At 37.5% G+C, this 64264-nt stretch overlaps 4 protein-coding genes and 4 pseudogenes across 6 annotated transcripts; 3 read left to right on the forward strand and 5 right to left on the reverse strand.

Moving 5' to 3' along the window:
* The first annotated feature begins 980 nt into the window (after window positions 1-980).
* Window positions 981-5988, forward strand: LOC132167264 (uncharacterized). The gene is made up of 4 exons (XM_059578176.2): window positions 981-1180; window positions 3667-3892; window positions 3973-4077; window positions 4978-5988. The coding sequence occupies exons 2-4, from the start codon at window positions 3709-3711 to the stop codon at window positions 5715-5717; spliced, it is 1029 nt and encodes a 342-aa protein (XP_059434159.2). The 5' UTR covers window positions 981-1180; window positions 3667-3708; the 3' UTR covers window positions 5718-5988.
* A 637-nt stretch (window positions 5989-6625) lies between these two features.
* LOC132167536 (mediator of RNA polymerase II transcription subunit-like protein) lies at window positions 6626-13106 on the reverse strand. The gene is made up of 2 exons (XM_059578542.2): window positions 12371-13106; window positions 6626-7814 (listed from the first exon to the last, which is right to left on the reverse strand). The coding sequence occupies exons 1-2, from the start codon at window positions 12898-12900 to the stop codon at window positions 7187-7189; spliced, it is 1158 nt and encodes a 385-aa protein (XP_059434525.2). The 5' UTR covers window positions 12901-13106; the 3' UTR covers window positions 6626-7186.
* A 1403-nt stretch (window positions 13107-14509) lies between these two features.
* Window positions 14510-19820, forward strand: LOC132168226 (ATP-dependent Clp protease proteolytic subunit 6, chloroplastic). Of its 2 annotated transcripts, XM_059579348.2 has the most exons (9): window positions 14510-14698; window positions 14834-14871; window positions 15398-15467; window positions 15857-16058; window positions 16188-16253; window positions 17313-17453; window positions 18393-18446; window positions 19195-19287; window positions 19572-19820. In XM_059579348.2, exons 1-9 carry the CDS (start codon window positions 14607-14609, stop codon window positions 19617-19619), a joined length of 804 nt encoding a protein of 267 aa, XP_059435331.2. In that variant the 5' UTR covers window positions 14510-14606; the 3' UTR covers window positions 19620-19820. The 2 variants fall into 2 exon arrangements, with proteins under 2 accessions (XP_059435331.2, XP_059435332.2); XM_059579349.2 differs by lacking the exon at window positions 19195-19287.
* An 881-nt stretch (window positions 19821-20701) lies between these two features.
* Window positions 20702-25187, forward strand: LOC132161585 (uncharacterized; annotated as a pseudogene). Its single transcript, XR_015911336.1, has 2 exons — window positions 20702-21313; window positions 22789-25187. The product of XR_015911336.1 is annotated as an uncharacterized LOC132161585 (transcript).
* A 1632-nt stretch (window positions 25188-26819) lies between these two features.
* On the reverse strand, window positions 26820-28473 carry LOC132167108 (cytochrome P450 89A2 pseudogene; annotated as a pseudogene).
* A 5169-nt stretch (window positions 28474-33642) lies between these two features.
* On the reverse strand, window positions 33643-35611 carry LOC132167684 (cytochrome P450 89A2). The gene has a single exon (XM_059578694.2). The coding sequence runs from the start codon at window positions 35540-35542 to the stop codon at window positions 33968-33970; it is 1575 nt and encodes a 524-aa protein (XP_059434677.2). The 5' UTR covers window positions 35543-35611; the 3' UTR covers window positions 33643-33967.
* A 4570-nt stretch (window positions 35612-40181) lies between these two features.
* Window positions 40182-41918, reverse strand: LOC132166873 (cytochrome P450 89A2 pseudogene; annotated as a pseudogene).
* A 3630-nt stretch (window positions 41919-45548) lies between these two features.
* LOC132168036 (cytochrome P450 89A2 pseudogene) lies at window positions 45549-46136 on the reverse strand (annotated as a pseudogene).
* Between the last annotated feature and the right edge of the window lie 18128 nt (window positions 46137-64264).

A 64264-nucleotide genomic window follows, 5' to 3' on the forward strand; every position in this document is an offset into this window, starting at 1 on the left:
TCAAAACAGTGTAACTGAAGCAACAAAAAATAAAAAAATAAAAAACAAAAAAAAGGAAGATCAGGTCAAGAGAATGAGTTATCCTATCATGCTGTTAAGAGTCAGATAAGTGTCTATAAAAGTTTGATGTAATTTTATTATTAAAAAAAAAAAAATTTGTAGAAAAATCACTCTCTTTCTAGTCCTGCTAGATTTTGTTTTTTTGCTTTTTTTTTTGTTAAATTTTTATAAGTTAATATTTAATTTCTAATGCCTCAAAATTTATTTTTTGATTTAAAACTAAAACCTATAGGTGAAAGTTAACCCTTTAAGGACGGTATCACTTAAAATAAATTTTATCATCATAAATTTAGTGCTTATACCTCAAATTTGACTCTCTTCTCCAATTAAAACAAAAAACAAAAAAACTAAAAACACTAAAAAAAAAAAAAAAAAAGAGAAAAGATTATATCTGACACTTGGCTGCCTCATGGCAGCCGAAAATCTCAACTCAAAGAGGATAGACCTTTTCTTTTTCCTTCTTATTTTGGGTAAGGAGGAGGGAATAGAAGATCCACGTGTCTTAATACCGTGGCAAACTTTTGCCCCAAAATGACAGTGTACACAAATAATTAATATATTTTCATTTGAAAAATGTTAGGCTTACATACACATTTTACAAATTGATATGGCACAATATGATTGAGTTTCTTAAAATTTGAATTTATCTCATATTCAATCATGTTGTGCTACATCAGTTTGTAAATTTTTTTAAAAAAAATGTGTTTGTAAACCTAACATTTATCTTTTTATTTTTGTTCCATGAAATATATCACTTGTAATATAATCAATATTAAGATGGTCAATTCAGTAAAAAAAAAAAGAAGGGAAAAAAATATAATAATTTAATTTAATTTAAAAATAATAATTAGAATTGAAAAAATTCATAAACCAACTCCCAACGATAATTATTTTAGAGTATTTATTTTCGTAACGGAAAATGGTGGCAAGCAAAAGCCGCCATTTCAAAACCCTCATGTACCTCAGGTTCTTCGTATTTTAGAGAGTGAGAGAGAGAGCAAAAGAGCAGAGAGAGAGAGAGAGAGAGAGAGAGGGAGAGGTGAAAACCACGGAGTTTCTTAGGAGAGAAAAAGTCAGAGATAGAGAGAGAATTGGAAACCCTAATCTTTCATTGAATGAGGTTCGTCCTTTCTTTCCTTCGATGATTCTGGAAACCCCTCTGGACTTTGATGGATTTTTTTTTTTTTTTGTCTTTCATTAAATTTGTTATAATCTTCGCGTGCTTCTGTGTAACAATAGCCGATTCGGTTTCCGAGTTCGGATTTTATTTCATTTCTTATGTGAAGTAAAGTAATCTTGGTTTTAGGTTTTGTAGGAAGCCTGTGAATCGTACAAATTTTGTTTTATTGTGAAATTTTTGGTTCTGTGAATGTAATTGCCTAATACTGGATAGTACAACTCCGAGGAGAGATTTTCTCTCTGTTTATCTTTTTGTAGGAATATGAGGCTTAGCACAAATAGCTTAAAAACAGAGCTGCTGAAGGCAGAGGACTCTTGGCCCTATCACACAATAGGTGTAGAGTTTTAAGTGTTAATTTTTGTTCGATGAAATTTCAACAAATGTGACATATAATGTGGCTTTATTCTTCAACATATAAAAAACAGGAATTCAAATCTATGTATTTATGTACGTTTATACGTATGTATAAGTCTATATAAGGATATAATGTGGATAGAAGCGCAAAGAAATTGTTGGTAGAATTATTTAAGGAGTGGAGGCTGGTTTTGGATGAAACAATGGAGAGTTGAGGAGGGAGATAAACTAAATACACGTGTAAGTCTAGAGTCACTCGAATATTTGGGACGTTTTCAGTGTGTAGTGGTAGAGTTTCAGAATGGACTGGAGCTAGATTTATTTAGGAAGCGTGACCAGGCTATGTGAAAAATGTAGTATCATATGCATCTTAGCCTTGTAGAATATGGTTTATATTGTGTGCGTGATTTGAATAACAGGTTGGCAATAGTAGAACTTTTCTCTGGTTGCCCTTTTCATTTATGTACGAAGTTGCATCAAGGTAATAAGGTTTAGGAGAAATTATTTTGGACGCTTGGAAAGAATCTGACCGTCACATGGTTATTGACTCTTTTAAGTTTACAAGACCACATCTTTAGTGCATGTCCCATGGAGGAGTATTCGGGAAGTAAAGTTTGATCTTATTAGAAAGCACAAAGGGGCGCTACCCAAGTAAATAGGGAGTATACAAGAGAGGCATCCACATAGGAGGGAGGAGAAAGAATGCAACTCCAAAAATTCCAGACAATTAGAGAAGGAGTAAAAGGTGATTAATGGATTCCCCGCTCTTCTTACGCATGCAACATCAGTCCATTACTATGACTTACCTTTTTATTAGATTATTCAAGGTCAGGATTTTTCCTAGCACTGATGTACAAACAAAAAAAGCCACCCTTGAAGGTGAGCACTGTGGACATTTGATTAAATGGAACACCATATTAGTGGATTGGTGTTGTATGTGTAGTGGCAAGTCTATTGATCATTTGCTACTTCACACATAGTTGCAAATGACCTTTGGTAAAAAAAAAATTCTCCTTGTAATTTGGCATTACATGGGTGGTGCCTTAGAAGGTGGTTGATATATGTTTTTATTGGCAAGGAATGTTTAGATGGAATAGGAACAATTGATCTAGAAAGCAGCCCCTCTTTTCCTTATGTGGACAGTTGGGAAAGAGAGAAATGACCGCATTTCAACAATGTCGAGTGATCCAATCCCGAGCTGAAATTCTTGTTTTTGTGAACTTTGTATGAATGGTCTAATGAGTTTGGCAATGTCTCTTCTCATTCTTTTGTAGATTTTATTGACTATATTCAATTATAATTCTTGTTTCAGAAGGTGTGTGATAGGTGTAGCATGCGTAATCCCATGGATAAGCCTTATCCTTTAATATGACTCGACCATTCACCAAAACCAGGGCTTTAACTACATGATCGAGAATAAAAGTATATTCCCTTGTAGTGCTGAACAAAAAGGTTCCAAAGATTTGAACTATAAAATGTTCACAAAACTTAGAACTGCAAATAAGATTTCTAACATCATTATTACTATATTATCAGCGTCAATTTATAATGCAGTTATATTAATATGTGCTACTTAACAGGTTAGGGAGGTTGGAATTTTCCAGCCCATTTGTGTAATGGATTAAATTTTGTTGAGAACATACTAATGATCCTTGCATAAAAATCTAAGAAAAAGGTAAATTTTATTAAACTATATGCTTAATTTCACTTTTGCAAGTATTTTTAGTGAATTAAGGAGTGGGTTACCACTTACCAGTGAAATAATTTATATTTCTTTTCTTTTACAAATATAAAAATAAGAATCTGAAGAAGTTCTTGCTTTTGTTTTTTCTTTTTTTGTTACTTTCTTTCAAGATCCTCATAATTGTCCGAGTTTTCTTTTGTTCATATCTTCAGGTTAGGTTTTTTTTTTTTCATTGTATTTGATTCATGTTGTTTGCCTTTCCATGGCACCTTTTTTTCCATTGAAAAGTGTCAAAAGCCTATTGAACTTTGTCTCTTTCTTGAGCAGTTTCAGCTAATATGTTTGTAATATGAATAACAATGGAATTTTTTGTGCATTGTCAATGTAGGTCATATTTTGACAATTCAGAATTTTTCCCTCCAACTTTAAAATGAAACCAAGAACAAATGGGGTACCTAGAGCTCAGAAGTCAAAAAATTTTCAGGGTGAAGGGCCAAATTGGATTCTCATTGCTGGTGGTGCCTTGTTAAGTACATTATCAATTCGCCTAGGTTACAAGCTGAAGCAGGCACTTGACGCAAAGCAGCAACAGAATGCTAATAATAGTTTGAAAGGTCTTGTAATATGCATATCATTTGCGAATTGTCATTTGAGATATACCTGCTTGCAATTGTGAAAGTTGTTTGCTTTTCAGGAAACGGGAAATCCTCTGACAGAAGGAAGGCTGCTGGTTCCCATTTGCATTCAAATGTGTATTCTTTTACAAGAGAAGATGACGACTGCTTCAATTGCATCTCAGGTGTGATTTGTGATTAATTTATATTTTTTAACTTTCTCAATGTTGAAGATAAGTTGTAATTCCCCATCAAACTTTTGGTAGTGATCGATTATCTTTTAATCTGTTAACTGTCTGTCTTTTTATGTGCAGTTTCATATATATCTTTGTGAGAGGATACTGGTTTTATTATAATGTTGCTAGTATCTGCGTATAGAATAATGACTGTAGATTACCTGGTGTTATCTTGTTCCAATCTTGGATGTGGGCGGAAGATATTGAGGAGGTAGGACCATTTGAATTAGAGGAGGAGCAAATGATTTGATATGAATGCTTAAGTATGGCTCTGCACTCTTGTTAGACCTTTCCATTTGTTCCCAAACACACCCCCAGGAGCCAATAAATGAAAGAAGCTTTTGCTTTTGCATCATATGTATGTTATGCTTGGTGATTAGAATGGTAGTGAAAAACTGAGTTTTTTTCCTGGATGGACTGTAGTTAGTATGCTGTGACATGCATTCTTGCATTGCATTTTCTTTTTTCAATTATTAGCTCATGGTAAAGAGAAATGGTGCAAAATCTCTGGGAAAATGAGTGCTTGAAAGCACATGAAGAAAGAGAGGGATCATGAACTTCTTCTTTACAATTAATTCTGTTCCTCTGAATACCTCTCTGAATGGTCCAGCCAACTTCATTGTTCAGTTTTCTTCCAGTATTAGTCAGTGTTGTTTGGCCCCTTTGATGCCTTGTTGGAGTGACAATTACACATTAATTTTTTAGAATCTGTTACTTTTCCTCTAGCCCTACATCGCTTAATTTCACTTCTTTGGACTTCTTGAGTAAATCACACTTACTAATGGTGTTCCCAAAATTAAAAGCGTAGTCTCCCCTTTGTATGCATAGGTAATAATTGCTTTGAAACAGGAACTGAAGGCATGATGGAGATAAAGTGCCCTCCCAATGGCCAGATGTTGACTGAATCTGATGGTGCTCTCCCTTTGGTTACTGTTCCTACTCCTGAATTTAACAAGGATAATGGTGTTATTTGGTCTTCTTCTCCTGATCGCCTTGAGTTGCTGCCAAAGCGATTCCACCATTCAAACTGCTCAGACTCTCCATGTGTCTCAGAATCTGGCTCTGATATTTTCAGCAAGCGCGAAGTAATACACAAACTGAGGCAGCAGTTGAAGAGAAGAGATGATATGATAATGGAGATGCAAGATCAGATTGTGGAGTTGCAGAACTCACTGAATGCTCAGGTAGCACATTCTACACATTTGCAGTCGCAGCTTGATGCCACAAACAGGGACCTATTTGATTCCGAGAGAGAAATCCAGAGACTGAGGAAGGCAATCGCAGATCACTGTGTGGGGAATGTGGGCCCCAATGGCAAGCCCTCCATGGCAACAGTTTGGCCATCTGAGGCAAGAAATGGCCATACAAATGGGTTTCTTGATGGGGAGAGCGATTTTGAGCTGCCAGAGAAAGGAAGAGGAGATGGGGAGAGGATTGAGATGCTGCGGAGGGAAGTAGGAGAGTTGAAGGAGGTGATAGAAGGAAAGGAATATTTGCTGCTGAGCTACAAGGAGCAGAAGGCAGAGCTTTCCATGAAGATCAAGGAGTTACAGCAGAGATTGGATTCACAGCTTCCTAATATTTTGTAGGCGCAGTCAGTTTTTGTGAATTCTTGCTTCAGGCTCCAAAAATCTGAAGCCCTTTTTTCTCACAACATCTAGTTTAGCCAAATTTTTTGGTGCTGTAGTTCAGGTTGTGCACGGGTGCAAGTGTGGATTCGAGTGAGGGTGTGGGGGTTTGAAAGGTATAAAGCAGGCATAGCGGTAGGGTCATTATTTCGATGCTTGTTTCTGGAGAAACGTTTGCTTTCTCTTTCTATGTAATGTAGATAACGGGTTAATGAGTTTCCTCCAAGCTTCAGTGTGGCTATGTTAGTTGTTAAAAGATAAACACCCCCCTCCAACCTGAAGAAATTGTTGCATCAAAACAGTTACACCCAGGATTAAAAGATAAAAGAGTCGAAGAATAAATTTAATTAAAGAACAGAAATAACAAATAAATAAATAATGCAACAAAATAATTAATTTTCATTTATTTAAAACATATAAATATTACTTGGACTTTATTTTTTCACACTTTAGCTGCTTAGCTTAGCATTATATATCACAAGAAATCTAGAAGTGGGAGATTTTAATGTAACTTATAGTTCGTTCAGGTTTTCATTATATATTGAGCTAGCGTATCAGCTCAGTAGTCGGTATGAATTTCAAGAAATGGTTCCAGATGGGGGAGACGATAACGCAAGGCCCAAGGTAAAGGAAAGAGATGTAACATAACTGACGATGATTTCAAATTTTTAGGATGCTTTTAAAAGGAACATATCACATCGAATTTGCCGTCCATGCCGCTTCCCTTTACCCTGAAGGTTGTTGGTAAGTCAACTCGGGGAAATATTTTTGGCGGGCCAAGGAGATCATTTCCCCCCTCCGACTCTGCAACACTACCCCACAAGCAATTAAGCAAACAAGCAAAGATCCTATGCTATTATGTTGCCCGAAATTCCTGTAGGTTCATTTACTCCGGGGCAGCCTAAAATTAATGACCCATCTGTCCGAAACAAATGGACCCCTACAGTGTTCCCTCATAAGCTGCCCGAATTTTACAAAAATTCTTGCGGCATAATAACAAAAATCCCAATCCCACAACCAATTTTGTCTTTCTTTTGTCAAGAGAAGGTAGTAGATAGACGGAAACAAAAAAAAAAAAAAAAAAACATCTAATTAGAATTTTCTCAATACAAAAGACTTTTTGCATGAAATCTATTGCACCATGACTTAGCGTGCTAGGCAAAGCCACAAATACAGTAATCATCCAACCTACTGGAATAACATCATTTTACATAGCTTCAACGACTCGCCCCCCACCCCCCCAAACCCCTTCTCTGTGAGCGGATTTCAATGTGCAGCATTCCTCTGATTTACACATCACAAAGAATCAACAACCACATTTGAACACAGCTCAGGCCAATCGATTTCCAATGTCGTGGATACACATTTCCTTCAAATTTCAAATACATGCTGCTTCATCACGAGTTTTGTACTAGCGCCCATTTCAAGGATCATCTAGAGTTCAAATCAAATTCCCCAACTTCTCGCCACCCATCCTGCATCCCTGCTTCTCCATTTTCAGTCTCTTCATCATTCAAGAAGTCTTCAGATGGCTCCTTCTCATCTCTCTGAGCATTGTTTCCCCATCCATTTATCATTTCATCAGCGTTACCTCCTTGCTCCTGCTCTCCCATGTCATGACCAATTGCAACATCATTGCCCTGGGACCCAAGTGCACTTGCTCTTATTGGGCCTCGACCCATTGACTCAGCCCGAGCTTGCTCCGCCTGAACCATGGCTGCCATTCTCAATTTAGCCTCGTGAGCCTCACGGCCAGCCTTCTCTCTGGACTCTATCTCCGCTCTTATTTCCAGCATGGCTCGCTTCTCCTCTTGGAGAAGAGCCTGCTCAATCATCAATCTCTCCTCAGATCGAAATTCTCCCATAGCTCGTTTGCGGGATATTATGTTGAAGGCAAGGGCCTGCTTCTCAAATGTGGCTGTAAACTCTGCGACTTTGGCAGCTATGTTATGATCCCATTGTTGGGATCGAGAGGGCATCTGGCCCGTGGTGTCAGAATCGAGGATCCTATCATCCTCTTCTGCTTCATAGTCTGCCACCACATGGTAAGGCAGTAATCTGCATAAATTATGGGGAGGAGAAAGGGAATGAGATATCCTACCAAGTACAAAAGATTCCAAAATGTCATTGTGCAAATAATTTCAAAACAGTGGGATATCGAGTTCATATCTCTTGTTCATCTGTTAGAATGATTCATATGAGAAGCAGGTATCACAGGCTTTACATGCAAGTAATGCGCAGGGCAGCACGTCCCATCTTTTACCTTTATTTTATATCTTTTGACCACACTATCAAGCTTAAATAAGCAACGGTCGAGTGCACTATTACCGACCGAAAAGAGAATGACGAATCTAACTCTAGAATCTGAAATGGGAATGCAGTAGGAGGCAGTTGCTTATTGGGAGTAAGATTGTTTCTATTTGCAAAGCAAAAGCTTCACACCTCACCCCCCCTTGAAGCCCCCTCTCTAAATAAAAAAAAAAAAATGAAAATGTATTTACAAGACAAAAAGAAACATTTTTCATCATATCTCTGACACTCCAACACACTCAATCAAGGATTTACAAAACTACTCATGACACACTAGGATCAAGCAATCAGCAAATAAACAAATTGAATGGCTACTTGTACACAAGATTAGGCCTGTAAATGAGCCGAGCCGAGCCGGGTATTAGCAAACTCGGCTTGGCTCATTTAGGAAGACAAATAAACGAGCCGATCTCGAGCTCGAGCCGAGCTTGAAACCCATTGCTCAAGATCGGCTCATTAAGGAATTTGACACACTCGGGATCGAGTTCAGGATCGTGAAAGGGCACTTTCGAGCCGAGTTGAGCCCTCGATTGGCTCGACTCGGCTCGAGCTCTGGTTAGATAAAGAAATTAAAACCTTGTGATACCGAGCTCGAGCCCGAGCTTGAGTTCTAAGATACATTTACAAGGATATATTCATTAAAAAAAGAAAGAAAGAAAGAAAAAAAGATACATTTACAAGGATAACAACCCAGTAGCATGCTAGCTTTCCACATAATCTTTAATGTTTGTTGCAAGAAGAACATAATTGACAATTGACATCCATTGATTTCTCCTTAAGTTTCGTTTCAACCTCAATAGATAACCTATTTATCATAATAGCCAATATTGAGGGCACAAAATGATCATTACCAATTAAAATTGAGCAATTAACACCAAAAGTAGTCATGGAAGATGAAGTCAAACATCTTGATTTAATTTGTCGACAATGCGCCTATAGATTAAGCACAAATAGCCCATAATTTACAGATGGTCTAAGAATGACAGAGAGGTCTTTCTAGTTTCCGATCTACACCTCTAGTTGAAAACCTCAGTGTTTAACTAATAAGAGAACAAGCTTCAACTTAAAAGTCAACTAAAATGATTTTGCCGTAGATATATACACCTTTGAAGGGGCGCCCTACGCTTTTATTAAAAGTCTGTTGCTTACTTATCCAAAAAATATATATATATACTCCTTTGAAGGGTGAAGGCTTTTTTTTTTTTTTTTTTTTGATAACGTAGGAGAACTTTACTCAGATAATTGCACATCGCAAACGCATACTGTACAACAATCCTCACCGTTAATCAAACTCCTACGGGTAACTGACCCCACCCGCCAGAACCAGTTACCAGGTAATCCAGGAGCTTTCACTCCTGACGGGCTAAGCAGTTTATCCTCATGCCCAGGAGGAAGGGTGAAGGCTTTTTAAAAGTTCATATGCATAAATTATTGAATTCACATGAGTATGTCCCATGAATACTCTTTCTAAGAGGATTTTTAACTATGTGGAAACATGAGAAATATCTAATTTAAAATGAAGCATACTTTGACCCACAAAGAAAACAGTGCAATTCAATCATGAGCTTTCCCACTACATGCAATTACAATTGCAAAAAATGTTATGTTAGTCTCAATGAGAAAGAAAGAATAACTAAAAAAAATATCCGCATGAAAAGTCACATGAATTTTTCCCAACAAAGTTAAAACAAAAGATGCTCTAATATCATTCGTCACATGCAAATTTTCTTTCCCACTCTCAATGGGGGAAAGAAGGCCTCATCCCTGTAATGGGAAGGAGGGCCAACCCTATGGGGTAGGGCACTAGACATGGTAATCCAGAAGGAAAAATGATATTCCAACAGCATTTATGATCCTTCAAATGAGTTGGCACGTCATCTCATCCACAACCATCCTAAAAAACCTTTATACGTCTACGCTAAAAAGAAAAATCTTGGACTGGATGTGAACACCAAAGTATATTCTAAAGATTACTTAACATGTACATGTTATATATATATAAGTAATCAAAATATCATTAAAAGAGCAAAGCACAACCCATAACATGTATATGTTATATAAAACTTTCAAAATGTATTTCCAAATATCTTTAAATATTATAGTGGCCAATGGATGCGATATTTGTTACCCACTTGATTTAAACACTGTTTGAAGCCTAAGAACACATAGGGAACAGGATCTTATTGCTCGCATTTCCTGGAATGTTGTATTGAAGCGTGACCTAATTGTCTAACAGGCTTTTTCTTGAAAAAGCATTTTAATCTTTATTTCTAAAGTGGCAGCATATTAGAGACTTCCAAACACCCATGATTTTTTTTAAAAAAAAACCTCCCACGTCACCTTCTAAAAGGTATAATACTAACATAGTGTCTACCTTTTTCTTAACATAACTCCAGTTTTTCCTTAAAATGAGTAGGCAATTTTGATAACATACAACTACTTCTGATTCCAAACCATATGAAACATTTCTTGGCTTTCCATACATCCATAGTAAAAAGAAGAGAAAAAATTCTGGCAAAATAGATAGTAGAATTGTGCAGGAAGTAGTACTGGCATTATCACATAGAAGCTCCTTCAACAAAGATACACGAGGTGCAAGAATCTAAACAAATAGAAGACAGCACACCAGCACATTACTTTTATGGTATAGATCCAAAATCCATTTCATAGAGATATTTGCCAAGGAAAAAATAAAAGACATATATATATTTTTTTATTATTAGTATGTGTATATCTATGCATGTATTTATATATGTATATATAACAAGCTTCACTTCGCCAGATAGGGTTGGAGAAGCACAACATACGATAACATTTTTTTCAATAACTAAATCAATCTCATTATTAGCATATAGATGGGCGCAACCCAAGTACACAAGAGGTATACAATAAAGACCCCAAATTAGGAAGAAAAAGAAGAAAAAGAGTCCAGAAATTTCGTAAAACTAAAAAAGCGAGGACTATTCTATGTCAAAAAATAGAAGCACAAGTACTGTTAAAAAAAGAATCCAAAATCTGGAAAATGCTAGGTTATTAAGAAATGCTTTGCAAGCATGGAATTTGTGATGAGGACCCTCAAAGCTGACTACAGTGACTTAGACTGAAATACCAAGAGTGCACACACACGTTCATATACAATGCTTAAGAGAAAAACAACAAGAAATACTCTTCTATTCATTTTATCAAATACAAAATCAACGCCTTTCGTGGCATCATAATATATTTTATTTGGGACAAAAATATCAGAGCAGCTGTTAAACTGTGACACAAACTGTTACAATAACAACTTTGGGTAATTAATTGCACATTCCCACTTCAAGCAACAAAATAGTGTTCACCTCTAGCATTTTATCTTGTATCATTTTTTATGCATATTTGCTTTTTTAACTTTATCGCAGTTATAACACAAGACAATCATATACATCATATAGAAAAGCACAGATGACAAGGCAGTGCAAAACAAAGCAGGATAGCCAAATGGTATTGTACCATATGGCACATGACTCCAAACACCAAAACCCATGTTCAGTTTGTATTTGCATTTGCTTCCCATTATTTGGGAAAACCATATTTACAAGGCTTTCCAACTCTGCCACGTGTGAATATGAAATATAAGCAACTCACACCCGCCATTTATTCATACAAGGTGACATTTGTCAACAGAAACCAATTTTCTTCCGTCCTCATGTACATGAATTATTGTATTCACTGACCCAAAAACCTAAAAAAAATAATATTTTGGCTACTTTATGCAACACATAACTACCCTGTTTCTGTCTCTATTAAGGAAGCAACAGATTTCAGGGTATTCACGGCATACAAATCCAATAGCAAAGAGAATTATCTGACTGCCAGATATTAAAATCTCTGGTATTAAAGCTCCAGTAACCCATTCAAATCATGCCACATACACCATTTCAGGGACCCAGATGCTGATACGGCAAGATATGAACAAAGGTACCAGAATCTAATGCAAGAGAGCAGTTCAAGAAGTTTGTGCAAATCACCGTGTTCTTGATTATAGTCTTAACCCTAAAAACTTTCACTTTTCAAAGCAATTCACTTTATAGGCATATGTATCCATCTTTCAACTATAAATTTTTGCAGTCAAAATGCGATACAATTGTACAGCAAATGCACAAGCAAATGTAGAACCCATCTGTAGTACATTCAAAAAGCCGTTAATTCCTTCTAGCAAAATTTTCTCAGCAACCAAGCAGCAAGTCACAAAATTTCACATTTCACAAAACCAATTACCGAAAAGCATACACAACAAAACGAAACCCTAATCGAAAAAAAGGAACCTTTCGCAGGCGTCCTCGAGCGAAGCGAAGGGGCGCTTGAAGTCCGGATGGCAGACCCGCCACGCGTCCTGGTACGCCATCTGGAGCTCCACCTGGTTCCCGGGTCGGGGAGCCCTACTCTGCTGCTGCTGCTGCTGCTGTTGTTGCTGTTGCTGTTGCTGTTGCTGTTGCTGTTGCTGCTGCTGCTGAGGGCTCGGATTGCTAGGGCTTTGCTGCAAATTAGCGATGTGGTTGTTGGGGTTGTTGGGGACGTTAGGGTTGTTAGGGTTGGGCGCAAGATTGATGGGTCGGAGCGGTCGCAGGTGCGCGTCGATGTTCGACGGGAAGCGCGAAATGGCCGCCGCTTGTTGCTGTTGTAATTGTTGTTGTTGCTGTTGTTTCTGTAGCTGTTGTAAGAGCAGCAATTGTTGCTGGTGTTGGTGTTGCTGGTGTTGCTGTTGCTGTTGCTGGTGCTGTAGCATCATTTGTTGCTGTTGTTGTTGATGTTGCTGCTGCTGCTGCTGCTGAGCCAATGCCTTCGCCTCTTCCATCTCTCTCTCTCTCTCAGCCCAAAAATATTAAATTAAATCATACACACACACTCTCTCTCTCCCTCTCTCTCTCTCAATAGAATCTAAGATCTATGACTTTCTCTGATTCTCTCTCTCTACAACAAGTGTGGGCGTGCTTCGGAGGTGAGGGCAGAGGGCAAGAGCCAAGAGGGGTCACTCACTCATCATTATAGTGATGAACACGACCACACCTGATGACTGCCACCTCTATATATATTATATATTTTCTTGTTGCTTAATTTTTATATTTGTAAATTCGTAAACGTGTAATATGCTTCGGCATACTTTCTGGTGAGGCTGGCTGTCCACAGGATTTAATTAGCAGTTAAGATTTAAGACAATTCAAATTTTTATTTTCTATGAAAATCGAATTATTCAGCTTGGCCAAAAGGAATATCCACTCCTTTGCAATTGGAAAGGAGATAAATCAATTTATTATTATTATTATTTTTTTTTTTTTCTGAATAATACAAGAGATACGAGAACAAGGAATCTTTTAATTTCTTTTCCACTTCCAATTGAGATGGAAGATATCACTAATTAAATAATTGAGAAAAAATGCTTTTAAAAGAATTATGAAATAAATTTAATGTGCACTAAAGGACGGAATATTGATATAAAGTATCTAAATCATCTTAAAAATTATTAAAAACAAAATTATTTCATCATCTCAAGGTTGAGTATGTGGCTTGGCCACCACAAAATTGGCTGAGGACGGTTGATCAATCTCAAGACTTTCTGGGTACTTTATTCACCTCTCCGTTAAAATACTAATATTTGCTATATTTAGCTATTATTGCTATTTTTTAAGCTCCAATAGAGTAGATTGCCATTAGCTATAATAGTTACATTGCTATAATGAATAGCAATTTAGAACTATTCACTACAATACACTAGATGAATAAAATATTGTTTATTTTTCTTTTGTTTATTATTTATTTATTTCACCTATTTTCACCGAACATCTTTTATTTATTCTGAACACCTCTTCACATCTAGTAGGTATCTCTCTCAAACACAAAATTTATCTATCGCTAACAAAATTTCTTCACACAGTTGGATGAAAAAATTGAATGTAGGAAAATTTTATTTCATGGAAACAAATTAATTGCAGTTGGATCAAATATTTAATGCAATTTTTTTTTTTTTTTTGGCTTGGAAACACACTGACAGAAACAAATCAATTGCACTTGGATGAAAAAATTTATTTATGTTATTAATTTTAAGAATTAGTACCTAAATGTGAAATGAATATTCCTCATATTTGTTTATTTTTGTTTTTATGAATGATTTCTATATATGTGTTTGTTTTTCTTTTTAATTAAGTGTTGACAATAATATAATAAAAAAAAATAAGAAATAATATTTTAAAGCAAGTAGAGAATGAAATAGAGAATCTATTGAAGTGTGTAGTGAAAAAACAATAGGTAAAATAAAGAATTGTATTTTTTCACTAAGTAAAATAGCTAAGTAGGCAAATTTCCATGTATTTTACCACAGGCTAAATTCCATTTATTTTTTCCCTACCACCCAAAAAAAAAAAAAAAGAAAGACAGACAGACAGACAGACAGACAGAAAACATACGACTGCAAGAGGGAGTGAGATTCAGTTTGAATAAAGAGTTCAGGGAAACCTCTATCCCCTAGAGAAACCTCTCCTCTCTCTGGCTGTCTTTCTCTGAGAAATGATAGCTTCAGCTTCTATCTCAGCGCCTTTGAGGTTCTCAATCGCTTCTCGCAACAGAACCTCGCTTCCCATTTCTTCACTCTCTCACAGGTACTCATCTCTGGTTTCTGCCATCTTGGTTTATACCACCATTGCTGCTTTAATGGCGAGTTATTCTTTATTGTTCTCAACATTTAATTTTTACTTACTTCTATTAATGCCAGAATCATTTTTGCTATGGTGCAGAAACTCAACGAGGTCCGTAGAGAATTATTCAACAATCGGTACTTTTTTATTTTTTTAATGAATTTCCAATTTGGTTGTAAACGTTTGCAGATGTAAGCATAGGTGACAATCTTGTGCGTTTTTGGACCTAAATACTCGCATTACTACGCGTTTCGGGCTTGCCCAAGTTGTAATTTTTTTTAAAGCTTAATTTTGTTAACCAACGCTTCATCTGGGTTCAATACATGCTGATCAAAAGCCCTTATCTTTTTGAGCTTAACTGTGTCAAGTCAAATTGCTTAAAAAAAAAAAAACCGTGTCAAGTCAAATCTGTTTCCCCCAGTCTTTTTTTGGCCTATAATTTTGATGCCGTTTATATCAACATGTCAATTAGTACATATTTACACAGTGATTATTTTTTAGCCCACATGTATCTATGTACACACACACACACACACACACATATATGTATTTGACAGTGTTGATAATAGCTTTTCGTATAATTGGCTGTTTCTGTGTTCAGTTACTGGTCTATATGCACAAATGAAGTGAACAATTATAGGGGATGATCATATCTTTTGACAGGACTATCTAATAAGACTGGTGGGTTACCTTTAAACATCGGAGAGAAGGATTTCCGTGATGCTAATGTAAGGTGAATTTCTTTTACCCTTTTGATTGAAGCGATTGTTGTCCATGTTGTATTGTTTTTATTCTTTTTATGGTGAATTATCTTACAACAAGTATGTGTATATTTTTCATAAAATTTCCATTGAAAAGTTGCATGAGGATTCTGAAATGAATAAGTATAGTGGTGCACATGTGAAACAATGCAAGGCATTGCAGCTATGCCATGGTTGTTTGTGTTAGTCTTTGCAAAATTACTTTAGAATACATTATACATACTATTCTTCTGTTGTTACTCAGATCAACTCCTTCACTGCATTTAAATTATAGATATCTAATCTATTCCATGTTTTCTTAATTTTCTGTTTATTAGTATTATGTGGATATATAAGTTCATGAAATCCATTTCCTATACAGTTATGGTGCAATAGAAGCCAAAAGGGGGAATCCACCCATAATGCCAGCAGTATTGACGCCAAGAGGAATTTTGGACCTCTCATCTGTATTATTTGGGAATCGCATAATCTTCATTGGTCAGCCTGTCAACTCACAAATGGCTCAGCGAGTTATTTCACAACTTCTTACTTTGGCAACTATTGATGAGGATGCAGATATACTGGTGGGGCTCTATTTCTATCTTGGTATTTTCTTTTTCCACCATTATAACCTATAAATATGGGTTACAAACCCAGAATTTGAATGCATGGTTCTTTTTCATTTCTGACTCTGTTGTGCTTACCTTGTGAAGTTGTATCTGAACTGCCCTGGTGGAAGCACCTACTCTGTGTTGGCAATCTACGATTGCATGTCATGGGTAAGGTTTTATATATTTTTGTTTATTTATTTATTTTTCTTATTTTATTGTTTCATACCTTTACTACTCTGTGTTGGCAATCTACCATTACTCGCTTTGACCTTCCAGGAGATGAGAACAAGCATTATCATTGACCTAATATCAGCAAACGCAATACTGTCAGGTCCTTATGAACTCTTATAAATAAATCCTAAATTGATTTAATTAAATCAAGTATTCATACCCAAATTCAGATTATTATGAGCAAGAGTAACCATTTAACCATTATCTTCCATCTCACTAACTGACAAATATTCCATCTACTCCTAATCAAATTTGCAGGTGCTGGGCAGGATCCTTTTTCCAAGATAGTTTGATGTAGAATAGACTACTACATGTTGCTGGTCCAGAATAGATGGTTTGATGCGAGGACAAAGTGGAAAATAGGAGTATATAACTTGTTGTAGGGTTTGCATAGAAAGAAAATAGTGAAAGAGGAGGCTTATGTTCGTGTCTTGCCTCTCTAATCTCATAATCTCTCTCTCTCTCTCTCTCTCTCTCTCTCTCTCTCTCTCTCTATATATATATATATATATATATATATATATATTGTAATATTTTGCACAATGACCAAAATATCCCTGTAACAAAACCCTGTCACCAACTTTTTATTTTAACCCTAACAAACTCTTCTAACATAACTAAAGGTTGATGATTAGTTTATATGAAAAGAACAAAAAAGCTAAGGTTTCAGATAGATATGAATGTTATATTTGTTATCCAATAGGTTACTTGATGTCCATAATAAGCAAATCTGAATTGAAGACGAAAGTGAACATTTGTGAATTACGGCAGAAATAAAATAAAATTCGTCATTTATTTTACTTTTTATGCCGTTGGTTTCTGTATCTTTTAGAACAGCAGGCAGGTAAAAGCATTTTTATTTGTATAATTGACATGCAATTCCATTAGATATTATTTGGTGTATGCCTTTTCTCTTTAGACCCATCGAACCTTTTTCTTTCATTCTCTGTCAAGTAAATGTTATATTCTGTAAGCATATAGTGATTCCTTTTACAGATAAAGCCTAAGGTTGGTACAGTATGTTTTGGAGTAGCTGTAAGCCAAGTGGCCCTGCTTCTTGCTGGTGGAGAAAAAGGAATGCGTTATGCAATGCCTAATGCTCGGATTATGATACATCAGCCACAGAGTGGATGTGGGGTATGAACTAACTTTTTTGTATAGTTTATTGCAGTTTAAGGAAGAAAATCATTAATCTGTTTTAATTGGTCTGGAACTGTCATGGCCTATTTTGCCATATTACATGAAAGGTGTGTTGACACTCTCAGTCCCAACAGCTTGAGTTGTTTGGAAGTGACCAAAAATGTATATCAAGCACACCATGTAGCCCGCTTCCCCTCCTTTCCCTCATGTATGTTGTCGAAACTACACGTGGACCTTAAAATGTAGTCAGAAATATAAACAAGCACCGAAATGAAAAATGAAACAAATTGGGGCTCCTGAAAACATATCAAGCATAATTGCTTTGCTCTTATATTTATGCCATTGGTGTTTATAATTTTCTCAGCCTGGCTTATACTTGAGAGGTTGGGAATAGGGCTTTCTTACTTAACTTACCTGTTGAGCTACTAACTGACAACTTTGGCTACAAATGATTTTATTTGTGTTGGATTTAGAAAACATGAAATGACATGGAGGATGCAATTGCTTTATTCTGCGTGCCCATGTCTTATGTGCAATGTTTGGGTTTGGATCCCTTAATATTAGGTCAAAATTTATCCTTTTTATCCAGAAATCGGGCTTGAAGTTCTCGCCTTACGGGAACCTGTAGGGATTAGTGCGTGAGACTGCATCTGTTTTGATACTAAATAACTTGCTAAGCTAGGAAGAGTAGAAGTTCTATCTTTCCATGTCCACCCTATCTTCTTTTATATTTAGTTCATTTCCCCAGGCATGACGTATAAGTGCATGCCTTCATGAACTATTGATATATGCATGCATAGTCGTCAAAAACTGAAAGTTCCTGTAGAATTTTGTTTAATTCAGTGCATGTTGCAATTTGAACGATTGAGTCTCAAAAATACTGTATGATTCATTTGTTGCAAACAACAGATTTGACTATAGTTTATCTGCTTGTAGGGTCATGTGGAGGATGTGAGACGCCAAGTGAATGAAGCAGTTCAATCTCGCCACGTGAGTCTATCTCCTTCCTTTCTCAGTTGGAAACTTAATCTCTGGATGGGTTCATTTTAGGGTACTTGAGTTATATTCAAGCTGAACCTAATAAGTAAACTGATTCTTATTATTATTATTATTATTATTTATTTATTTATTTGGCTAATTTGGTTATGTGTATTAAATTACCAATTATTCTAAAAGTTTAAACTAGTAGGAAATGGTAAATTTAATAAATACTTTAACAATGTCAAAGTTGAAGAAAACAAGACTAATTTCTCAGCTTATTTTGAGCATCAATGGCTGTATGGGAAGCTGAAGTTAGGTTATATGGCATATTGGGCTGGACCGTTCCAAATAATTTTCATATTTGGTACTATCGTCATTTTGGTGCTTTGAAATTTATATCAATAGAAAACTCAGGCTACCAGTAGTAGGCTACTAATTGCAACCTATCTCCCGAAAATGGCGTTTACAATATCAACAAAGATAGCTCAAAAACATCACTCTGAGAAGTGGAAGGTTTTGGTTCATAATGTACCTATGCTCTTGTGCTGCAGCCAATGAGTTTTGAGTCGATGGTATTAACTCATAAGAATGGGGTGGAGGGTGAGACTGGGTCTAAGACCTACTAGATATCTGTGTAGCTTACCAATAATAATAATAATAAAGTATTTTCAGTGAACGCTGCTGCGTGCTTCTCATCTATAAAAAACTCTTACTGATCCATTATTTTATTGCTCCTCTCCTTGGTAATTTTGCTCAGAAAATTGACAAAATGTATGCTACTTTCACCGGCCAAAGTCTTGAGAAAGTGCAACAATACACTGAAAGGGATCGTTTCCTGTCTGTTTCCGAGGTAATGTCAGTAAATGCTAGTTTATGTTGGATTATGAGGTCATGGTGCTCAATGCCAGTGCTTAGTAAAAACCTCCCTTACCCCACGCCCTACCCCTTTCCTCTCCAACTGCTTGTTCCAGTGATGCTCTTGCATAAATGGCATCCTGGAATAGAGCTTTCATTAACCGCTTCCAACTTTTGTGGTGCCATTTTTCTCTCTGGCTGCTGATTGCTACTTGTTTAAGATTTTGAGCTCCACCTGCCACTGCAAATTGTCAACATTCTATTGCTGCCTTCTTGCAGGCTATGGAGTTTGGACTCATTGATGGCGTCTTGGAAACGGAATACTGAAAGGAAGCTACACTTTTTTTTGTGCCCGAATGTTTCATGCACTCGATTTTCATACTGCGGCTGGTTGCCTTCTCTAAACCCCCAAAACATCCATAACTACATGGATTTTTGAAATTTAGGATTCCGATTTGAGTCGAGTCCACTTTGTTTGTTCTAAAGCTTGCTATCATCTATCAATATAAGGCTAATCTTTTGAGGTTCTGGTTTTAAGAAACACTGGGGTTGATCTAACTCTGAGGGTTGTAGTTTAGCTCACTATTGCTTCCCTTTGGTTGTAGTCTTGGTTTTGTGCAACTTTAATTAAAGTCTTTTATGCGATTTACCAAATAGAATTTCTGCTTTTTTTTGGTAAAAACATATATATAATTGGTAATAAACTAGTCAAAACACAAAACATTTTTCAAATGTAGACCTCAAAAAAAAAAAAAAAAAAAAAAAAAAAATCTAACCTTTTATGTTACATTAAAAAAAAAATAAAATGAAAATCATTATTCACAACATTATCAACCATACTCTTGTAATGCATTCTCTGTTGATTTCATTTAACCTAATTTATTAAATTAGCATGTGCCCAAATTCAAAATATATGTGATTTTCACTTGTATTTTAAAAAAATGTACGTGAGAATTACAAGCTATGTTTAATGACATTAATTTAATGAATTGAATTAGAGAAAATTTCTCCAACTAAATTTAAATAAAAAATCTTCTTAAATTACTAATTAAGTTGCTATTGTTCCTAACTCGGTAGAGTTTGGGTGGTTTTTATAATTTACCCTTTTTGGTTTTTTTTTTTTTGACATGTCCACACAAGGGAAGGGGGAGGGGAGATTCGAACTAGTGACCTTCGCTTCATTAGGCGTGGTCTACAGTCGATTGAACTACCTCTTGGGGACATAATTTACCCCATTTTGATCAAATAAAGAAAACCAAACATTTTTTTTTTAAGCCAAAGAATCAGGTTTAGTAAGAGCTACAATTTTTTTCAATGAAACCTAAAGAAAAAGAGAAAAGCAAAAAGGACAAAAAAAAAAAGCTCTCTCTCTCTCTCTTTTTTTTTTTTTTTCACTGCAGAAGCTCTCTCTCTCTCTCTCTCTCCCTCCAAGCCATCTCCGGCAGGCGGCAGCAACTACTCCGACGCCCTCAACTTCTCTCTCCAAGCCATCACCCAGGTCGAGCTCAATAGTCTTTCTGTCGCCAAGGCTTTAGTCCTCCTTGCCGGCCTTGTGTACGACAAGTATTTGTCGTCGTGAAGTTTTTTCCAATTGTGAGTCTCTAACAAAATACCCGCCCCTCCCCCGCCATACCCGCTCTACCCGCCCCACATTACCTGATATTGATTATTTTAGCCGGGTCGCGGGCATAAATTTCAAAACCCGTAGCATGCGGGCCGGGTAGCCGAAACAACCAATACCCGGCCCGATCCGACCCGTTCTCAGCCCTAAATTCTGATCCATGGGGCGTTAAACCCCCTTATCTCCATCTAAAACCCTCTCCGTCCTTGAATGTCTGTGTCTGAAGTTGTTCTACAAACTAGGGGTTTGATTTCTTATTCACAGAAAGAGAGAGATAGAGAGCGAGCATGGCATGAAGAGATGTTTGATCTTTGCATTCAGAGCCGCAAGAGTTCTTCGATTGCTAAATTAAGGGCGGAATCGGAGTCCCTATGCTTCGGAGTCCTCGCAGGCTTGCTTGGTCAATCACTTCCTCTTTCTCTTCGTTTTCCCCAATTTTTCGCTCTTAAGCAAAAAATCTGCTTTTTATATTTTAGACGCAACTTTCCTGGGAAACAAACAGAAGTTATTATTTGAATAGACGATTACTAGCTTGGTGATGAGAGCGGCAAAACTTAGTTGTACTTCCAGTATGAAGTAGCAAAATGCATCTGTAATGAAATAAAATACTTGTTTTTTTCCTTCCCAGTTTACTTTTCAATTTTACCCATTGGGGATATTTTTATTAGCACACTTGGAGGTATAGTTATTGGCTTAATATTTTTCATCTTTTCTGAGGAGCAAAGAAATGTATTTGGAGTGTGTTTATTGTTCAATTGATCACTGGGCATTGTTGGTGGCAAAGAGGAAAACAAAAAGGGGCCTGCGTATATTAGACACCTGATTGGGTCTCCCAACACCAGAGAAGTTGATATCCAGAGCTGGTTAAGATCAGGGGGACTGTACTCAATTGTCCCAAAAATTATTGCCAGCCAATGCACAAAAGAATAGTGCTTTTTACTTACCTGGGGGGACTCGAACCTGGGATTAAGAGAACCCACTAGCAACAGACTATTTAGCAGTTTCACATATATTGCTACCAGGGAGGTGTTTTTGGGGCCTCTCAGAGTATGTTTAAAAATAATGCCACTCAATCTTGGCTTCTAGGTAGCCAGACAAAAATCTGAACTTGGTACTGTGAAAGGAAATCAAAAGAATATACTATATATGTTTCCGGAAAATATCCAGCTTCATTGATGGTCTTGTTGACCCCAAACTCTGATAGTTTGTTTTGCATTTATGTGTGTGTGTGTGTGTGTTTATATTTCCGGTGGATACCCAGCTTCATTGATGGTCTTGCTAACCCCACAGTTTTGGTGTTCGTTTGCATGTATGCGAGTGCATGCATTCTTGGCCTATTGCTGACTTGCATTGCTACTGGTGCTTTTGCCCTTCCTTCATCAAATGGATTATTTTTTACTAGTTCAAAGAGCACCTCCTTCCCTTGTAAGAACCAGGTAGAGGGTGACGTTGTGAGTTTAGGACCTACTGGGTGTGTGTGTGACTTATCAATAAAAAAGATTTTGATCCTCCACTTTATCCAATTCCTCGTTTTAGTTAGAGCATCACTTGTTTATGACCTCCTTCTTTATAAGAGTTTCTGCAAGTATAGAAGAATTGCTTTGATAACAAATTTAGATCACTTCAGTTAGTTTCTGGATCTTGGACCTTTTGTGATGGTTTGACACGGCCTGAGTTATGTTGACCATCATATTATGTGTATAGGACTCCCAGTTCATTTCTATATGTTCATGGAGCTGCTATGATTTTACTATTTTGAATATTTTCACGTGTTTAAATCATAGATTTTATAATTTTGACTGTCTCATGGTATATCTTTTCATTGTATCTACTCCATTCTTTTTGCGCTCAGTAAAGCTTGTTTTTCTTGGGCAGTGAAGAACTTGCTTCTTGCCTCCTCCTTGTTGTCTGGCTGTCAAATCAGAAGTTACAAGAGTAGCTGATACATAAGTGTGCTCTTCATGAATCCTAGCAATAGCAGGAACTATAGTAGCCAGGTTCTAGATCATCCCTCTGGAAGAATTTCAAGTCAATCTGGCCGCCCTCTAAAATTTGCATCGAATGAAAACTTATTCTGTTCTTCAATCGAGTGGTCTTCAGCACTGGTTCAAAAACTGGCAAGAACTCAGGAAGCATAAATTGACGGCGAGCACTTTTGCCGGGGCTATTGGTTTTCGGCCTCGCCGAAGAGCCCAGCTGTGGTTAGAGAAAATTGGCGCAATTGAGCCATTTTCGGGAAACCTGTTGGACCAATATCAAAGAAGAGGAAGCACTTGAAAGATACAAGCTCATAACAGGAAATACTGTTTTGTTTCCTGAATTTCAGGTCTATGGTGAGAGAAACTCCGAAGATGATTGGCTAGCAGGTTTACCAGATGGGGTAGTTGACAGGCTAGTTTATGGGTTTACCTTCACGGGGAGTGCTTGAGATAAAGTGCCCATTTTTCAATGGAGATGTGAGCAAGGCTCTCCCTTGGACACGAGTTCCCCCTTTACTGTATTTCACAAGCTCAGGGTTTAATGGAAATTATGGACAGGGATTGGATGGATTTATATGTTTCGACTCCTAAAGGGAGTAGTCTATTTCGGTTATACAGAGATATAGAATACTGGTATGTGTTGAAGATAGCACTCTCTGATTTCTGGTGGAAGCATGTCCATCCAGCCAGGGAGTTGTACCAAAAATCTGTGATCACGAATCCCTTCACTGAATTACGATCACTCAGGCCAGCACCAAGGCATGAATTATGTAATTATATAGTTGTTTATGAAAGCAAACACGTGGTTGATAACTCCAAGTTGTTGATGCATGAAATTTATGGAAAACTGCAAAACTGATGCATCTGATTGTCTAATTGTGGGTTTTTTGAATCTTTGTGGCTTAAGTTGATGGGATTTATTATCTAAGTAACAAGTGGTTGAAGTATCGTTTGCCTGATTTGTTGAAGTTGAAGTAATTTGTAATTGGAACTGTCACCTGGACGAGAAAGAGGGGAAACAATTGCTGGCGGAGGTAGAAATTATGATGTTAATCACGACAGAACCCAGATCTCTTTATCAAAAGCAGATGCAGAAATGAAATCCTTAATATGATTACAAGAGAATGAATATATTTTCCTCTATAGCCATGGTGCGATAGATAGCAAATGAGAAGACAGTAGGGATCGGAAGGTTCAGAACTTTCAGTTATGTCACTGGCTACTCTTCGGATGTTGAGTACATGTAAGCTTCACTCTTTCTTTCTTTTTCTTTTTTAATCTCTTTTTGGGTATGGTTCGTGTGTGGAAGCCATGTCGGATATTGAACAAGTAGTTTATAGGCAGCTGGATAGGACCCTTTACTGAATATATTTGCCAAGTCCTCCCTGTAAGCATTGGTTGCAGCTGCTTGCTCTGGCTTGTCAGCTATCAAACTACATCCAAAGCTAAGGAAGAAGAATATAGTAGGTATTATGGCTAGGAGTAACCAACTAAGAGGCTTTAATGCCGAACAAAGTGGGGCTTCCACCTGGGTGGTTTGTGTCAGGTTGAAAATTGACCCAACCCCAATCCTAAGGGCTAGCAGCAGTTGAACTTTGTCTTGAAATGGGATTTGAGGTCTGAAAGTAGGCTTTGGTTTGGTCAGGTTTGTGGGATCTTTCAGGTTAGAGTGGGAGGCTTGTCCACTTTACTGTATATCTTCTACATACTAATATCAATCCCTCTGTCATAAGAATTGTTGATTCTTGTTGATGCACCATACCTTAGAAGGTATTTACTTACCGGTAGATAGATGGAAAGAGACTTGTTTCATAGGATTATGTGGCTTCTTGTTGTCTTTGTTTCCTGTGGCTGTGCTTATAGTGTTGTGTTATAATCTGTACAAATAGTATACTTCCATAGATTTGTCTAAGGGATGTTCCCTGCATTGAGTACTTGGGAAAGTTTACATTGGTGTGTGTGTTTTGCCTATGGTCTTTAAACCGAAAGAAATCTCCTTCCCCATAAACTAGGGTGGATGGAGGAATTGTTATCCTATATGATTGTGAGAGTTCTATTTACCTAGGAGAACAAAATATATACATTTGTTCTTTGTGTTTGTGAGTGACTGTGGAGAGCACAGGTAAAACCAGTCGGTTTCACTTTTGCATATGCCTTTATGCAGTTCGCAAACTTCAAGTTTCATATGAGATAGTACCTTTAATGCTTTAAGTGGTCAATGTATATGTATGTGTAATTATAAAGATTTTCTTCTTGATTTAAACTATTGTTGAATCATGACAATGTGTTCTCTTCTATTTTGGTTTAACTGTCTCGAGTCTTCCATTGTTGCTAAAATTGGTCATTAGTTGAGATTATATTTGCATACAAAAATATCGTCTTCCCGTTGGGTACTTGAAATTTCATGAGCTTGAAAGTCTTGTTTTATTTTCAGTTTCCAGGACAGCTATACAGCACTGGAAACTGAAAATGGAAGATTGCTAAAATTTAATTGAACATGCTTGGGGGGAGGTTTGTTTATGCCTCTGGATTATATTCATCATTCCCACCACACCCCCCCCCCCCCCCCCCCCCTTTTTTTTTTTTTTTTTGTAATATAGTTTGCACCTGACATGTCCAATGTCATCTCTGTTGTGATATTATCATTGTTGCACCCCCCCCCCCCCCCCCCCCCCCCCCCCCAAATTTATTCTTGATTTCTAAAGTAATTGCTCAAGATTTAAGAAGAAAAATCAGATGATTATCCATATTAGCATTAGGAGCAAGATTATTTTCATTTGGCATCAACGACTGATGCAAACATCACTTAAATCAGTTTACATGACACAGTTGCATAGAAAGAATCTTGCTGTCCCTCCTCTTTTTTCTATTCAAGGATGACTGCTGTGGCATGGAGATGATGTAGGGAACTAATTGATCACTTAAATTTCAAACACTGACCATTTTATCCAGCATGCCATGGAGGGTGCAATCACCAGTGACTGAAGTGAAAGCAGGCATGCATTAACTGGTTAGTGTCATCATCGTGTGGTGTGCAATAATAACATGCTGCTTTCGGCAACAAGTGCGGTGCCTCCTGAAGAATGATATTTTCAAAGGAAAAAAATTATGCAACACAATTTAAGAGATGAAAAATGAGATGTTAGTATAAGTGGGGTTATTTAGACTTTTTATTATTATTAATCATGGCTGGATGTTGCAGCTTATAAAAGTTGCAAAGCCATATATACTCGAAATGTTCACAAGAGATTCATATTTTTTATTTTTTTATTTTTAATATGCATGGTAGATAGCACAGAACTGTGTTATTATTGTAAACTATGCCAGAATAATATTGCCACCTAGAAGAGGTTTAGTGGCAATTAAATACTTTTCTTAATAACATCAAATTATTAAATGTACGAGAATTGGGGTTGGTAATTGGGTGTACGAGAAATGACTGAAGTTTTGTAGATCATGAGTGGACAACAGTAAAATTAAAGATTTTTTTTTTTAAAGACATTTTATCACGGGACAACTGTCTTTAACTTTAATATTTCTATCTTTCATTTTTTTTTCTTCTAGTTGGGTGTATTTCTTGTATATTTTCTATATAATTAGGCTGCGACTTACTCTTTTTAATAAAATTAATATTACTTATTAAAAAAAAAAAAAAGGAGCTTGTAATAGATACTCACTAGACAAAAAATAAATACTTACGACATGGATCTGCAGCTTCAATTGTTTTATCATTCCACTATTCTACATGCGTCTTTTTTACTTTTCTTTTGGGTTTTTGTATAAATTATTAAAAGACAATAAAGCATACAAGATTATTAAAGATTTTCAATTGTTGCCAAACTAGCTTTGACATTCATATTTCCAAACTGGCCGGCAGAAATTAGTAATACAATTTCTATTATTTCTATTTAGTAAACAGATCAGGCATCGATTTATTAATATAGCTGTGGAGTTTGGTTCACAGTTAACATTGGCATCTTAATTATTACCTATAGATTTACGCATGTAGTCATAACAAACCATGCATTTAAAACCTGGGAGATAGATGAGCCTTCAATGGATACTTCATCACCACTGTGAACTCCTGCTTCTCTGACAAATCAACCTCATCTCCCTCCACAGCTTTCCAATCAAAATTCCATACCAAATTGGCCACAAAATATTCCAAATGAAGCATGGCCAAGCCAGCCCCAGGACAAATTCTCCTCCCTACCCCAAAAGGCATCATCTTGATCTCTTTGCTTCCCGTTATATCGACCACTTTCCCTCCTCCACCACCGATCATGAATCTCTCAGGCTTGAACTCCATCGGATCCTCCCACACCTTGGGGTCCCATCCCATATCCGCCACCAAGAAATTCAAAGTAGCATTCTTGGGCACCAAGTAGCCTTCCAAAACCACATCCTCTGTCACCGCATGTGGCAGCACAAATCGCGAAGGTGGGTGCCGCCTTAAACCCTCCAAAACCACTGCCTTCAAATACCCCAACTTATTCAAATCCTCCTCCTTCACCTCCTTCTCTCCATCCCCCACAACCACCCCTTTAATCTCTCCCAACACCCTCTCTCGCACGTGTGGATATTTCACCAAATTTGCCATTATCCACTGCAATGCCGTGGCCGTAGTGTCTGTGCCCGCGTTGATAAACTCCGAGCACAAGCTAACCATTTCCCCTTCTTCAAGCTTCCTCTTCTCCTCCGGCAACTCCAAATCCAACAACGTATCCACGTACGACACCACAAACTCCTCCTCCTCATTCTCTCTTGCCTTGCTTAATCTTTCCTGCTTCGCTCTCTTCCTCGCTTCTATCAAAGGCATTAGTACAGCCTTCCGGGCTTCGAAAATATCGTAGAACTCCTTCCAACGCTTACGGAATATTATCTTTCCAAGCCAAGGCCAAAAGTTGAGTACATTAAAACCTTCAGCTCTCAAAAGCAGGTGACGGTGGACGTCTTCGATTTCATTTATCTGGGTCTCGCGAAGCTTGTCCCCGAAGCACATGAGTACCAGCAAGCAAACCATGGCGTATCGGAAATGGTCAACCACGACGACAGGTTTAACGTTGCCGGATTCGGTCGTGGAGTGAGATATAAGGCGGTTTATGAGGAAGTCCAAGACCCACTTGCGGGCGCGGGTGTAGGACTTGACGCGCGAATCGTGGAGGATCTCGGAGGTGAGGTTGCGGCGGAGGATGCGCCACGTGGGGTCGTAGAATGAGGAGTTGACGTTGTGCTGGTTGCTGGTAAATGTCTTGGTGGTGAGGAGGGCGGGTGGGCGGTCGGCGAATACAGCGCCGTTCTGGACGAGGGCTTTGTGGGCTAGGACTCGGTTGGTCACGATTATAGTCGGGCGCGAGCCGAGGCGGAGGGTGAGTATGGGCCCATACCCAGCGTGGAGGTTGCGGAGCATTCGCTCGCGCTCGGAGGAGGACTTGCGGAGCCATAGGAAGTTGCCGAGAATGGGAACGGTGAAGGGTCCGGGAGGGAGCCGCTGGGTTTTGGAGGTTTTCTTGGGAATGATGAGAAGGGTGAGGATGGTTGTGATGCAAATGGTGCTGAGTATGAGGAACCAGGTCTCCATGATGACGAATTACTGGAACAAGAGGGGTCAACTGTATTCTGGGTTCTTTGTGACCTGTAACCTTAATCATGACTTTATTGTTGTTGACTATTTCTCACTGATGGGGGAGAGCATGTCGTTATCTTCTTTTTGTTTTTTTTTTTGTTTTTTTCCTAAGGTTTCGAATCAATCATCTTTATCAATCCCCATGACCTCGTCTTCTCCTACTTGCTATGCAACTAAACTGTTATTTTTGCTACGCAAAAACAACCACTTGAATCCGACACGCTAACAAAAATTATTGTACCATTTCTTTTTAACGGGTAAGATGAGGATTACATTAAAAATAAGGGTTAAATGTTATGTCATGCTGAATTCTTCCCCCCCACCCCACAAAAAAAAAGTCTTTCACATTAATGGAATTTATTATTTATGATCAGTAAGATTTCGAGTAAGTGTTGATGGCCCAACAACTCATTTTGTAGAGATTTTTTTTCTTTTCTCATTGAAAACTCTAAATGACTTTTTTTTTTTTTTTTAATACAGTACTTAATGTTATTTAGTGGACTTAATTTTCAAATTTATCTCCATAACTCTTAAAAGGATATGACACCTTCTTATAAGTTGAAATAAATTGGTATATTTCGATGAACCAATCTCACATTATTATTTATTTAACATTATAGTTACACAGTTTTATTCATGTTTCTTTTCTTAATTGTTGTGGCTTCCTTGTGGAGTGAATTAAGTTGATCTTTTTCTTGGTCAGAGGGTTTAAAGGATAAGAAGAATAATCAAGTCATTCACATCAAAAAATTATCTTTATTTCAAACCGACGTTGAAATAGTATTTTTATTCCGCCCACCAATCACTGAAAGTTGATTGTCGGTCGGTGATGGTTCAGTGGTGGTTGATAGGCGGTCAGTAAGCGGTAAACGGTTAATCTGTCCATCCTTACCTTTGACTTACAATCTACATTATACTTGACAAAGTTATATGCAAGTTTTAAGCTTGAAAATCAGTTGCGCTCGGAGTGAACTTGTAGAAATTTGTAATACAATGAAAAATTCTATACTAGGAAAAAATAATTTTTTGTTGTGAACGACATGATTGTAGAAATTTGTAATACAATGACCATAGCCGTAGGTTTCTGTAGTTGAGACATTATAGTAAAGGGGTCCATTGCATACGAATAGGCAATATATCACTTTCCTTTTAAGTTGGTTTCTGTCTTTACCATTCACCAGACACTCACAGAAATGTTCCTTTCCGGTCTTTGTAGAACGTTTTCCAGCCAACAAGAATTGACATAATACACCACGAGAAAAACAGCTTCCATTGCCCTAAATCAAAAATAATTTTTTGATGTGAATGATGGGGCCGTGCTCCATGTGAGGTTTGATGAGCTTCAACCACTTTTATATATTTTATCGTTGGATTTGGATCCCCTCATATTTTATAAAATATGAGGAAATTCCCTTAGAAGTTTGCTAAAAGTAATTACCTCTATAACACACAAACTTCTGCATTTATTTAGACCATTAGATGAAATAAAAGGCTCAGATTTTAAAATATGAAAATCTCGTATTTTAGAAAATATGAGAGGATCTCAATCCATCAAACAAGCAAGCTTTTACAATTGAGAAATATAGAGCGCACACTTTTACTCTCACACTCTTTGCACACTTTCTTGTGCATATGATGTACAATTTTTTTCACAAATCCCATAAATCCAATAGTTTATTTGCAAAAAAAATGGACCCTAAATGCATAAGTCTCTTTTTGTTCATCTCTGTCCTATTTGTCAAAATCAAGTGTAAGGTTGTAATGGAGCCAAGTTAAGTCAAGCTTTAAGATTTTAAGATTGGCTTGAGATGCTTATTCGAGCTAAGCTTGAGTTATAGTTCAAGCCGAGCTATAACGACTATTGCTAATGTGATCCGAACTCACCTTACAGTTTGGAAGTCCTCTCCTTTTGGTCTCTCCATTTGGCACCCCCCTGCTCCAGGCTCCTTGAAGATCAATTTTGACATGGCTGTAAAAGATTCTTTCTCTGTTTCGGCGGAAGTGTTGAGCAATGACAAGGGTGATATTCTTATGGGTTTTACTAAGAAATTGTTCTACTCTGATGTGAACAAAGGGGAAGCTACGGCTGCTCTAATGGGTGTACGAAGATTCTACTTGAAGGTGATTCTAAATCTTGCCCTCTTTTGGCTGTTCTAATACGCTGCTTGAAGGTGATTCATTGGAATCTATTTTGGTAATCAACCAGCTCTCCCTCTTCTCAGATTGGACCTCAGCTCCCATCATCTCTAACATACTATTGATGACTGATCTTCAACCTGATGGCAACTCATTTCTTTGTGATCTGATTAGTAGTGTATAAATTCTGCCTAGGCAACCACACTGCCCACAAACCACAAAAATCTAACGCACCAAACACCTCTCAAACTTTTCAATTCGTGGCAACTGGGTTTTGATCTTCAGCTCCAGCAATAAGGACATAACTAAAAATTTCATTCACAGACAACTAATCAATAGAAAACCCGAGACCTTCTTAGGGACTCAGAGTTTTTGGAGAGCATTCTCACTTTAAGACCCCGTTTACTTCGACGTAAAATGGTTTCCTTCGTAAAATATTTTCAGGAAAGCCATTTTCCCTGAAAATATTTTTCGACGAAAACATTCTACGGTGTTTACCTTGCACACGGAAAATAAATTTTTTTTTTTTAATATCTTTTTTTATATATATTTTTTCCAATAAGGTCCCCGTCGGGACCTGCACGAGACTTGTTCGAGACCTCGTATGGACTTGCCCAGGACCCCGCCGGAACTTAACCGGGACTTGTCCGGGACCTACCTGGGACTTGACTGGGACCCGCCCGAGACTTGCCCGAGACCCCGCTGGGACCCGCCTAGGACTTGACCAGGACTTGACTGGGACTTGCCTGGGACCTGCCCAGAACTCGACCGGGACTTGACTAGTCCCTAACCGGGACTTGCCCGGGACCCTGCTGGGACTTGACGGGGACCCGGCCGAGACTTGCCCGGAACCCTGCCGGGACTTGACCGGAACCTGCCCAGGACATGCTCAAGACTTGATCGGGACCCCGACGAGACTAGACCGGGACCCGACTAGGCAAGTCTCGGGCGGGTCTTGGGCAGGTCCGGTCAAGTCTCGGGCGGGTCTCGGTGGGGTCCTAAGCAAGTCCTGGGCGGGTCTCGGTCAAGTCCCAAGAGGGTCACGGTCAGGTCCCGGGCGGATCTCGGTCAAGTCTCGGGCAGGACCCGGGCGGGTCCCATGCAAGTCCCGGGCGGATCCCAGTCAAGTCTTGGGAGGGTCCCGGTCAGGTCTCGGGTAAGTCCCGGTTAGGTCCCGGGTGGGTCCCGGCAAGTCCTGGCCAGGTCTCGGTCAAGTCTCGGGCAGGTCCCGCCGAGGTCCCGGTCAGGTCCTGGGCGGATCCCAGTCAATTCTCGGGTAGGTCCTGGGCGGGTCCCGGTCAAGTTCCGAGCAGGTCCCGAGCGGGTCCCGGTCAAGTCCCGAGAGGGTCCCTGTTAGGTCCCGGACGGGTCCCAATCAGGTCCCGGTCAAGTCCTGATCAAGTCCCGGGCAATCCTGGTCAGGTCTCGGGCGGATCCCAGTCAAGTCTCGGGTAGGTCACGGGTGAGTCCCGGTCAAGTCCTGGGCAGGTCTCGAGCGGGTTCCGGTCAAGTCCCGGGAGGGTCCCTGTTAAGTCCCGATTAAGTCCCGGTCAGGTCCCGGGCAAATCCCAGTCAAGTCCCGAGCAGGTCCTGCTAGGGTCCCGGGCAATCCCGGGAGGGTCTCGGTCAGGTCCCAGGCGAGTCCCGGTCGAGTCTCAAGCAGGTCCCGATCAAGTCCCGGGCGGGTCCCGGTCAGGTCTCGGGAGGGTCCCGGGCAGGTCTTGATCAAGTTCCGGGGAGGTTTTGGGCGGGTCTTGGCAAGGTCCATCGATTTAAGAACGAGATGCTCATAGTTGGAAAATGGTGAAAACCGTAAACCATTTTTCGAAAATTAAAGAATTTTCGGTCAAAAGGAAAATATTTTCCGTTGACCACTATTTTACGTCGAAGTAAACATCATAAAATGCAGAAATCATTTTCAGGAAACCATTTTACGTCGAAGTAACCAAAGCCTAAGACAACTTTTCCATTATTAACAGCAAGAGGCCATCAGTCCTTGGACAGTTTTTTAGCACAGTACTTGGCCAGAAATCGATTTCCAAATTCTATGGTGGTTTTCGAGCAGTTTTGACCATAAGCTTTGCAGCTGAGTAAGCTTTTGCGAACTGATGTACCTCTGCAAATCTTAAGCTTGATATCCACTTGCAACATTTCCATCAAACCATGTGTGAAGGAGAGGAGGGAGATGAACGGTTAAGGAGAGAGACTCTTGAACTTTCCTCTTTGTAGAATCAGCTATAGGAATCAACCCCAGCTGCCACAAAGTTCTTCATTCTCCCTTGATTTGTAATAACAGGTGATCTAACCTCCCACTTGATATATGTAAAAGAATTTTCTCCTCAGTAAGGATTTGATTTCTACGTCTAATATTGTTTTCTTTTTTTTCGCTTCCAAACATATAAATTGTAGCACTCCATCCCGATCCGCATAAAATGGGCCTCCATTGAATTTCATCTTCCACATCCTTAGTCCTCACCTCAGCACACCATCCGAGCCTGTATATATCTCATCAACCAACCAAGTTTTTAAAATTGAGAAATGCTACACGCTCTCAAATACATACTCCTTGAAATGGTACTATTACTAAAAGTTAACTCCATTTTACCTTTCAATATAAATTTGCCAAAATAAGATTTAAGCATATAACAATTTAAAACATTATAGTCCTGTGAAAACATTTCTTTAAATTAATTACATGGAAAAATTAATAAGATGACATAGAACAAGCAAAAAAACAAATGCATACTGACAAAGAACACCAAGACAAATCCATCATAGGAGCCAACAGACTTATAGTGACGGTTGTCTCCTTCAAATGGGGAAGAGTTCAACAGCAAAGTTATTTATGTAAGACATTGACATTTACATTCGAATCAGGCCTGTAATGGTCTCCCTTTATTTGGGTATAAGAGAAGGCGATCCAGCAGATGTAAGTTATAATCAATAATTATCAATATAGTATATATTACTCTTTATTGAAACCTCATGTAATCCCAAACAGGCAGAAAGCATAGGTCTATTGAAAGAGTCGGTCCAATTAAGGTTCACAAGGCCGAGGGCATATATACAAACAGAAAAAACAGAGAGAGCCAGAGCCACACACAAACGCACAGGCTTCCATTCCTTCATTTAATTCGAAGTTAACATTGACATCTTACCTAGAAAATCAACCAGACCATTCAAAACGAATTAGGATCCTCTTCTACACAATATTCCGTTAGCTATATTGGAGGGGATATTTTTGTCCCCTCAGAAATTGAAAAAACAAAAATAATCCTCCAATATAATTAATAGAATATTATTCGGTTCGAGATCACCTGGGAGATAGATGGGCCTTCAATGGATACTTCATCACCATCGTGAACTCTTGCTTCTCTGACAAATCAACCTCATCTCCATCCACAGCCTTCCACTCGAAATTCCATACCAAATTGGCTACAAAATACTCCAAATGAAGCATTGCCAAACCAGAAGCAGGACAAATCCTCCTCCCTGCCCCAAAAGGCATCATCTTTATTTCCCTGTTTCCCGTTATATCAAACACTTCCCCTCCTCCACCACTCAAGAATCTCTCAGGTTTGAACGCCATCGGATCCTCCCAGGCCTTGGGGTCCCATCCCATATCCGCCACCATGAAATTCAAACTGGCATTATTGGGCATCAAGTAGCCATCCAAAACCACATCCTCTGTCACCGCGTGTGGCAACACGAAATGCGCAGGTGGGTGCCGCCTTAAACCCTCCAAAACCACTGCCTTTAAATACGGCAGCTTGTGCAAATCCTCCTCCTTCACCTCCTTCTCTCCATCCCCCACAACGACCCCTTTAATTTCTGCCAAAACCTTCTCTTGGACGCGTGGGTATTTCACCAAATTCGCCATTACCCACTGCAACGCCGTGGACGTAGTGTCCGTGCCCGCGTTGAGAAATTCCGAGCACAAGCTAATCATTTCCCCGTCTTCAAGCTTCCTCTTCTCCTCCGGTAACTCCAAATCCAACAACGTATCCACGTACGACACCACAAAGTCGTCGTCATCTTTGTCTTGTTGCAGCTGGATATCCTCTCTTGCCTTGTTTAATCTTTCCTGCCTCGCTCTCTTCCTCGCTTCTATCAAAGGCATTAGTACGGCCTTCCGGGCTTCGAAAATATTGTAGAACTCCTTCCAACGCTTACGGAATATTATCTTTCCAAGCCTAGGCCAAAAGTTGAGTATGTTAAAACGTTCGGCGCTCAAAAGCTGGCGACGGTGGATGTCTTCGATTTCTTTTATCTGGGTCTCGCGAAGCTTGTCTCCGAAGCACATGAGTACCAGCAAACAAAACATGGCGTATTGGAAATGGTCAATCACGACAACAGGTTTAACGTTTCCGGATTCGGTCGTGGAGTGAGATATAAGGCGGTTGATGAGGATGTCCAAGACCCACTTGCGGGCGCGAGTGTAGGACTTAACGCGCGAAGGGTGGAGGATCTCGGAGGTGAGGTTGCGGCGGAGGATGCGCCACGTGGGGCCGTAGAACGAGGAGCTGATGTTGTGCTGGTTGCTATTAAAGATCTTGGAGGTGAGAGGGGCGGGTGGACGGTCGGCGAATACGGCGCCGTTCTGGACGAGGGCTTTGTGGGCTAGGCCTCGGTTGGCCACGATTATAGTTGGGCGCAAGCCGAGGCGGAGGGTGAATATGGGCCCATACCTGTTGTGGAGGTTGCGGACCATTCGCTCGCGCTCAGAAGAGGACTTGCGGAGCCATAGGATGCTACCGAGGATGGGGACGGTGAAGGGTCCAGGAGGGAGCTGCTGGGTTCTGGAGCTTTTCTTGCGAATGAACAGGAGGTTGAGGAGGGCTGTGATGCAGATGGTGATGAGTACGACGAACCAGGTGATCATCTCCATGTGTTGACCGATTGTTAAAACATTTACAAGAGTGTTCCGTGTTAAGGCTGTAACCTTAATTATGACTTTATAGTAAAACTTTCGCACTATATATATATATATATATATATATATATATATGTTATAATATGTATATTCTCTTTCACATTTTGTCATTGATGTGGAGAGCATGTTATTATCTTTTGATATTATCGTAAACAAAAGTCGGAACTTAGAAGCTACCGATTTGTATTTTCGTAGATTTTTGTTGAATGATTATTAAAGCCCGCATGGAGCAAGGCCTTGTCCTCTCCTACTTGCTATGTAATAATGCAACTAAACTTTTAAACACTTGATTCCAAAACTACCACTCTCCTATTTTATTTGCTTTCAATCGCGTGGCCCCTACACCTAGTGTTGATATATATATATATATATATATATATATATATATATATATATTGTGAGTACCTATTACATTTAACTTGAAACAAACTTAAAATAAAATTAGTGGACAAGGTTTTGGGTTCAGCCTATTTAATTGAATAGCTCGTATTAGAATTTATTTATGTTGTTTGTATACTCAAGCATCAATATGACTCGAACTTGACAGGTGACATTTATGATTGTTAATTATTGTCACGCTTTACTAGCTAATTCAACACGAAATTAGCAAGTTAAAATTGAATATTATAATCTGTTTAATTAAATGAGTCAGATTATGATGAATTTATATAACCTTATACTCACGCATCAACATAACCTGAACCCGACACGTGAACACAAATTAAGATTTGATTACGTTCACACGTATAATATAAAAAAATATAAACCCAATATATAGAAAATCTATATTGTAACAAAATTTGGTTCAATTCAAAGTGTTTTGTCCATAGTGCAATGGCATGCAATAGATTGTTTTATTGGAAAGAGAAATGGTCAATTATTTATGTATATACGCTACTGCGTTTTTGAAAAACGATATGCAGATTCTAATTCATTTTGGCAAAATCGATGTTCACGCGTAATGGTCAAAAGTTGTGATTTAAATCAAAAAACATGAAAGTAGAGTACTGTCAAAGCTTAGCTTTATTCTAATATACAAATCAACGATAAGTTGTCTCCAAAAATTTAAAAAAATCTTCCAAATATATATATATATATATATATATATATATATATATTTTATGAGGCCTCAAAAAGTTAATTTACTCCCTCATTTTTTTAAAAAAAGAAAAAAAAATTGCCCCTACTCTAAAATTTCTGGCTACGCCTATGCTTATACAAAAATTCAAATCAATAATCTCCTTTCCGATTGCTAAACAAGATCACTAATAAAATTGTCCTCATCATTTTTATTGATTGATACAAACTTTAAATATAACTCACTTTTGAAAACCAACTTTCAAAGAGATGATACCAAAAAAACTTATATACATAAGATTAATATTAGATTTAACCTATGAAAGACACTAAGTAAAACTCACCCTTTGATAAAAGTCAAGAGCTTATATAAATATACCTTTGATAAAACTCACCACTGCCGCTAACTGCTTTTGTGGCTTTTCCTGCCTCCCAACAACCATTGCTGGAGGGTGGTCCTCATGCGCCAACCAATGGCTTCCCCGCATCGGGTTCAGTCGCCTTCCTCCACCTTGTCCATCGTTGGTATTGTTGGAGGGTGGTCCTCATGCGCCAACCAATGGCTTCCCCGCATCGGGTCCAGTCGCCTTCCTCCACCTTGTCCATCATTGGTATTGCTGGAGGGTGGTCCTCATGCGCCAGCCAATGGTTTCCCCGTATCGGGTCCAGTCGCCTTCCTCCACCTTGTCCATCATCGATGTTGCTGTGCTAAGATTTTATTTGCTTTTCTTTTATTTTTCCTTGTAATTTTATGTTCCTTGTGTTTCTATTTCCTGGCCAGTTCCTTGAACTGGTCGCATTTTCATTTTTTGACATAATTCTTCATCTCTTTATCGACTACTGATGGTCGGATTTGGTTTCTTCTATCTACCACTACCACTGATGGTCGTGATGGTAACCCTGATGAGTTTTGTTCTGTTTACAAAATCCTGCCATATTTTATAGCCTTTATTGGCCGTTTCAGTTCACTCAATGGGGTGAGTCATTCATTTGACCCATTCCCGACTGTTATTCGGAAGGCTCTTTCCCCTTTGTTTTTTATTTTCTTGTAATTCCCTTTCCCTTTCCCCTTCCCCACTTTGAATAAAAATAAAAAATAAAAAAGCATATATACCTTTGACAAAACTCACCCGTAAAGTAATGCCTTTTTTTTTTTCTTTTTTTTGGATAATGAAACCCTCCAATTTTGACAAAACTGGAACAATTATGCGACAACATACAACCAAACACAAAACTGCGGTTTCAACTCTGCAGAAACACTTTACACCCATCTCTGCCATCAATCTAGCCTGCAGCAATATTCAAGTTCTGCAAAAGAAAAACACTCAGAATACCATATACAGACTACTCAAAACAGAATCAACCACAGCTACCACAAAGTTCTTCATTCTTCCTTGATCACTTAAACTCCCAATAGCAATAACAGGTGATCTAACCTCCCACTTCATTTGTAAAACAATTTTCTCCTCCTTAAGGATTTGATTTCCTTGTCTAACATTGTTTTTTCGCTTCCAAACAGTATAATTGAGAGAATAAAGTATATTTTTCATATATATATATATATATATATATATATATATAGTCTTTCACATTTTGTCATTGATGTGGAGAGCATGATATTGTCGGAAACAGAAGTTGGAACTTGGAACTTAGGAGTTACCGATTTGTATTTTCGTAGATTTTTGTTGAATGATTATTAAATGTAAAAGTTGTTGAAGCTCATCAAACCCCTCATGGAGCAAGACCTTGTCCTCTCCTACTCGCTATGCAATTATGCGACTAAACTTTTGAACACTTGATTCCAAAACCATCACTTTCTCCTATTTTATTTGCTTTCAATCGCGTGGCCCTTACACCCGGTTTTGATCCATATATATATTTTGTGAGTACCTATTGTTGATAATTGTTTACATTTAACTTGACACAAACTTAAAATAAAATTAGTGGATAAGGTTTAGGGTTCAGCCTATTTAATTGAAAAGTTCGTATTAAAATTTATTTATATTGTTTTTATACTCAAATATGAACATGACTCGAACTTGACAAGTGACATTTATGGTTATTATTTATTGTCATGCTTTACTAGTTAATTCAACACAAAATTAGCAAGTTAAAATTGAATATTATAATCCGTTTAATTAAATGAGTCAGATTATGATGAATTTATATAACCTTATACTCACGCATCAACATAACCTAAACCCGACACGTGAACACAAATTAAGATTTGATTACATTCACACGTATAATATAAAAAAATATAAACCCAATATATAGAAAATCTATATTGTAACAAAATTTGGTTCAATTCAAAGTGTTTTGTCCATAGTGCAATGACATGCAATAGATTGTTTTATTGGTCAATTATTTATGTATATACACTACTGCGTTTTTGAAAAACGATATGCAGATTCTTGTCTCAGCTATTATTTTCATTTCACATTCTATATTTGAATAATTCATTTTGGCAAAATCGAGGTTCACACATAATGGTCAAAAGTAGCTATTTAAATCAAAAAACATGAAAGTACATTACTGTCGAAGCTTAGGTTTATTCCAGGAGAAAATCATTAAAGTTTCATAAATTTTTAATTCGAACTTCAATATTAAAAATTAACAATGTACTCACCTAATATTTTAAAAAAATTTAATTGAAACTCTCCCTTACTAATTTTTGTTTAATTGGACAGAAATTATTCCACGTGCATCTCACATGAGATTGAGATTTTGATGCCCTCTATTTTAATTTTGCTTTCATTAAAATTAATAAAATTATGTAATTACCCTCATATATCTAAGAAACAGACAACCATTTCCAGGTTATCTGCAGAGGCTGAGTACTGGCCGTCGCTTCTACTTCTTGTGAGGTTGTGTGGCTTAGAACTCTTCTCCAAGACTTACAAGTTCCCCTTCAAACTGCCTTGCTCTATTGTGACAGGAAAGCTGCTCTTCACATTGCAGCAAACCCTGTCTTTCATGAGCGTACAAAACATATTAACATTGATTGTCATGTTGTATGAGAAAAGTTGCAAACGGGTATTATTCGAACCTTTCACGTTTCATCACAACATCAGTTGGCAGATGTTTTTACAAAAGCTCTTGATTCTTCTTTATTTCATTCTTTGGTGTCCAAGATGAGTCTTCATAATATTTACTCTTCCTGAGTTTTTTTTATGAAATCTCATCTTGAGGGGAAGTATTGAGAATACAAGCAGAGCAGTCAAGCGACTTACCTTGCTTCTACATCAGCATGGAACAGACTCCATGATTGCAGGAGGAGTTTAGTTATTAAGTTGCAAGTTTACTAGTTAGCTTTCAGTTATAAGTTGGTTGCTATTTGTTAGCACTTAAAGTGCACGTGTTTAAACTAATTTTGTTTCAGACTAAACTCAAACAGACTTGGTATATAATGTACATGCAATTCTAATGAGAAGTTGAGTTGATTTTTCCCCAAGTTTGAGCATTCTCTTCCATTTTCAATAGAAGGAGCCAACGAACTTATGGTAAAGCATAGGTCTGTTGAAAGAAAAACACATAGAGCCAGAGCCACACAAAGACACTCAGGCTTTCATTCCTTCATTTAATATAGCTATAGAGTTTGATTCAAAGTTGACATTGACATCTTACCAAGAAAATCAACCAAACCATTCAAAACCTGGGAGATAGATGGGCCTTCAATGGGTACTTCATCACCATGGTGAACTCCTGCTTCTCTGACAAATCAACCTCATCTCCATCCACAGCTTTCCAATCAAAATTCCATACCAAATTGGCCACAAAATATTCCAAATGAAGCATGGCCAAGCCAAACCCAGGACAAATTCTCCTCCCTGCCCCAAAAGGCATCATCTTGATCTCTCTGCTTCCCGTTATATCAAACACTTCCCCTCCAACACCACTCAGAAACCTTTCAGGCTTGAACGCCATGGGATCCTTCCACACCTTGGGGTCCCATCCCATATCCGCCACCAAGAAATTCAAACTGGCATTATTGGGCACCAAGTAGCCGTCCAAGACCACATCCTCCGTCACCGCATGTGGCAGCACGAAATGCCCAGGTGGGTGCCGCCTTAAACCCTCCAAAACCACTGCCTTCAAATACGGCAACTTATGCAAATCCACCTCCTTCACCTCCTTCTCTCCATCCCCCACAACGACCCCTTTAATCTCTGCCCAAACCCTCTCTTGGATGTGTGGGTATTTCACCAAATTCGCCATTATCCACTGCAACGCCGTGGATGTAGTGTCCGTGCCCGCGTTGAGAAACTCCGAGCACAAGCTAATCATTTCCCCGTCTTCAAGCTTCCTCTTCTCCTCCGGCAACTCCAAATCCAACAACGTGTCCACGTACGACACCACAAACTCATCATCTGTGTCTACGTCGTCCTCTTTTGCCTTGCTTGCCCTTTCCTGCTTCGCTCTCTTCCTCGCTTCTATCAAAGGCATCAGTACATCGTCCTGGGATCTCCGAAGCTTCCAAAACTCCTCCCAACGCTTACGGAATATTATCTTCCCAAGCGTCGGCCAAAAATTGAGCATGTTAAAGCGGCTAAAGCCCAAAAGCAAGTGACGCTGCGCTTTTTCGATTTCCTTTATCTGGGTCTCGCTGAGCTTGTCCCCGAAACACATGAGTACCAACAAGCAAAACATGGCGTATTGGAAATGGTCAATCAGAACGACTGGGTTAACGTTGCCGGACTCCGTCGTGGAGTGAGATATAAGGCGGTTGAGAAGGATGTCCAAAACCCACTTGCGGGCGCGAGAGTAGGACTTGACGCGCGAAGGGTTTAGGATCTCGGAGGTGAGGTTGCGGCGGAGGATGCGCCATGTGGGGCCGTAGAACGCGGAGCTGATGTTGTGCTGGTTGCAGGAGATGATCTTATTGATGGGGAGGGCTGGGGGGCGGTCAGCGAATACGGCGCCGTTTTGGACGAGTGCTTTGTGGGCGAGATCTCTGTTGGCCACGAAGATGGCCGGGCGCTTGCCGATTCGGAGCGTGACCATGGGCCCGTACCTGAAGTGGAGGTTGCGGATGATAGGCTCGAGCTCGGAGATGGACTTGCGGAGCCATAGGATTCTGCCGATGATGGGGACGGTGAAGGGTCCGGGAGGGAGCTGCTGGGTTTTGGAGCTTTTCTTGGCGACAATCAGACGGTTGAGTAGGACTGAGATGCAGAGTGAGATGAGGATGAGGAACCAAGCCTCCATGTTTCTAGCCTTATCTCTTATGATGAGAAAGGAGACCAAACGTGAGAAATAGCAACAAGTCAACAATGGGCCGTTAAGCCCACTCTGCTTATATATATAAGTGTCAGACATGCAAATATGCAATAGATTGTTTTATTGGAAAGAGAAATGGTATACGCTACTGCGTTTTTGAAAAACGTTACGCAGATTCTTGTCTCAACTATTATTTTCATTTCACATTCTATATTTGAATAATTCATTTTGGCAAAATCGACGTTCACAAAAGTAGTTATTTAAATCAAAAAACATGAAAGTAGAGCACTGTCAAAGCTTGCGTTTATTCTAGGAGAAAATTTTTAAAGTTTTAGAAATTTTTTAGTTTTTTAATTCAAACTTTAATGTTTAAAAATTAACAATGTATTCACTTAATATTTAAAAAGATTTTAATTGAAACCTTTCCTTACTAATTTGTCTACTTGGAAGAAAATTATTCTGCGGGATTGAAATTTTGATGTCTTCTATTTTAATTTTGCATTTATTAAAATTTATAAAATTACGTAATTACCCTCAATAAAACTTATGAAATTGAGGATAATTATATCATTTTATAGATTTTAATAAGGGTAAAATTGAAATAAATGGCATCAAAATTTCACGTGAGACAAATGTGGGATGATTTTCGTCCAATTAGACGAAAATTAATAATAAAAGGTCTGAATTAAAATTTTTTTAAACAGTGAAATTCAAATCAAAAAACTCTTAAAATTTCAGAAGTAAAGTAAATTTAACATTTTATTCTAATATACAAATCAACGATAAGTTGTGTCCAAAAATTTTAAAACATCTTCCAAAAATATGTTTTTTATTATTTTTTTATTTTTTAGGAGGTCTCAAAAAGTTAATTTCCTCTCCACATTTAAAAAAAAAAAAAAAAATTGCCCCTACTCTAAAATTTCTGGTTACGCCTATGCTTATACAAAAATTCAAATCAATAATCTCCTTTCCTATTGCTAAACAAGATCATTAATAAAATTGTCCTCATCATTTTCACTGATTGATACAAACTTTAAATATAACTCACTCTCGAAAACCAACTTACAAAGAGATAATACCCAAGAACTTATATACATAAGATTAATATTATATTTAACCTATGTAAAACATTAGGTAAAACTCACCATTTGGTAAAAGTCAAGAGCTTATATACCTTTGATAAAACTCACCACTACTAGCGACTGCTTTTGTGGCTTTTCCCCGCCTCCCGATAACAACTGCCGGCGGGTGGTCCTCATGCGCCAGTCAATGGCTTCCACGCATCTAGGGGTGTAAACGAGTCGAGTTTGAGCGAGCTTTCCTTGTTCAGGCTTGGCTCGTTTAAATTTTACTTGAGCTCGAGCTCGAGTCGAGCTCAATGGCGAGCCAAAAAAATCGAGCTCGAGCTAATAATAAGTCGAGCCGAGCCAGCTCGCGAGCTGGCTCTTATATTTAATGTTTTTGTTTTTTTTAAAAAAAATTTAACTTCAAGTACTCTTAAACGGCTTAAGAAGTTAGTTTGCATATGAGTATTTGCTTAACCTGGCTAGTCGAGTATGGAGCCTAAGTCAATACAGTAAAGCATTTGGTTTCAAAGAGAAAGGATATGCATCCTTTTATAGATAAGTAAACTTGGAGATTAATGTTTTCTTAACAATATGGGACAAGTTAACAGGTTACATTCAGACTGCATTGGGACAACAACCCCTACAAAAAACTATTTTTTCAACGTCTCTCTCTCAATCCCCCTCACTAGTCACAACGCATCTTCCACCTGAACTTTCATTTCCCACTCTCTCACTCTCGCTCATCAAACAAGTAGTGATAGTGTTTGGGTTTGTATGATTCTTCAATAGTTTATGCCTTTTGTAATCTCCCTCAATAGTTTCTACTTGATTCTTCTTCATTTCGTTAAGGTCTGCTCTAATTGAATCGAGGTCTTTTTAATGATTGCTCTCTCTCTCTCTCTTTGATCACGAAGGGTTTATAATTTTTCATTCTTTAACGCTTAAATATAAATGCAATTTTAAGATTTTAATAATTATGAGATTTATAGTTAATTATGTATTACTTAGTTTATATATATACACACACACACACACGAGCTTATACGAGCTTGCTCACGAGCCTAGCCGAGTCGAGCCGAGCTTGCTTCGTTTAATATTCGAGCTAGGATTTGTGTTCATGAAGTGCTTCATTTAATATTCGAGTCGATCACGAGCCAAGCTTATGCGAGCCGAGCCCGAGCTTGCTCGCGAGACGCTTCGCTCACTTAACAGCCCCATCAGGTCTGGCTACCTTCCTCCACTTTGTCCATCTCTGGTATTGCTATGCTGCGATTTTATTTGCTTTTATTTTATTTTTCCTTGTAATTTTATGTTCCTTGTGTTTCTATTTTCTAGCCAGTTCCTTGAACTAGTCGCTTTTTCATTTTTTGATAGAATTTTTCCTCTCTTTACTTACTACTAATGATCGGATTTGGTTTCTTCTACCTACCACTGATGGTAACTTTGATGGGTTTTGTTCCGTTTACAGAATTTTGCCATATAATAAGCCTTTATTGACCATTTCAGTTCACTTGATGGGCTGTGTCATTCATTTGACCCATTTCCGGTTGTTCTTCGGAAGGTTTTTTGGCTTTTGTTTTTTATTTTATTTTCTTGTAATTCCCTTTCCCCTTCCCCACTTTGAATAGAAAAAAATAAAATAAAAAACCTTATATACATTTAATAAAGCTCACCCTTAAAGTAATGCGTTTTTTTTGTTTTTTTTTTTGGATAAATGAAACCCTCCAATTTTGACAACATGCAACCAAACACAAAACTGCGGTTTCAACTCTGCAGAAACACTTTACACCCATCTCTGCCATCAATCTAGCCTGCAGCAATATTCAAGTTCTGCAAAAAAAAAAACACTCAGAATACCATATACAGACTACTCAAAACAGAATCAACCACAGCTACCACAAAGTTCTTCATTCTCCCTTGATCACTTAAACTCCCAATGGCAATAACAGGTGATCTAACTTCCCACTTCATTTGTAAAACAATTTTCTCCTCTTTAAGGATTTGATTTCCTTGTCTAACATTGTTTTTTTGCTTCCAAATAGTATAAATTGTAGTACTCCATCCGATTTGCATAAAATGGGCCTTCATTGATTTCATCTTCCACATCCTTAGTCCCCACCTCAGCACATCATCCCAGCCCGTATATATCTCAACAACCAAGCAAGTTTTTAAAATTGAGAAATGCTACACACTCTCAAATACACACTCCTTGACATGGTACTATTACTAAAAGTAATGCATTTTTCACTGTAATTCCTTTTTACCTTTCAATATAAAAGATTATAGTCCTATGAAAACATTTCTTTAACTTAATTACATGGGAAAATTATTAAGAAGACATAGTAGAACAAGCAAAAAAATTCCTGCAATCTTGGTATTTATTTCCAAATACAAATGCATACTAACAAAGAACACTAACACAATCATCATACGAAGGAGCCAACGAACTTATGGTAAGGCATAGGTCTGTTGAAAGAAAAAACACAGAGCCAGAGCCACACAAAGACACTCAGGCTTTCATTCCTTCATTTAATATAGCTGTAGAGTTTGATTCAAAGTTGACATTGACATCTTGCCAAGAGAATCAACCAGACCATTCAAAACCAGGGAGATAGATGGGCCTTCAATGGGTACTTCATCACCGCGGTGAACTCCTGCTTCTCTGACAAATCAACCTCCTCATCTCCACCCACAGCCTTCCACTCGAAATTCCATACCAAATTGGCTACAAAATACTCCAAATGAAGCATTGCTAAACCAGAAGCAGGACAAATCCTCCTCCCTGCCCCAAAAGGCATCATCTTTATTTCCCTGTTTCCCGTTATATCAAACACTTTCCCTCCTCCACCACTCAAGAATCTTTCAGGCTTGAAAGCCATCGGATCCTCCCAAACCTTGGGGTCCCATCCCATATCCGCCACCATGAAATTCAAACTGCCATTTTTGGGCACCAAGTAGCCGTGCAAGACCACATCCTCTGTCACCGCATGTGGCAGCACGAAATGCCCAGGTGGGTGCCGCCTTAAACCCTCCAAAACCACTACCTTCAAATACGGCAACTTGTGCAAATCCTCCTCCTTCACCTCCTTCTCTCCATCCCCCACAAAGACCCCTTTAATCTCTGCCAAAACCCTCTCTTGGACGTGTGGGTATTTCACCAAATTCGCCATTATCCACTGCAACGCCGTGGGTGTTGTGTCCGTCCCCGCGTTGAGAAACTCCGAGCACAAGCTAATCATTTCCCCGTCTTCAAGCTTCCTCTTCGCCTCCGGCAACTCCAAATCCAACAACGTGTCCACGTACGACTCCACAAACTCATCATCTGTGTCTACGTCGTCCTCTTTTGCCTTGCTTGCCCTTTCCTGCTTCGCTCTCTTCCTCGCTTCTATCAAAGGCATCAGTACATCGTCCAGGGATCTCCGAACCTTCCAAAACTCCTCCCAACGCTTACGGAATATTATCTTCCCAATCGTCGGCCAAAAATTGAGCATGTTAAACCGGCTAAAGCCCAAAAGCAAGTGACGCTGCGCGTTTTCGATTTCCTTTATCTGGGTCTCGCTGAGCTTGTCCCCGAAACACATGAGTACCAACAAGCAAAACATGGCGTATTGGAAATGGTCAATCAGAACGACAGGGTTAACGTTGCCGGACTCCGTCGTGGAGTGAGATATAAGGCGGTTGATAAGATGTCCATGACCCACTTGCGGGCGCAAGAGTAGGATGTTACGTAACGGGAATAGATTATAGGTTTTGAGGAACCTAGACCTTAGATTCTAAGGAACTTAGACCTTTTAGATTTTGAGAAAATCTAAAAACTCATTTTCAAACTCACGGTTTGTGATTAATTTTCTGATCCTTTTCATTAATGAGCTTGATGTCTTTAAATAGACAATTACAATGCATAGTAAAATAAAAGACTAATTAGAATAAACTATTGATAATATTTATCCCTAAGATTTAAATTATACTAACTATTCTAATGATAATACTTATCTCTAATATTTAAATGATAATCTCTAATCTAATGTTATCTATAAAGATAACATATTATCCTAAGGTATTTTAATCATAATATACATCTTTTATTAAACTCGTAACATTCTATTCCCCTTAAGGAGACCTTGTCCTCAAGGTCTTGAAATTCTTTTCTTCCATCGTTACTCGTTTCAGGCATTCCCTTGGTGGCCGTTCAAGAGGTGGGATCAATTCTTTGTCATCAAGCGTCCAAATTTGCACAAGCCCACTCACTTGCCGCTACCAATGAACATTGGACTGCCTGTTGTTATGTGATACAGGATGGGGACGAAGCGCTTGCAATGGAGCACAGGGTGGACATGATTGCCTTGTTTTGGCTACGTACAATGATGAACATTCCTTCATTTTATCCTGCCTTTGCTGTTTAATAGTTGACCGTGCAATGTAATGACATTGGGATGGATCTTGCAATTTGACAACGTTGTGGATGGTTTTAGTTGGTTATGACTCCATCAGTGGCTGGGATTATAGTGATAGCATGGGATATGGCGGTAGCACCATTTGTGGCTGCTCGTAGCAATGAAGTTTATTGTTGTTATCAGTTGAACCATCGTCAAATTTGGCAATCAATGCAGACAGTTTTTTTTTTAATCCTCTCATTATTTTCTTCCATCTTCTTCATAAAGCCTTCAACCATAGTCATGAGGTTACCAAGCTGCTGCTCAAGTCGATCCAGCCTTGGATTCGCCATTGAACAAGATAGCGGCTCTGATACCAAATGTTAAGTGAATACGTAACGGGGATAGATTATAGGTTTTGAGGGAATCTAGACCTTAGATTTTAAGGAACCTAGATCTTTTAAATTTTGAGAAAACCCTAAAAAACCATTTTCAAACTCAAGGTTTGTGAATAATTTTCTGATCATTTTCATTAATGAGCTTGATGTCTTTAAATAAACAATTACAATGCATAGTAAAATAAAAGACTAATTAGAATAAACTATTGATAATGTTTATCCCTAATATTTAAATTACACTAACTACTCTAATGATAATACTTATCTCTAATATTTAAATGCTAATCTCTAATCTAATGTTATCTATAAAGATAACATATTATCCTAAGGTATTTTAATCATAAAATACATCTATTATTAAACCCCTAACATAGGACTTGACGCTCTAATGATAATACTTATCTTTAATATTTAAATGCTAATCTTTAATCTAATGTTATCTATAAAGATAACATATTATCCTAAGGTATTTTAATAAAATACATCTATTATTAAACCCCTAACAGGACTTGACGCGCGAAGGGTTTAGGATCTCGGAGGTGAGGTTGCGGCAGAGGATGCGCCATGTGGGGCCGTAGAACGCGGAGCTGATGTTGTGCTGGTTGCAGGAGATGATCTTACTGATGGGGAGGGCTGGGGGGCGGTCAGCGAATACGGCGCCGTTTTGGACGAGTGCTTTGTGGGCGAGGTCTCTGTTGGCCACGAAGATGGCCTGGTGCTTGCCGATTTGGAGCGTGACCATGGGCCCGTACCTGACGTGGAGGTTGCGGATGATAGGCTCGAGCTCGGAGAAGGACTTGCGGACCCATAGGATTCCGCCGAGGATGGGGACGGTGAAGGGTCCGGGAGGGAGCTGCTGGGTTTTGGAGCTTTTCTTGGCGACAATCAGACGGTTGAGTAGGACTGAAATGCAGAGGGAGATGAGGATGACGAACCAGGCCTCCATGTTTCTAGTCTCATCTCTTATGATTAGAAAGGAGACCAAAAGTGAGTAATAGCAACAAGTCAACAACCGGCCCACTCTCTTTATATATATATATTCCCCAACGAAAACCAAAGCCTGAACCACGTTAACTGCTTTTAATGCGATTGCACTGCCATATATATATATATATATATATATGAAATAATATCTTTTTTGTGTTTAAAATTTTAAATATATATAAAAATTTAGATATGGTGTTGCTATTATTATATTATAATAGAAACGAATCATTTTGATTTTTTTTTAATTGTTTTATTTTAAAAAATCACTACAAAAAATTTTTTTTTTTTTTGACTGGGGGTTTTTGACGTGTCAATGGTATTGACACGTCAAAAACCTCTCTTGACGCGTCGTTTTTGACGTTCATCGACCGTCGAAAGGGTAGGTGTCAAAAAACTGGGGTTTTTGACGTGTCTACAGTGACACGTCAAAAAAATTTTGACGCGTCGAAAATGGCACGTCAAAAAAATATTCTTGACGTGTCATTTCGGCACGTCAAAAATATTTTGACGTGTCAATCCGACACGTCAAAAAAATGTACGTGGGGGGTTTTTGACGTGTCAGACAATTTGACACGTCAAAAATATTTTTTTTTTTTTTTTTAAAATAATTCCAATAATTACAATTCCTGATAAATCCTGATATTACAATAATTCCTTATATAACCAATAACCAATAATTTCAATATTTGTAATCTACATCCAACATTCAAATATTCAATTACAATAATCTACATCCAACATCCAATATATATTCAACATCTAATATATATCCAATATATAACCAATATCCAACAACCAATATATATCCAACACAACACAACCAATATATATCAAATATCCAACATCCAATATATATCCAACACAACACAACCAATATATATCCAATATCCAATATCTAATATCCAATATCCAACACAACCAATATATATCCAATATCCAACATCCAATATATATCCAACACAACACAACCAATATATATCAAATATTCCTATATAATATATATCCAACACAACACAACCAATATATATCCTATATCCAATATCCAACACAACCAATATATATCCAATATCCAACATCCAATATATATCCAACACAACACAACCAATATATATCAAATATTCCTATATAATATATATCCAACACAACACAACCAATATATATCCTATATCCAATATCCAACACAACACAACCAATATATATCCAATATCCAACATCCAATATATATCCAACACAACACAACCAATATATATCAAATATCCAACATCCAATATATATCCAACACAATATATATCCAATATATATCGAATATCCAACATCCAATATATATCCAACACAACACAACCAATAATATATATATCCAACACAACTTCATTAAACAAGGTAATATATCCAATATATATATCCAACACATATATCCAAGACAACACAATTTCATTAAACAAAATTCTATATCCAATATAGATATCCAACACAACACAACTTCATATAATATGTATCCAATATCCAACAAACAAAATTTCAACACACACACTACATTTCAACACAACACATAACAAAACATATATATAAATGAAAAAAAACGTTCTAACACAAGGCAAAACAAATATACAATAAAACATTTCTGGAGTATCTACTAGAAATTAGTTTCAATTAGTCTCAACAAGCATATACAAAACATTTTTGGAGTATCTAACAATATACAAAACAACAAACAGTGTTGACCAGCCCTATGGTGCTCTACTCAACACAATCATCCTCCAACTCCTAATTTGCATTACCTGCGAATTAATTGTGAACCAATAATAATCAATACAAAAATTAGAAATTATTCTATAATACGATGCAAATATACGTAAGTTTTAAAATGGACCGCTGTAACTAGGGGTTTGTAACAGTTATTCTAATAGTGAACAATTGTTAGAAAAACAAAATAAAATATAGAATTACCTCTCGGGGGCGCAGACCCAGACGTCGACCCGAACATTGCCTCGAGCTGGCGGAAACGAGCCTCAAAAATGTCATCTTTCTCTGCTATCTGGGCTTTTTGTGCTTCAATCTGCCTCGCCATCTCATCCATTGCACTTTTTTGTGCTGCCCGCTCCTCTTCAAGTTCTCTGATTCTATCTGTCATCTGTGAGAACGAGGAGCTCCAGGAATTTTGAGACCGTGTCTGGGACGGTGTATAGTATGAATGTATGCTGCCCCGCACCGGCAGCACATTCGCACCCAGCTGGCGGACCCTACCAGCATACTCCGGCTTATTTCCATGCGCCTGAGCATACGCGTCATTAGGTGTCCACCGTACCGTCCCTTCCGTCACGGTATCAGTATTTGCCGGGTCAGTGGCCGCCAATTCCTGCATCAGCTCCTGTACATTAAAAAACAAGTTAGTATCTCGTATATATAAGGAACGTTAATATATATGCTTGAGTACTTACACATCTTTCTCTGACCACGTCATTCGGATAGCCACTTTCCTTGTATGTGTGAGTCTTGATGTAACTTTCCGCTCGAGTTGGAGGAGTGCCCCCCGCGTCTAAGGTCTGCATACAAAAAAAAACATAAGACGTGTTTTTGACTTAAACAACCGATTATATATGTATATAAGTACCTCTTGATGTGTCACTCTAGCATAGCTCATCGACCCAGTGCAGTGAGGCGTGTTGTTTTTTGCTCGCAATTCTTTCATCTTGGCAGCATACTCCTACATGTATATAAGTCTTAAAATGTCAGGCCTAACCCAATTAGAATTAATGAAACTACAATTAATTCCACTAGCCAATTGCTGAAAACACTCCTGACGTACCTGATTTTTCGGGTCGCACCATCTCGCCAACAAGACATTCAAGTCCACTGGGTCGTATCTCCTAACGGCATCTTCACCCATTCTCGCCTTCACTGAGTCTGGAGTATCACCCGCTTGAATTTTTAATGATTTTTTTACAGAGTGTCTCCAACTCTTCAGCTTTGTGCCCATATCTTTGAAGGCGTCCCTTTTAATCGCCTCAATATTGTATTCAGGCGGCATGTAGAACTGAGTCTGCATATATAAATCAAACAAATTACAAATATAATTGCACACTTTAATGTTTAAAATATTGAAATACATATGCTAAAATATGACCTTGAAATACATATGCTAAAAATGTAACCATACCATAAGGGTGTCCCATATATCTTCCTTCGCACGAGGATGTACATGCTCCCATTCATCCCGGAGCTTAACATAAGTCCTTGCCCTTATGACGTTCCCGGCCTCCCTTCTGAATTTCATCCCGCTAAACCCTACGGGCTGCCATGCTTTATTGTACTCGCAGACAATTTTTTGGCCAAGGGGGACCTCCCACTTCTTGTTCGATGGTGGGATGTCCACCACCTGAAATTGGGTGCTCCCGTCTCCCCTGGTACCTAACACATTAATAATTGCAAAATTTATTAATTTCAAATTTAATACTAACTACATAAATTTTATACATATTCAAACTGAGTTTTTTAAACATATATACTTACTTATTGTCCGGAGTTTTCGACCGCCCAACACTTCTGGAGGATCTTCGGCCTCCAAGTCACCTGAGCCATCATCCGCATGCTCCCCATAGTATTGTGTCTCGCTATCATCTGGCTGCGATGGCTCACTGTATGGTATACCCGTGTTCAACTCATGGGGAAAAATCATCTCTACCTCACCATGTCCACATACACCTAACTCGCTCATGGTAGGACATGGAGTGCCAAGATCATAGGGAACCGGCTGAGACCCTTCCCCATGCTCAGGGAGCAAGGGTCTATACCCCTGGTCGTCTATCTGTGGAGATCGTCGTCGTCTACTCTTCCCCCGCGTACTCATGTCAACCTGCAAAACACATAATATACTCAATTAATTATGTATATAATAGATAAAAAAATCACCAATATAACCAATCAATGTAGAAAGAAATAACATTAAATACGTCAAAATAAATGTGAACGATATATATTATTAAAGTTTTAAATTTTTTTAAATCACATACGGATCTAAGTCTTGTCGGATGTAGTCAATGTCATCCTGGGGATCCACTTCATTACTGCTAGTCATGCGGAGCGGCTCACACTCGTGGTAGCTGACACTTTCATCATCAGAACCTTCACCTTGTCCAACGTCGTATACGTTCCTAGGTTTAGTTCTTACAACACAAGCCCAATCAGGGTCCCTTTCATCTTGGACGTAAAAGACTTGGTCAACTTGTGACGTTAGCACATACGGCTCATCAGTAATTTCCTGGCCCCGGTGGACAAGGTTTTTGAAGCTGACAAGCAGTATGCCATACTCGTCAACTTTGTACCCCCTGTCCCTCGTGTTATCCGCCCAATCGCACTTGAACAAAACATACCTAGTCCTGTCGAAGTACTCCACCTCAATTATTTCCGTCAACTTCCCATAGTACGTTTCACCATCAACTGTTGGCACGCACACCCCGCTATTCTGGGTCCTTTTTCCAGCATCGCATGCAATAGTGCGAAACAGCTTTCCATTAATCACATATCTGTTATATCTAGTCGCTGTGGCCTTCGGCCCTCTACAATGCATTACCAGTTTGTGACCTAATTCCTTCCTTTGTCCGTCGTCCAATCGATCGACCTGTAAGCACATACGTAAAAATTGACCATAAGAAAGTTTCTTTAGTTGTTATGAATCAACAACTAAATATAATGGGTCAGTAACAGTTAAACGTCACGGTAGTCTTACGTAGTCACGGTACCAATCGGCGAATAGCGCATGATGTTGGGTTTCAAACTGATCCTCCGTCGTTCGCCCCCTACTGCATGAACGCCTAAGTGTATCCATGTGCACCCTACAATACAACGTTTCAATTATATTATAATTCACAACTAAGGGTTCAAGGTCATATTGAACTTGTATACACTACTAACACGACTTACGTCCGTAGTTGAAGGAACTCATCCGAGTTAAAAATAATGTATCGGTGAATTTGTGTCAATGTGACACGGTCGAGGATAACTCGTGTTCCCGCCCCCTTTGAACCATCTGGGTTCCTTACAGTCCTATTGTGAAATGTTGGTGCGTGGTCTAGATACCTTGAGCAGAACGCAACCAACTCCGTTGCTATGTAGCCCTCCGCAATGCATCCCTCAGGAGCCGCTTTATTGCGGACATTAGATTTGAACACCCCAAGACTTCTACATATGATCATAATTCATTCATTATAATTAGTGACGATTTAATATAAAATAAAAATTCATAAATATGAATATTAGTAAAGCTATTTTACCTCTCTGCCGGATACATCCACCTATATTGTACCGGTCCACCTAGTCGGCATTCACGGACAAGATGCACGACCAAGTGAACCATCACAGTAAAAAAGCTTGGGGGAAAGACCCTTTCCATCTGGCACAAAGTAACATAAATGTCACCCTCTAATCGGTCCATATCATCTCGTGTCAATGACGTTGAACATATGCCCCTGAAGAATGCAGAAATCCCGACAAGTGGTCTTACCACGTTTCCTGGCAATGATCCACGCAATGCAATAGGGAGAAGTTGTTGCATAATTACGTGACTATCATGGCTCTTCAACCCGAATATCGTACAATCACTAAGTCGTACACATCGAGAAATATTAGAGGCATATCCGTCCGGCACCCTTACATTTCGAAGCACTTTCAAAAACTGAGTTTTCTCTTCCTTAGACATCGTGTGACAAGCTGCGGGCATATATGTTTTACCATCCTCGCCTGTGTACGGATGAAGTGTATGTCTCAACCCCATTTCTTGCAAGTCTGTGCGGGCTTGGATGTTGTCCTTTGTTTTCTTTGGAATGTCTAGTATTGTACCAAGAATGTTGTCCATCACATTTTTCTCAATGTGCATGACATCAAGATTGTGCCGTAATAGATTATCTTTCCAATACGGCAACCTAAAGAAAACACTTTTCTTCTTCCACAACACGTTAGCAGTACTAGTATCGCCTTCTCTTTCTGTCGCCCCACTCTTCTTTCGTTTCTTGTCTTTTTTCTTTTTATCCGCCCTTGCCTTACCGGCATTCTCATCTCCATATGCCATATCTTGCAATTGTCTAAGAATTTCATCTCCACTTGGCACATCTGGGGCACATTCAAATTCTTGTTTGCCGTCAAATGTTGTTCTATTTCTCCTCCACGGATGATCAATAGGCAAGTATCGCCTGTGCCCCATATAACAAAATTTCCTGCCGTGCTTTAACCGCCTGGACCTCGTCGAGTACATACAGCAGGGACATGCCTTCTCACCCCTGTTAGGCCACCCAGACAAATCTGCGTATGCCGGGAAGTCATTAATTGTCCACATCAACTGGGCTCGTAGCACAAAATTCTTTTTTTTGGACACGTCAAATGTGCGAATACCTACAGTCCATAATTCTTGTAACTCCTCAATTAAGGGTTGTAGGTAGACATCTAGATCCATTCCAGGTGACTTTGGGCCCGGGATTATCAGCGATAGTATAAATGAAGTTTGTTTCATGCACGTCCAAGGAGGCAAGTTGTACGGTACAAGCATTACAGGCCAAGTGCTGTGGGAGGTGCTCATGTTTCCGAATGGATTAAATCCATCCGAGGTTAGTCCAAGCCTGACGTTCCTGCTGTCCGCCGAGAAGTCTGGATGCAAATTATCAAATGCCCTCCACGCTTCACCATCGGCCGGATGCCTCAATACACCGTCCTTAGTCCGGCCTTCTGCATGCCACCTCATGTAAGGAGCAGTATGCTCTGACATAAACAATCTCTGTAGCCGTGGTATAAGTGGAAACCACCGCAACACCTTCACCGGGCGTTTCTTACTCGATGAAATGGGTTGCCCATCCTCATCCAACTGAATTTCATCCTTCCACTTAGATACTCCACAAACAGCACATGTATCCAAATCCTTATTGTTCTTCCAAAATATCATACAATTATTAGGACACGCCGGTATCTTCTCATACCCGAGGCCCATGTCCCTTAGAAACTTTTTTGCCTCATATGTATTAACCGGCAAAGCTTCATCACTAGGAGGCAACAACTGATTGATGAACTCAAGAAAAGATGAAAATATTGTGTTACTAAGTCCGCCAACACACTTTAAATTGTACAGATGTACAGTAGCACTAAGCTTGCTATGTTTGGTCCCATCATGAAGTGGCTTCTCTGCCTTCTTAAGCAAGTTACTGTACTTTACTCTGTCACTGTCGTCGGCTTCTTCATTCACAGTTTCTTCATTCCCCTGCACCGCAACTTCAGGCTCACAATTGTCTTCCATGACATCGTGCATGCCGAATAGATCACGCAACATTGACCGCATGTTTTCACCCTGTGCTGCGCCTAAACCCTGATCCGTGTTCGTGGTAGACGACGTAGAGACTGCAACAGGATCCCGAACAGGCCTCTCCCCGTGATAATACCAAATTCTGTATGCAATCATTATTCCCTTTCCCCCTGTCAAATGGTCAAATACCAAATCCGGCGAGTGGCGCTGCTTATTACGACACACCTTACAGGGGCAGTGAATTTTTCCATCAGGGATTGTGCAGTTCCTAACTGCAAAGTCCACGAATGATCTACACCCGTCTCTGTATTCCCTTGTACCCCTAGACTGTGTCATCCAACTCTTGTCCATAGCTTTAAGTACTGAGACCCTAACTGAATAAATTAAATAAATCTAAGTTAGTTACTTAGATGTTCTTTTATTTTTTGTGGTTCTTTAATTACATCGTTATAATTTTTTTATTTTCACTTTTAATAAACGAACACATAAATTGACTTTTAATTATAACATCTACATAATCTTAATGTGCAAAACCTAAGTAAATTACATATGGGCACCCTAAATAAACTACATATAGCTAGTTAGGTTAAATGTTGGTTTTCTTTTTTTCGTTTAATAAACCATTTATGCATTTGTATGGAAAGTGTAGATGAAATCCAATATCCAGCTTCAATTCAAATGTTCGTTGTTTTTTACTTTATACGTACGCATATTAGGAATGACATACTTAATTATTCTAAGTTTTGTAAATGTAAACATTCACATACGAATCATATATATAGATATGCCGTTGTTAATCAAAACCTACACAAAATATGGGTCTACATCTAAATGCAAAATTCTCCAGAAAAACATAATTTCAAACTACCAAGGTACGTAATTGTACATGCATGCATGGAAATACATTAAACAATATTCTCACCATATACAAACCAAACATGTCAAACTATTCAAATATATTACAAAACATATATCTTAAACAAATAAATTACTTACTTAACCTATAAAATTAATTTACATTGTAAATTACATTTTTTTTATATAAATTAATTAATTATCTATTAAATAATTTAATTAATATATATATAATTAATCTATAAATATATAATCTGTATATATATATTTGCAGATTATGTATATATATATATATATAGATATAGATATTACGAAATATATAATCACATATATAATCAGATATATAAACCTATATATAATTTTCTGTGTATATATATATATATATATATGTATATAAACCCATATATATATATATATATATATATATATATATATATATATATATACCTGATTTTCGAGTAGGAGAACGAGTGAGAGCGTGAGAGAGCCTTCCGAACTCGAGGTTGTGGTCGCCGGAGGGAGTAACGGCGGTGACGTGCGCCGGCGAGAGAGAGAGAGAGCCACCGAGGGGGAGAAAACCACGTGAAAAATGCTGCAGAGGCGAGTTGAGGTTGGCTGGGTTGAAGGAGAAAAACGAAAATGGGTGTTGAGGGTTTCAGGCGGAGGCTTGAAATGGCTTGGGCGCTGTGAGAGAAAGAAATGGGAGAGAAGAAGATGCAGGGGATGACGTGGCAGGAGGGAAAAAAAAGAAGAAAGGAAGGCGCTGCAGCTAGCCTGCAGGAGACGACGTGCAGGGGAAGGCGCTGCAGAAAAAATGCGCGCCTTCCCGAGGGGCTTTTTGACGTGCCACATTGGCACGTCAAGAACCTTTTTGACGTGCCACATGTGGCACGTCAAAAAGGTTCTTAACGTGCCACTTGGCACGTCAAGCCCATATATCCGTTTTTTTTAATTTTTAATAAATTTAATTATAATTATATAATAAAAACTTATTTCTACTAACATTTTATTTCTTTTATTATATAATGTTTTCATCTTATATAAATATATATTTATTCTCTCCAATTAGAATTAATTAGATAATAAATAAATAAACAAATTAATATTCTAGATGTATAGATATATAATTAAATGTATCAACTAACCGGCCGCATATGTTGTGTTTGTCGAGTTCCTATGAGGTTTGCAGGTCTTATAAAAGGACATGGGTTTTTTTTTTTTATTCTCAAATTAATTTTAATTGGAGAGAATAAATATATATATATATATATATATATATATATATATATATATGATAGAGTAAATACTATTTCAATAACATTTAAATAAATAAAATTTTATGAAAATAGTTTAAATAAGATAATATATATATATATATATATATATATATATAGGGTTTTGACGTGCTATGTTTGGCACGTCAAAAACTTTTTGACGTGCCATGCATGGCACGTCAAAAGTTTTTGACGTGTCACAAATGACACGTCAAAAACCCATAACTAATAATTATATATATATTATCTTATTTAAATCATTATAAATGATATTCACAATTTAATTATATTAACTCTATCATATATTTAGCCTATCCAATTACAAATAATTAGAGAAAAAATAAATTAGTATTCTAGACGTATAGATAATTAGACGTATGAACTGACCGACAACATATGTTGCGTTGGCCGATCGAGTTCATGTGAGGTTTGCGGGTCTTATAAAATAAATGTATCGAGTATTTTTTATATATTATTGTTTATAAATAATATGGGTAGCTATCATATTAATATTACTAGACCGATCGATTTATGCATGCATGATACATATATATATATATATATATATATATATATATATATAAGCATACATATATACTAAGTAATTTATACCAATATGATAAACTATAATTTGCCTATCGAATCAAAATTTAATTTTTTTGGCCAATTAACATTAATTTATTTTTTAATACATATTTTTTAATATCAAAATAAAAAATAGAGTTTTGGTATATATATAAATATATATAAAAAATATAAAATTTAAATTGAAATTTATAGGTTTTTGACGTGTCATGCATGACACGTCAAAACTTTTTGACGTGCCATGCATGGCACGTCAAAAGTTTTTGACGTGTCACAAATGACACGTCAAAAACCTATAATTAATAATTATATATATATTATCTTATTTAAATCATTATAAATGATATTCACAATTTAATTATATTAAAATTATATTAACTCTATCATATATTTAGTCTATCCAATTACAAATAATTAGAGAAAAAATAAATTAGTATTCTAGACGTATAGATAATTAGACGTATGAACTGACCGACAACATATGTTGCGTTGGCCGATCGAGTTCATGTGAGGTTTGCGGGTCTTATAAAATAAATGTATCGAGTATTTTTTATATATTATTGTTTATAAATAATATGGGTAGCTATCATATTAATATTACTAGACTGATCGATTTATGCATACATGATACATATATATATATATATATATATATATATACCAACTTCATTTATACTAATATGACAAACTATATATAATTTTCCTATCCAATCAAAATTAATTTTCTATGCCAATTAACATTAAGTGTTGTTTATTACATATTTTTTTATATCATAATTAAAATTATGTTTGATATAATTAAAATTATTAATTATATAATTAAAATTATTAATATAATTTTTTGACGTGTCATGCTTGACACGTCAATAGTTTTTGACGTGCCATGCATGACACGTCAAAAGGTTTTTGACGTGCCAAATATGGCACGTCAAAAACTTATATAAAATATATATATATATATATATATTTATATAAGTTTTTATATATTATCTTATTTAAGCTATTTTCATAAAATTTTATTTATTTAAATGTTATTAAAATAGTATTTACTCTATCATATATATATATATATATATATTTATTCTCTCCAATTAAAATTAATTAGAGAATATAAAAAAAAAAACCCATATATTCTAGATGTACAGATATATAATTAAATGTATCAACTAACCGGCCGCATATATTGTGTTTGTCGAGTTCATATAACTTTTGCAGGTCTTATAAAATAAATGCTTCGAGTATGTTTTATATATTTTTAGAAAAATAATATGTGTAGCTATCATATTAATATTAATAGACTGATCAATTTACGCATGCATACATATATACTAATGATAATGAACTATAATTTATACTAATGACAATAAATATTAATTTTTTATGCCAATTAACATTAATAGTTTGTTAATGCATATTTGTTTATATCAAAGTTATTGTTAATTTTTTTTTTATATTAAAAAAAGTTTTTTGACGTGTGGAATTGACACGTCAAAAGTTTTTGACGTGTCAAATTGACACGTCAAAATCTTTTGACGTGTCGATTTCACACGTCAAAAAACTTTTGACGTGTAGAAAAAGACACGTCAACAAAAATTTTTTTGACGTGCTTAAATAGACACGTCAAAAGTTTTTGACGTGGCAAACATAATTTACTGTTTGCCACGTCAAAAAACTCATATTTTTTTGTAGTGAATGTTAGCGGTTATTATAGTTACTAACCACTAACGGCTGGTTAACAGCTAATGAATGAATTTTGCTAATCGCTTAGGCAGTTACGGTTAGAGGTTTTAGCTAATAACCGCTAATCGTAACCGCCTTTTTACCCCTACTGAAAATTGCCAGAACTATAAATAAATAAAATTGTGAGAGTGAAAATTAATTTTTAAGGGATTATCTCATAAAAAAATACTCTTAGGTTTTTGCGAGAATGATGAGCTTAGCTACTTTCGCTTATCTAGTAACACGACAATTGGACCAAACGTTGATTCTCATGACGTTTCAATCACCACAATGTCCGATTTTTTTTTTTTAAAAAAAGTACCAGAACTAATAAAAAAAGGTAATTAGGCTACAACATAAGAAAAATGCTAGATTTTCTCTTCTAATTTTTCTCTTATTATTTTTCTTATTTTTCAAAATTATCATTAAATTTGTGGGTCATATGAATCTCACACATACACCCCACAAATCCAACTTTCTTTGAACCATTAGAATCGCAACATAATGCTACAAACAACTTTCTTTACTTTTATTTTTTATTTAAAAAAAACAGATGAATTTCTCCCTCCTTTTTTTTTTTTTTTTTTTTGTCTTTTATATATAAAGTAAAACTAATTTCTTCACATTAACATTAATCAATTCTTATTACTAATCCTGAAAAACAAAAATCAGAAAAAAAAAAAAAAAAAAAAAAAAGGCGGAGCAACACTCCACCTGTTGAAGACCAATATAGCAATCTCGCCCCCTTTGAACTTGGGGCAAGAATTATCTTATCTCCAGCATGGGGCAGGATGGAAGGTACAGAAGATATAAAAATTCATATAATGGTCACATGAGGTTCTACATCAAGGACTCATACATCTGATAGGATTAGAGGTATTTTTCGTAATACACCTACAAAGGCTCCTGTATATATTGACCTCACTGAAAAGGTCCCTGCTGTAACTCAACCTTCACGTGCAGGGCCTAAAACTGGAGGTGGTGGAACTGGACAGAAAACTATGGGTGGTGGACCTAGATGGGCTAAAATTAGGGGGGGGGGGGGGATTTGCAGTTCGAGGTGGTTGAGGCAGAAGTTTCGCAGTGAGAGGAGGTGGAGGCAGAAGTGGTGCAGGCAAAGGTGGTGTATGCATTAGTGTTGCCGGTAGAAGTGGTGCAGGCAGAGGTGGTGTAGGCATTAGTGTTGCAGGCAGAAGTGGTATAGCTACACCTACTAGTGCTACAACTGCAGGTACTGGTGCTGCAGCAAAGTCTGATACTATTGCAAAGTTGAAAGAAAAACGCATTGCAACAACAGTAGAAAAAAGGTATTAAAATTATGGAAGCCAAAAGAAAACGGCTCAATCCACAATGGAAGCCCTAAAGTCATGGACAATTAGCCTTATGTGTTTTTTGTTGTTTTGATATGTTACATTTTTTGTTAAATTGTTAGTGTCTCTGGAAATTGGTAATGTGTATGGATAACAATATATGTGATTTTCATTTGTAATATGTATGGATAACAATATATGTGGTTAGATGTTGGTAATGTATATGGATAACAATATATGTGGTTGGAAGTTGGTAATGTTTATGGATAAGTTTTTACTTGGTTGGAAGTAGGTTGGAAATATGGACATATTTTTATGGAAATTGTGAATGTGTTGCAGGCTTAGTTACTTGCTGCAGATTTTTTTTTGTTTACAATGTGAAGGTACATAGTTTTTATCTGGTTGGAAGTAGGTTGGAAATATTGACATGTTTTTTTATGGAAATTGTGAATGTGTTGCAGGCTTAGTTACTTGCTGCAAATGTTTTTTTTTTTACGATGTCAATGTACATAGTTTTTACCTGGATGGAAGTAGGTTGGAAATATGAACATATTTTTTATGAAAATTGTGAATGTGTTGCAGGATTAGTTACTTGCTGCAGATTTTTTTTTGTTTATGATGTGAAGGTACATAGTTTTTACCTGGTTGGAAGTAGGTTGGAAATATAGACATATTATTTATGGAAATTGTGAATGTGTTGCAGGCTTAGTTACTTGCTGTAGATTTTTTTTTGTTTATGATGTGAAGATACATAGTTTTTACCTGGATGGAAGTAGGTTGGAAATATGGACATATTTTTTATGGAAATTGTGAATGTGTTGTAGACTTAGTTACTTGCTGCAGATTTTTTTTTTTTGTTTACGATGTGAAGGTACATAGTTTTTACGTGGTTGGAAGTAGGTTGGAAATATTGACATATTTTTTATGGAAATTGTGAATGTGTTGTAGGCTTAGTTACTTGCTGCAGATTTTTTTTTGTTACGATGTGAAGGTACTTAGTTTTTACCTGGTTGGAAGTAGGTTGGAAATATGGACATATTTTTTATGGAAATTGTGAATGTGTTGCAGGCTTAGTTACTTGCTGCAGATTTTTTTTTGTTTACGATGTGAAGGTACATAGTTTTTACCTCGTTAGAAGTAGGTTGGAAATATGGACATATTTTTTATGGAAATTGTGAATGTGTTGCAGGCTTAGTTACTTGCTGCAGATTTTTTTTTGTTTACGATGTGAAGGTACTTAGTTTTTACCTGGTTAATAGTAGGTTGGAAATATGGACATATTTTTTATGGAAATTGTGAATGTGTTGCTGGCTTAGTTACTTGCTGCAAATTTTTTTTCTTTTTCTTTTTGTTTATGATGTGAAGGTACTTAGATTGTAATTCATAAAATCGTTACAAAAGGGTATAGATTTACCTTGATTTCTTTTTTATGGTATAGGTTTTCCTTTTTGCTAATTTGCAAGTCGGTATTGGAATTATCAGGCACGAGCATTATAATTCTCTAGTAAATCGTCATTATATCACCCATTTAAATTATATGTGCGGAGGAAAATTTTGTAATAAGGTGCATCAGTTGTAATGATAAATGTTTTTTTATAGGTAAAAAATCAAACTCAATATACCGAGTGACTTTATGGTCAAATGCATGGCATACACACAATTCATGTTTACATAAAACAGGAATTTACATTCATATAGCAACTAATAAATTCATTAAAAACTACATTACATTTTAGATAAGCTTCTAGAATTACACGGCTCTACAACATACGACATTGTGCTCCCACAATTACATAAGTACAAAATACCACATTGTGCTCCCTAAACCCTAAACAAAGTAACTCATTATGCTCCCAAAATGACACAAACATAAAAAAACACAATGTGATCTCAAACTTACACACACATCAGTTCAACTTCAAACGGCCAAGCTTGCATTCATACGGACCACTTAGAGTGTATCCAAACAACAAAATGAAAATGACACTTAAACAAATTACCCAGGAACACGCAAGAATTGTTTGGTAATTCTTCTTAACTGCATGGAGTTTGATCTCCCAAATTTCTACTTCCTTTTGATACCGGGCAATTTCTTTATCCATTTCCACTTTCACACACAGATTTTCTCTCTCCATTTCTATCTTCACCTTACTGACTTCAACTTCAACCATGTCTTCACACCGTTTTGCTTCTGACAACAATTTTTTGTGCTTTCGCCAGAACCAAGTTCCAACCCTTTTACATTTCGTACACAACTCAGGATCAATCCATTCAAAGTAACCATAATCTCGGTTGATCTGTAAAATAGTAAACAAATATTAATCACCAACCAAAACACATAAAATATTAGTTTATAATGACAAAAACAGTTAATGACATTCCCTCTTAATTAGGATTTTCACTCAAAATTAAACTAGTGAGTACATAATAGTTGGAACTTTAATTACGGTCTTATTTATATAACATAATAGTCAGAATTCATGTACAACAAATTTTACATTTAAAATAGCTAAATGGTGAAATTTTTTCA

The sequence above is a fragment of the Corylus avellana genome, chromosome 2, assembly GCF_965113065.1.
Source record: "Corylus avellana chromosome 2, dhCorAvel1.hap1.2, whole genome shotgun sequence".
Lineage (NCBI taxonomy): Eukaryota > Viridiplantae > Streptophyta > Magnoliopsida > Fagales > Betulaceae > Corylus > Corylus avellana.

What these genes read in the sequence shown, in the direction of transcription:
- LOC132167264 (XM_059578176.2), top strand. Translation starts at nt 3,709, where the DNA reads ATGAAACCAAGAACAAATGGGGTACCTAGAGCTCAGAAGTCAAAAAAT. An exon ending in TGCTAATAATAGTTTGAAAG is followed by an intron (nt 3,893 to 3,972) that starts GTCTTGTAATAT and finishes TTTGCTTTTCAG; the next exon opens with GAAACGGGAAATCCTCTGAC. An exon ending in CTGCTTCAATTGCATCTCAG is followed by an intron (nt 4,078 to 4,977) that starts GTGTGATTTGTG and finishes GCTTTGAAACAG; the next exon opens with GAACTGAAGGCATGATGGAG.
- LOC132167536 (XM_059578542.2), bottom strand. Translation starts at nt 12,900, where the DNA reads ATGGAAGAGGCGAAGGCATTGGCTCAGCAGCAGCAGCAGCAGCAACAT. An exon ending in CTCGAGGACGCCTGCGAAAG is followed by an intron (nt 7,815 to 12,370) that starts GTTCCTTTTTTT and finishes TAATTTATGCAG; the next exon opens with ATTACTGCCTTACCATGTGG.
- LOC132168226 (XM_059579348.2), top strand. Translation starts at nt 14,607, where the DNA reads ATGATAGCTTCAGCTTCTATCTCAGCGCCTTTGAGGTTCTCAATCGCT. An exon ending in TTCCGTGATGCTAATGTAAG is followed by an intron (nt 15,468 to 15,856) that starts GTGAATTTCTTT and finishes TTTCCTATACAG; the next exon opens with TTATGGTGCAATAGAAGCCA. An exon ending in TCTACGATTGCATGTCATGG is followed by an intron (nt 16,254 to 17,312) that starts GTAAGGTTTTAT and finishes TTCCTTTTACAG; the next exon opens with ATAAAGCCTAAGGTTGGTAC.
- LOC132167684 (XM_059578694.2), bottom strand. Translation starts at nt 35,542, where the DNA reads ATGGAGATGATCACCTGGTTCGTCGTACTCATCACCATCTGCATCACA.